Source organism: Hevea brasiliensis, chromosome 18 (assembly GCF_030052815.1).
Source record: "Hevea brasiliensis isolate MT/VB/25A 57/8 chromosome 18, ASM3005281v1, whole genome shotgun sequence".
In the NCBI taxonomy this organism is placed as follows: Eukaryota; Viridiplantae; Streptophyta; class Magnoliopsida; order Malpighiales; family Euphorbiaceae; genus Hevea; species Hevea brasiliensis.
This window is the reverse complement of record NC_079510.1, coordinates 31,424,715-31,496,803: the sequence shown is the minus strand read 5'-3', so window position 1 is coordinate 31,496,803 and position 72,089 is coordinate 31,424,715. Positions and strand designations below refer to the sequence as shown.

At 36.2% G+C, this 72,089-nt stretch overlaps 1 non-coding gene across 1 annotated transcript; it reads left to right on the top strand.

Annotated features, from left to right (window-relative positions):
• Positions 1-46,104: 46,104 nt before the first annotated feature.
• On the top strand, positions 46,105-46,211 carry LOC131176174 (small nucleolar RNA R71). Its single transcript, XR_009146299.1, has one exon. It is a non-coding gene; the product is annotated as a small nucleolar RNA R71 (small nucleolar RNA).
• The last annotated feature ends 25,878 nt before the right edge of the window (positions 46,212-72,089 follow it).

Genomic DNA, 72,089 nt, shown 5'->3' with positions numbered 1-72,089 from the left:
TTCACAGGGTGACATGTGGCACCATGAGATGGTGACATATGGCACTACACATAAGCTTGCCAATTGTCTTTTAATCATGTAAGATGATCAAAGACAATATTAAATCTAAGTTTGACACTTGGCACAATTTGATTGGGTCAATTAAATTAAGAGCCAATTAGAAGGTGACATATGGCAAGGGTTTTAAGTTGTGAACTAGCTATATAATGTGCTGTTATGAAAAGAAAAAAGAACATGGGTTGCTGTTCTTCTTTGGTGCCGCCACCCAAAGATCATCTCTCCTCTCATCTTCTTCATCTCTCATCAATTCAAAGAGAATTCCCAACAATCTCTTGAATTAAAAATACTAGAAATTGTTTCTAGTGTCCTGTTTGCATCTGTAATCTCTCAAAAGGCAAAACCTGATTTTTTAATTGACTGAAAAAGCTTTAGAAGCAGTTCAAGGGGCTGCCATTAGTGATCTTGGTGTGGACAAGCTAGAGGGGCTGTAACACCCCTATTTGCATAGCCTGATATATTTCACTATTCCGGTGACCGATGTCGGTCCGGACAATTAAGGGGATTAGAACCACATCTAAGATAACTAGATAAGCTCAAAACATAAATAATTAGTAATTGTCAATTAGTTAAGTATAAATAAGGAAAACAGAACACAAGAAGTTAAATGAGCCGAGAGTCACAGCGATGGGTGACCTTCTCGGGAAGGACAACGAAGTGGATTTAAACTCAAATTTCGAACCGTAAAATGTGACACTGCGGTCCTTAGGACTATTGTGAACACAGTGGAAAAGAGAAAATCATGAAAAAGAATTGTTAAGCTAGTCAAACAATTAGATCAGGGATCTGAAAGAAAAATTCAATTATTTGCAAACTAGGTCGAACCGGCGAGGGGCAATTTGGTCAATCGACCCCGAGAGCTGACTCCTGACCTAACTGTCAAATAAAATAGAAGAAAAGAAAATTTCAGAATCATGAATTAAATTAAAGAACTAATGAAAAAATAAATAAAAAAAAGGAAAAAGGAAAAGTAAAAAGTGATGACTTCATGCATGACATCATGCATGATGCAATAAATATTATAATTAAAAATTAAATTTGGATCAATTGTGGTCTTCCATACGATTAAAAAACATAAAAGAAAGAAAAAAAAAAACAAACAAAAAGGTCCATCTTCTTCAAAGTTACCGTCCTCCCTCTCTCAACTCTCCCTCTCCACAAAACTCCATTGAAGCTCATTGTTTGAGCTTGAAGAACCAAAAATTCCACCATAGAAAAGTTATCTACCATAGATAAAACTTGTTTGGGAAACTTAAAAAGAAGGTCCAAGGGAAAGAAAGAAGAAAAAAAATTGAAAGAAAGGAAGATTAAAATTCTGCATTCAAGGTTAGTGATTCAACTTCAAATTTTTAGTTTAATTAATGTATTTATAATATAAAGAACTTAGAAATATGATTAAAATGAAATAAAAACAAGTGTGAAGGACTAGAAGTAAATTCGATCAGCTAGGGTTTGCCATGGTAATGTATGAATTTGCTTGAATTAATAGTGTAGATAAACTTGTATGAGTGTGGAAGTGATGTTGATATGCTTTGATTTAGTTAAATGTAGCAATTAGTGTAGTTAGGGTTTTGGCACCTAGGGTTTGGAAGAAAAAAATATGAGAAATTGTTAAATGATGTGTTTGACCTTGTTGGAGTTGAGAAATGGTCATTTGTGACCAATTGAGGTCTGTTGGAAGTGTTAGAATTAGGTTTAGATTCGGATTGGATGTGGATAGTATGCAGGTAGCATGACCAAGGTCCCTTTTAGGGACCAAAACTGAAAATTTACAAGCCCAATTAGTGTGAGGCCAATTAGGAATGAAACTAGACACAAAATGTCACATTTTTCATTTTGGAATCATACCCAAAAAGTGACCAAAACCTAGTGAACAAATTGACCAAATCTGAACTTAGGCAATCTGACCTGTACAAAAATGACTAAATGAACAGTGTTTATTTATTTGGCCATAACTTGGTCTAGGCAGGTCTAAATGACCTGAAATTTTACCAGTGGAAAGCTGAGATATAGACCTAAAACTTTCATAAGAATACAAACCCAAGTTATGCCCTTAACCAAGTCATTTAGCCACAATTTGGTGACCTAAAACTGCCAGAACCCAGAAATTTACCCAGAAATCTGGTTAAGTCCAATCTGGCAGCTATGATTCAAATGGCTATAACTTGAGCTACAAAACTCCAAATGGAGTGATTCAAAAAGGAGAATAAATTTAAGACAATAAGGAACAATTTCTGTGAAGAAAACTTAGCCAAATTCTAACAGCAAAATGACCAATGGAATAGTGCAACATAAGACATCAAAACTGAAAATTTGCAAATTTGCCTAAAAGACTTAGAATTTGAGTAAACAACCAAAACCGACAAATTTAGTAACCAAAATATGGTATGTGGGTGAAATTGGAATTCCCATACCTATTAAGCATTAGAAAGTCAACAAATAGACTTGAATAGTGTAGTGAATAGTAACCCCGAAACACAAATTTTAAAGAACGCCAAGTTTAGTGTATTAAAGCTAGGTAAAAGTAAATTTGAATTTATTTTTGGAATTATGATAAGTTATGATACTGAGATGCTGTAAAACTGTATGTTTCAGGAGAAAAGAATACCGAAAAAGAATCCGAAGGATTGAGTCAAGGCCAAGAGGCGACTCGTATAAGGTTTGTGCACAACATGAAATTTTTGTAAATTTTCTTCTGCATATCATTTTGAATGAATTGAGATATGAAATTGTGACATAATTGAATTGAAAAGTTTATTATGCTTTTGATTTAAATTGTTGAAAGATTAATTATTTGTGTTTGAAATGACAATAAATGTTTATTAAATTGTTAAGATAGTTTTGAAACTACAGTTTTATGACCACATATTTGAATACTTCACTAGCATGACTAGTGGGGGAAATCAGTTTCGAATTTTGATTCCTTCTCTAGCTGAAGTGTTGAGGTGTGTGCCAGTAGAAGAAGAAAAAGAATGGGTTCCCATATATTTGAGCTAGCTAGCCTTGTGTTGTGACTTCTCCTTAGCCTCTGGCTACTGAGATGATATTTGTTTCGAATGGCATGATATAACTGTGTATTTTTATGAAATTTATTTTGAGATTTTCAAAATGAAATTGTTTGGATTAAAATTTTATAAGTCATGTTTTGAATGTATTGCTCATGTTCAATTTAATTTTTGAATAAATATGGTTTAAATTCCGCATAAAGATTATTTTAGTATGTTGTGCACCACTGAGTCCTAGTACTCAGCGATGGCTATTATTGCTGTTATAGATATAGAGACTAGAGGAGCAGCAGAGTGAGCTGCTGAGGATTGAGGAGCTACCTACTCTAAAGTTTTATCAGGTATATTTTATACGCTGATTGTAAAAATTATTTTGATGTATGTAATGTATGTAGATGTAAAAAATGGTTATGAGCAGTTGTGTAGAGTTATATAAAGCTTGTAATAAATTTTGGTTTGGATTTTTCCTAATGTAAATATTTAGAGTGATGTATATAAATTGTTTTATCTTTAATGAAATATGAATGGAAATATTTTGTTTTAATTTGAATGAAATTGATTAATAGTATTTTGATGATTGTTGAATTTTGGAAATTGAGGAATGATGTTGAAATTGGTTGGGATGGTTGTGGATTTGATGAAGTTGTTGAGATAAATCATTGAAAGTGCTTTTTAAAGGTATTTGAAGAACTGTTTTCTCAAAATACAGAGGGCACTCTATCGAAATTTTTATAAAATTTGCAAAAAAATAAAATGGGAAAAAAATTTTTACTAGTCTTAAAACTTTGAATAAATGTTTTAATACCTATTAGAAAATGCTCACCACTTCCAAAAAGTACAAAAATTGTTTTAAAATCCCTTGTAGGGTACTTAATGAGTTATCGGTAGGTAAAGTTCGGTAGTTCATTAAGTATTCTACGGAATCATGTTATGCCTTACAGAGGGGTAAGGTGTGATATGTTATAGTGGTATCAGAGCGAATTTTTAAAGTATGTTTTAACTTGTGAATTTGTGTCTTTTCTTTGCTAAGTACAATTGCTCAATGTCCTTATTTGTTACATACAGTGCATTACATCATAAATATGAATTAACGGAGGGCAATCTCCATGTGTTATTTATTCAGGAGATATCCTACTTCATATTGATATGGAAGAAGGGGATCACTCAGTTGAGCAATCTGTTAAAGCTGAGGCACAAGGGGAAGCCCCAACTCTACAGAATGTCAGTGGGTCAATGGCACTAGCCCCACAAATGCCACAGTTTCCTGCACAGTTTGCACAGTAGATGGAGGCAATGTTTCAACAAATGGCTAGGGGTATGCCGGCTCAAGCTCCACCCCAGACTACTGTGGTGCAACCCCAAGCTCCAGTCAGACAATATGATAAGCTATTGAAGTATGGGGCTATGGAATTCAAGGGTACAGTAGACCCTTTAGAGGTAGAGCAGTGGCTAGAGAGGATGGACAGAGTGTTCAAGAAGCTGCACTACCCAGATGAGTTAAAATTTGAATACTCCGTGTCACTACTGTAAGGGGATGCGTATGATTAGTGAAAGACCATCCCCCACAGCTTGGCTGAACCATCAGTACTGACTTGGGATAACTTCATCCGAGAATTCAGACAGAAATATGTCCCAGATGCATATGTGGATCAGAAACTACAAGAATTTCTGAGTCTGAAACAAGGCAATAGATCAGTGGCAGAATATGAGAGGGAGTTCTCCCATTTAAGCCACTATGCTGGGAGTCTCCTTTCTACCAGCAAGGAAAGGTGGAAGAGATTTGAGACGGGTTTGAAGCCCAGCCTACAGATGCAAATAGTGGGATTCAGACACAGTAATTTTTCAGAACTCATTTTTCAAGCACTTGAGTTGGAAAGAATTGAATCGGAAGCGACCCCAGCAAAAGAAAAATCAGAGAAAGCTAAAAAATCAGATAAAGATAAGGGGGAAAAGTCAGTAGAGCAAAGTCCTAGTGGTACTTCTGGGAAGAGGAAGAAATTTGGGGGACCTAACAGAGGTCGAGGTGGAAGGTTTGGAAGGGGCCGATTCTCTGGACAGAGACCCCCTAGGTCTAGTCAGCAGTCGAGCAGGGGTTCACAACCTCCCCGCCCCTGTGAGACTTATGGAAATATTCATGGGGGAGAATGCTATTGGGCAATAGGAGCCTGCTTTAACTGTGGAGGCAAAGGTCATATTGCAAAAGATTGCACTAGTGCTCCTTGATTCGGTCCAGCTCATACGACTACAGAAGGATCTATTCAGAGTCCTGCTCCCAGAGGTTCACAACCAGTTGGCAGAGGTAGAGGCACTGCTTTAGGCAGTCAGGGTACTGTGGATCAGTCAGCACAAGGAAGTGCTTCAGCCAGGGTTTATACAATGAGACAGCGAGAAGAGGCTGAGACTTCTGATATTGTAGCTGGTACATTTTCTATCTCTAATCAAGATGTATTTGTACTGTTTGATCCAGGTTCAACCCACTCATATGTTAGTGCTAGCATAGTCAGTTCACTTGCTATTCCGTATGTCAAAATGGGTTTTGAAGTGCTAGTAACTAGTCCTTTAGGACAAGAGGTTTGGGTCAATAGAATTTATAGAGAATGTCCTTTGGTGATCCAAGGACATGTTTTTCTGTCAGATTTGATTGAAATGCCCTTCAGAGATTATGATATTATCTTGGGCATGGATTGGTTAGCTAGGCATCACGCCATGATTGACTGTAGACTGAAGACAGTCACTTTTGGTCTCCCTCTGTACAGTAATGTGGTAATACACGGGAAGAGGCATTTACTGCCATCAAACATCATTTTGGCTGCACTGGCCAGAAGGATGATCAAAAAGGGGTGTGAAGCATACTCAACACATGTGATAGACACCGAAGTGGGGAGTCCGACACTAAGGGACATTCCTACTGTATGTGACTTTCCAGATGTGTTTCCTGAAGAACTGCTAGGATTAGCTCCAGAAAGAGAAGTGCAGTTTGAGATTGATGTTATGCCTGGTGTGGACCCAATCTCTATAACACCATATAGAATGGCACCTGCAGAATTGAAAGAGTTGAAATTGCAGTTGCAAGAGTTGCTTGATAAGGGCTTTATCTGCCCTCGCCAGTGTTGTTTGTAAAGAAGAAAGATGGCACTCTCCGGTTATGCATTGACTATCACCAGTTGAATAAGGTGATAATAAAGAATAGATATCCATTGCCCCGCATTGATGACTTGTTTGATCAGTTGAGGGGTGCAGCTGTGTTCTCCAAAATTGACTTGAGATCAGGTTATTATCAGCTGAAAGTATAAGAGCAGAGTATTCCTAAAACTGCCTTTAGAACCCGCTATGGCCATTATGAGTTCTTAATCATGCCATTCGGGTTAACCAATGCTCCAGCTGCTTTTATGGATCTGATGAACACTATCTTCAGATCATACCTCGACTTGTTTGTTGTGGTATTCATAGATGATATATTGGTCTATTCGAGGAGTGCAGACGAGCATGATAGACATCTACGGATTGTACTGTAGACTTTGAGGGAAAAACAACTATATGCCAAATTGTCGAAATGTGAATTTTGACTGAAAGAAATATCTTTCTTCGGGCATGTAGTATTAATAAAGGGCATCAAGGTAGATCCAAGTAAGATAGAAGCTGTCCTTAATTGGAGGCCACCCAGAAATATCACGGAGATTCCTAGTTTTCTGGGTTTAGCTGGATACTACTGTCGATTTCTGAAGGGATTTTCCATGTTGGCATCTCCATTGACCAAATTACTTCGAAAAGATGTGAAATTTCAGTGGATGGATAAATGCCAGCAGAGTTTTAATGAATTGAAGAGGTGTTTAACCAAGGCTCTAGTCCTGACTTTGTCTCCAAATGCCTAACTTATCAGCAAGTGAAGGCAGAGCATCAAGTACCCGCTGGTTTGTTACATCCACTACCAGTACCAGAATGGAAATGGGAGAGAATAACGATGGATTTTGTGATGGGACTTCCGAGGACACAGAAGAGTCATGATACAGTATGGGTCATTATTGACAGACTAACCAAGTCTGATCATTTTCTACCAGTTCGGATGGACTACAGTTTAGAAAGATTGGCCAAGTTGTATATAGATGAGATAGTAAGACTGCATGGAGTGCCAGTAGCCATCGTATCAGACAGAGATCCTAAGTCCACTTCTAGATTCTGGGATAGTCTTCAGAGAGCCTTAGGAACTATATTGAACTTCAGCACGGCATTCCACCCATAGACAGATGGCCAGTCTAAGAGGGTAATTCAGATCTTGGAGGACATGCTACGAGCTTGTGTGATTGAATTTTAGGGCAGTTGGGATCACACTTGCCTTTGATTGAGTTTGCTTACAACAACAGTTATCAATCAAGCATTGGGATGCCTCCATATGAAGCTTTATATGGCAGAAAGTGTAGAACTCCCCTATGTTGGGATGAGGTAGGTGAAAGAAAGATGATTGGACCATAAATTATTCAGCAAACTGAAGAGAAAATCAAGGTAATCAGAGATTGACTTAAAACTGCATCAGACCGTCAGAAGTCGTATATTGATCTGAAGAGAAGGGATATTGAGTATGCAGTGGGTGAGAAAGTATTCCTTAAGGTTTCCCTTTGGAAGAAAATTATGAGATTTGGCAGAAAGGGAAAACTGAGTCCTCGTTTTATCATGCCATATGAGGTTCTGGAAAGAGTGGGTCCTTTGGCATATCGTTTGGCACTACCTCCAGAGTTAGAGAAGATACAAAATGTCTTCCATGTGTCTATGTTGAGGATGTATCGATCAAACCCATCTCATGTACTACCAGTAGAAGAGATTGACGTGAATCCAGACCTCACATATGAGGAAGAACCCATAGAGATTCTAACTTACGAGGTGAAGCAGCTACGGAACAAGTAGATACCATTAGTGAAACTGCTGTGGAACTATCATTCGGGCCAAGAAGCTACTTGGGAACGAGAGGAGGACATGAGGAGACAGCACCTACAGCTGTTCAGAGACTGATTACCAGGTAAAATTTCAAGACGAAATTTATTTTTAGGGGGGGGGGGGGGAGAATTGTAACACCCCTATTTGCATAGCCTGGTATATTCATGATTCCAGTGACCGGTGTCGGTCCGGACAATTAAGGAGATTAGAACCACATCTAAGACAACTAGATAAGCCCTAAACATAAATAATTAGTAATTATCAATAAGTTAAGTATAAATAAGAAAAACAGAACACAAGAAGTTAAATGAGCTGAGAGTCACAGCGATGGGTGACCTTCTCGGGAAGGACTGCGAAGTCAATTTAAACTCAAATTTCGAATCATAAAATGTGACGCCGCGGTCCTTAGGACTATTGCGAACACAGTGAAAAATAGAAAATCACAAAAAAGAATTGTTAAGCCAGTCAAATAATTAGGCCAGAGATCCGGAAAAAATATTGAATTATTTACAAACCAGGTCGAACCGGCGAGGGGCAATTTGGTTAATTGACCCCGAGACCTGACTCCTGACCTAACTGTCAAATAAAATCAGAGAAAAGAAAATTTCAGAATTGGGAATTAAATTAAAGAACTAATAAAAAAAATAAATAAATAAAAAGGAAAAAGGAAAAGTGATGACATCATGCATGACATCATGCATGATGCAATAAAAATTATAATTAAAAATTAAATTTGGATTAATTGTGGTCTTCCATAAGATTAAAAAGCATAAAAGAAAGAAAAAAAAACAAAAACAAAAAAGGTCCATCTTCTTCAAAGTTGCCGTCCTCCCTTTCTCAACTCTCCCTCTCCACAAAACTCCATTAAAGCTCATTGTTTGAGCTTGAAGAACCAAAAATTCCACTATAGAAAAGTTATCTACCATAGATAAAACTTGTTTGGGCAACTAGACAAGAAGGTCCAAGGGAAAGAAAGAGGAAAAAAATTGAAGGAAAGGAAGATTAAAATTCTGCATTCAAGGTTAGTGATTCAACTTCAAATTTTAAGTTTAATTAATGTATTTATAGCATAAAGAACTTAGAAATATGATTAAAATGAAATAAAAACAAGTGTGGAGGACTAGAAGTAAATTCAGTCAGCTAGGGTTTGCCATGGTAATGTATGAATTTGCTTGAATTAATAGTGTAGATAAACTTGTATGAGTGTGGAAGTGATGTTGATATGCTTTGATTTAGTTAAATGTAGCAATTAGTGTAGTTAGGGTTTTGGCACCTAGGGTTTAGAAGACAAAAATGTAAGAAATTGTTAAATGATGTGTTTGACCTTGTTGGATTTGAGAAATGGTCATTTGTGACCAATTGAGGTTTGTTGGAAGTGTTAGAATTAGGTTTAGATTCGGATTGGATGTGCATAGTATGCAGGCAGCATGACCAAGGTCCCTTTTAGGGACCAAAACTGAAAATTTACAAGCCCAATTGGTGTGAGGCCAATTGGAAATAAAACTTGACACAAAATGGCACATTTTTCATTTAGAAATCATGCCCAAAAAGTGACCAAAACCTAGTAAGCAAATTAACCAAATCCGAACTTAGGCAATCTGACCTGTACAAAAATGACCAAATGAACAGTGTTTGTTTATTTGGCCATAACTTGGGCTAGGCAGGTCTAAATGACCTGAACTTTTACCAGTGGAAAGCTGAGATATAGACTAAAACTTTCATGAAGAACATAAACCCAAATTATGCCCTTAACCAAGTCATTTAGCCACCCAAAGTTGGTGACCTAAAATTGCCAAAACCTAGATATTTGGTTAAGTCCAATCCGATAGCCATGATTCAAATGGCTATAACTTGAGCTACAAAACTCCAAATGGAGTGATTTAAATAGAAGAATAAAGTTAAGACAATAAGAAACAATTTCTGTGAAGAAAACTTAGCCAAATTCTAATAGTAAAATGACCAATGGAATAGTGCAACATAAGACACTAAAACTGAAAATTTACAAATTTGCCTAAAAGACCTAGAATTTGAGTAAACAACTAAAACCAACAAATTTAGTAACTAAAATGTGGTATGTTGGTGAAATTGGAATTCTCATACCTATTAAGCATTAGAAAGTCAACAAATTGACTTGAATAGTATAGTGAATAGTAACTCCAAAACACAAATTTTAAAGAATGCCAAGTTTAGCGTATTAAAACTAGGTAAAAGTAAATTTGAATTTATTTTTGGAATTATGATAAGTTATGATACTGAAACACTGTGAAACTATGTGTTTCAGTGGAAAAGAATACTGGAAAAGAACCCGAAGGATCGAGTCAAGGCCAAGAGGCAACTCGTATAAGGTTTGTGCACAACATGAAATTTTTGTAAACTTTCTTCTACATATTGTTTTGAATGAATTGAGATATGAAATTGTGACATAATTGAATTGAAAAGTTTATTATGCTTTTGATTTAAATTGTTGAAAGATTAATTGTTTGTTTTTGAAATGATAATAAATGTTTAGTAAATTGTTAAGACAGTTTGGAAACCACAGTGTCATAACCACATATTTGAATATCTCACTATCATGACTTGTGAGGAAAATCAGTTTCGAATTTTGATTCCTTCTCTGGCTGAAGTGTTGAGGTGTGTGCCAGTAGAAGAAGAAAAAGAATGGGTTCCCTTATATTTGAGCTAGCTAGCCTTGTGTTATGACTTCTCCTTATCCTTTGGCTACTGAGATGATATTTGTTTCGAATGGCATGATATAACTGTGTGTTTTTATGAAATTTTTTTTGAGACTTTCGAAATGAAATTATTTGGATTAAAATTTTATAAGTCATGTTTTGAATGTATTGCTCATGTTCAATTTAATTTTTGAATAAATATGATTTAAATTCCGCATAAAGATTATTTTAGTATGTTGTGCACCACTGAGTCCTAGTACTCAGCGATGGTTGTTATTGCTGTCACAGATATAGAGACCAGAGGAGCAGCAGAGTGAGCTGCTGAGGATTGAGGAGCTACCTACTCTGAAGTTTTATCGAGTATATTTTATACCCTGATTGTAAAAATTATTTTGATGTATGTAATATATGTAGATGTAGAAAATGGTCATGAGCAGTTGTGTAGAGTTGTATAAAGCTTGTAATAAATTTTGGTTTGAATTTTTCCTAATATAAATATTTAGAGTGAGTGATGTACATAAATTGTTTTATCTTTAATGAAATATGAATGGAAGTATTTTATTTTAATTTGAATGAAATTGATTAATAGTATTTTGATGGTTGTTGAATTTTGAAAATTGAGGAATGATGTTGAAATTGATTGGGATGGTTATGGATTTGATGAAGTTGTTGAGATAAATCATTGGAAGTGCTTTTTACAGGTATTTGAAGAACTGTTTTCTCAAAATACAGAGGGCACTCTACCAAAATTTTTATAAAATTTGCGAAAAAATAAAATGGGAAAAAAATTTTTATTAGTATTAAAATTTTGAATAAATGTTTTAATACCTATTAGAAAATGCTCACCACTTCCAAGAAGTAAGAAAATTATTTTAAAATCCCTTGTAGGGTACTTAATGAGTTATCGGTAGGTGAAGTTTGGTAGTTCATTAAGTATTCTACGGGATCTTGTTATACCTTACAGAGGGGTAAGGTGTGACAGGGGCAACATTTGGTGTCCTAGGCGCATCCCAAAGGTGCCAAACACACAACAGTGCATCAAAAAGATTAGTGCACTTGTTCTTGATCTAATCTGGAGTTCTAATGAATTAATCTATTAATTCTAAAATCTTAAATGGCAAATGTTGATCCAAAAACATATTAAAAGAGTTTTAATATGTTGTTTATCATTGAAATCAAATAAATAAAAATGAATCTTGCATGATGCATGTGACCTTAGGTAAAAATTTTTGAATTCAATGATCTAAACTTATGTTTTTCATGCTTCCATTGCTTCAAAAGTGAAGTAGGGGTTGGGCTCGCCAGACAATGAACATATACCAAGGATGAGAGTCATAGGGTTTAGAGCTCTTTTGAGCGAGATACTCCAGAAAACTAGTTTCAGAAGTTTCTTAAAACTTTGAGAGCTTTGAATGATAAGCAATAAGGCTATGTCAAAGTTCAGAGTTTTCTCATGATAATCACCACCTTTTTTTTCTACAATATTACATGCAGGTATTTATAAGGAATGGGTGCTCAAAGTGGAGGGTCAGGATTACATCAAGAGGAGATGGAAGGCCTAGATTTAAAAGTACATAATCTAATGTCTGGAAATTAAAGAAAATCAAAATTGAGGGTTGGGATTTCATCCAGAATTTCTATCCTTTCGCCCTTTGATCCAACGTTCAAGGGGCTTGCCTTATGAAATGGATCCAAAGGTCGAGAATAAAAGGTGTCGATTCTGCCATCTGCTTTTGATCCGAGGGCTCCAAATCCATCCTTACAATTATAATCAATGGTGTAGATCGAGATGTACTAGGCTACTTTAACCGTTTGGAATCTGGCAGCTAGGAGTGTGTCCTTCCAAATGAGATGTGTGATGAGGATCAAATCATGCCTGCGATGCTTTAACTAACTCAGATCTGATGGTGGAGGGAGCTAATTAAAGGTCATGATCAGAAGTTATTCAGTTCCCTGAGTTCTCTAATTTTATGGGTCATCCCTCGCTTTTCCGATCTTCCCATTATGACTGACCCTTTTAGGGTCATTATTTCGATATCTATCTCTTGCATCGAGTCCCTTCTTACTTCTCGATCTCTCTTATTCCTGATCTTTCTTCTCCATCTGACCTGTATCGGCCAAAGCAATAAATTCTTCAGTTATTGATGCATCCGCTTCGAGTTCTGTATGCAATAAATGTCGGGGCCCTATATACATGCTGAGGGATTTTCCTTTGCATATTCACAACTTTCTCCGGAGAATCTTCAATGTTTCATTCTTTAGTTCTTGGCTTTTCTGACAAGAATCTTTCCCATGAAAACCACTTTAATCTTTTTCTGAATGCTTTCTTTATTCATTTCCTGAAAATGAGCAACTCTAGTGATTAGAGGTTCATGAGTGTGTCATCCGATGATGATGAGGGAACTGGACTAATTAACCGATCAAGGTCAAAACTAACTACAACGCTGATCTTAGGTTGGCCCATCGGCATGGCTCATAGACTGATCTCTGACAAGAGGACCGCTAATTTCAATCTTAATATCAGTGACCGCCCCTTGAAGTTCACTTGGCTTCTTATCATCTCGAGGGTCCCGATTGCAGCTCGGTTCTAGTCGATGACATCGATAATGATGCCGCTTAATATCATGAGAGTCATAGTCACCCCATAGAAGCTGCACATCTGCCCAGTATTTATTATTGGCTTTCTAATCAAACACATCTTTTGATTTAGCCACAAGACTAGGCTTTGACATAGGCCAGCATTCTAGGCTTCGGAGTAGTCTTAAGTTAGGTATAATGTAGTGCTGATTTTGAGAGATCACCCAAATGATGTAATCCGATCTTTTGAGATCACCCAAATGATGTAATCTGATCTTTTGAGATCGCTCAAATGATGTAATCCAATCTTTTGGAATTGCCCAAATGATGTAATATGATCTTTTGGAATTGGCCAAATGATGTAATCTGATCTTTTGGAAATGGAATGAAATTTTACTTGAATGTTTTTGTTTTATTATTGCATTGATTAGTTTTTCGATCTCTGATAAATGTGGGCGATCTGATCCCTAGACGAATCGCCATTTGCCGATCCGTGGATTTGGAAACTTGTTCAATGTGATGACCTTCGTTGACTAATCTCATTTATCCAACCTTTTTACTATGTTTCTGGAATCTTCTTGTGACATGTCATGGAGGAGGCGCGGTTCCGCTAACTGATGCATCACTTGGGACTTCGTGGGCATTTAATGCTTAAACAGGTATAAATACGAGAAAGGTTAGCCATTTGTTCCCTTATGTCATTTTCAGACCTTCCCCTAGTGACTTCAACACTTCATCTCGCTTTCTAAAGTTTTCAGGCACTGATTCACACTCTGGTAAGGGTTTTGATATTTTCTTGGTTGGTTCTCACTTTCATTTTTTGAAAATGAGCAGTACCGATGGTCAGAGAGCTGATAGTCCTTCCTTCATTCATATCTCATGGACATCAGACGAAGTTGAAGTGGTCAGGCCGAGCCGGCGACCCGAACCTTCTACAACCTCTGTCCCAGCCCACGGTCGGGCGGCTAAGTCAAAACAAGCATCTTCTTCAGGGAAAGAAAACTTACTCATGGATGAGTTGCCGTCGGTCCTCAAGGAGACCGATCTGTAGTCCATTAGTCAAGAATACAACCTTCGGACTAATTCCTTCGAGCTCATCAGATGTCATGGCAATCTCTGAGCTGATCATTTCTTTGAAGAAAATGACATGATCATGGTATATAAAGAACGATTGAAGGCCGGGCTTCAGTTCCCCCTGGATGAATTCTTTAGAGAATTTCTGAAGTTTCATCATGTTTGTATAGTCCAAGTACACCCGAACTCTTGGCGGACTCTAGTGGCTTTCAGAGGCTTATGTCGAGCTAAGAAGCTCGAGCCTACAGTAAAGGTTTTTGTTGAGTTGCACAAGCTCGCTCGGCGGAAGGACAATGAGTATTGGTTTTTCGAAGCCAAGTCGCACTATGGGCTTTTTACCGATCTCCCTTCTTCGTTGAAGAATTAGAAAAATCAATTCTTCATATTGAGGAGTAAGATCCCGAATGGCTTTGAGGGTATCCTATGCAGTTGGCAGTACCTAGTCCCTTCAGTTCTAAAAAAGATCACCCTAAATAGAGACGTGGATGCCATGGTAAAGGAATTGAAGGATCAGGCAGCCACTCATAAGTATTCATGTTTAGATGCAGTTATGGTTGAACTGAAGTGGTGGCTAATGCAAATGATCGCCCATGAGGATTATGAGCTGCAGCTCTTTGAAATTGGACCCAGGATTAGTATAACCTAAATCTTCAATCTCCTGAATTTGGTGATCTCACTAACTTGTTTTCTGTGCAGGCATGGCGGGAGGCGAGAGCTCGAAAAAGAGCCGTAAGCAAAAAAGGGAGGTCGCCTGAAAAGTTTGAGAAATGAAAATTACTGCTGCATCCTAGATGCCGAGGCGTGACTCAGTAGAAGGGCTGGGCTCTTCGTCCCGACCTCCAGAACAGCCAACCCCAGAGATAGAGATTGCTCCTTCCCCTCCTCAACAAGATGAACCACCGCCTCCATCGGTTTCTTCAAGTGCGGAATGAGGGTCTTCCCAACCTATGTGAGGACCCTCTCTCATGGTGCCTAAGTCCTCATCCACTCACTGGAGAAGAATAGCTCAGTTTGAGCGAATCCTAGACTGGCCAAGGTTTTGGGTGCCACCATTTACTTTCAGGACGATAGGAATAGACTGACTGTGGATAGCATTGATGACCTCCTGACTCAAACGATGAGCTTGAGCATAGAGAGCCTTGTGAATCAACATATAATCAAAGAAAAGGCTCATCTCTTGAGATAAGAAATTCTGAAGGTGGTCTGGGATGCAGCTTTCGCTAAAACCCAACTTTTGTCTACTCAGGACTACATCGCCGAGATAGAAGGTCAAACGAAATCTTATGAGGATAGGATAGCTGAACTGGAGCCAGAACTCGAAGATGCTCGGGCCTGCCGAACTGCCGATGTCACTCGCCTTACCAAGGAGATCAATGTGAAAGAAGAAGAGGTCATGGTGAGAGAAGCTGGTGCTTATGTGAATGCTCATAGCGATCTTCTAGCCGAGCTTATGAGGCGCTATCCTGAGGAAGACTTCTCCTGGATGGTGGATCTTGTCCCTAGAGGTGAAGAGGAGAGCGAGGAGGAGCCTGAGAGACAAAGAGAGGATGATGGAACTGATAATATACCCGGAGAGCAGGTTAGGGGAGACCATCCTGTCGAATGACTTGTACATTTTTATTTTGAAATGAATCGAAGTCTTTTTATGTTCAATTTCTTGATAAGATCGGAAAGCATCGAAATCAAATTGCCTGAGTTCTTAATCGATTGAATGCAGTTGAACATTAAACCCGAGAGTGATTGTTAATCATAGGATATCAAGTTACTCCAAGAGATCAAAAAATATTACACGTGAACATGAGATCAAACGGAGCCTTGACCAAATATCGAATGAAACTTTAGAATATTAGAATTGTAAATATTTGAAAATGACTTGAACTTTTTAAGGTCGGAACCATTATTTAGAGACCGGATAAAACCTTAACTTCATTTGAGGAATATTTGGGCAATTCAAGCAAGAAACCTGATCACAACATTAGTCAAATGGAATTTTGCGGTATTTATACATAAAGAGATAGGAGAACAACAGTAGGCAAGATTGGATGGTCCAAAGATCCAATATTGACTCGAACTCATCAGATAAAGACCAAGGGATCGGAAAGTAATCTAACTTGAGCGTGAGATCGATTTGTTCCAGAGACAAGCCATTGGTGAGTTCGGAAAAGCTACCTATGATCGGGACATTGGTCGAGAATGGATAACACAATGAAGTTTCAATTTTAAAAGAACCTTGCATTCGAAGGTTGACCAAAATATAGTGTTTATAGCTGTCCCTCTTTACATAATTTCTATTAAAGAGAATGAAATTCTCTTGTATAGGAATCATGTAAAGATTCAGAACCATATTTTAGGCAGCTAGAATATTAGAACCAAAGGTCGAGAGCAAGAAATTACATGTTGAAAATTAACTTGGATCTTGAAACCAGAGGTTGATGACTGGAAATTTAATGCTGAAAATTAAAATCAACTTGGATCATGAACCCAGAGGTTGATAATAGTAACATAAATGCTGAAAATTAAAATCAACTTAGATCTTGAACCCAGAGGTTGATGACGGGAAATTAAATACTGAAAATTAAAATCAACTTGGATCTCGAACCTAGTGGTTGATGACAGGAAATTAAATGTTGAAATTTAAAATCAACTTGAATCTTGAACCCAGAGGTTGATAATAGGAAAATAAATGCTAAAAATTAAAACCAATTTGGATCTTGAACCTAGAGGTTGATAATAGGAAAATAAATGCTAAAAATTAAAACCAACTTGGATCTTGAACCCAGAGGTTGATGATTGGAAATTAAATGCTGAAAATTAAAATCAACCTGGAACTTGAACCCAGAGGTTTTTTTTTTTTAGCACCTTTGCAAGTTCTCGCTTCTTACATGCACCAGTTGCCCGATGATTATTTGCCTCCCCTATAAATCTCAAAGTAAAGTATATAAAGTTAACTGTTTTTCGATTCTTCTTATATAAAAAGCTCTTAATAAATTAATAGCTCATAGACCAAAGTGAATAAAATATGCACAAATTTATTCGTGGTGTAAGAAGATAATTATACTGTGGTTTTTCAATCAAAAGTATGAGCGTACAACTTTATGGAAAAGGATACAAGGATAAATCTCACAAATGCCCTTAGTTAACTTTGAAGTCTCGCAATTGCCATCGTTTCAAGTGACCTTCCGCAAAGCGTGCTATGCATTTTACCATCCCTAGATCTTGGAATCCTCTTTGTTTCTTTGTCATCTTTGGCTAGAAGCGCCCTTTCGGGTTTTCACTCCTGGCTTCCCCACCCCCCCCCCCCCCTCTCTTTTTCTTCCTTTTTCAGGGCGTCCTTTCTAATTTTCACCCTTCGCTCATTTTACAGAAAGTGCCTTTTTCAGGTTTTCGCTTTCTTTTTCTCATTTTGCTAAGAGTGCCCTTTCAGGTTTTCACTCTTACCTTCTTTTTTTTATGCATAATATCTTTTCACGGCATCCGAATTCACCGGCCTCAGTAATTCTTCCCCATCCATATGAGTTAAAATGAGTGCACCACCGGAAAATGCCTTCTTAACCACATAAGGCCCTTCATAAGTTGGTGACCATTTACCCCAGGGATCACTCTGATTTGGGAGGATCTTTCTTAGAACTAGATCTCCCGATTGGAATTTGCGTAGGAGTATGTTCTTATCGAATGCTCTGCCATCGTCCTTTGGTACAGCTGACCGTGGCATACCGCCGTTAGTCTTTTCTCATCCATCAAATCCAGCTGGTCTAACCTTGATTGAACCCATTCTGTCTCATCTAGTTCTGCCTCTTTTAGAATCCTTAAAGAAGGAATTTCTACCTCAATTGGCAGAATAGTTTCCATCCCATAGACTAGCAAATATGGAGTTGCCCCAGTTGATGTATGCACCGTAGTTCGGTAGGCATGAAGTGCAAAGGGAAGCATATCATGCCAATATTTATAAGTGACTGTAATCTTTCCAATTATTCGCTTGAGATTTTTATTGGCCGCTTCTACAGCTCCATTTATCTAAGGTCGATATGGTGATGAATTGAGATGTTGTATCTTGTATTGATCACACAACTTCTGAACCTTCAGACCGTTCAGATTCTTGGCATTATCGGTGACAAACTGTAACACCCCTAAGTTCGGTAGTGCGTTCTGCTGCTCCAGTGACCAGTGTTATCCGGACAGCTAGGATGCCTAGAACCACACTTCAATGAGAATGAGGAGACATAAAATAATGAAATACAAGAAGAGAAAATACAAGAAAAACAAAGGAAAAATAATAGCAAAGAAATGTGACTAAGTTAAGCGAGCCGAGAACCCTAGCGATGGGTGACCGCACCGGGAAGTCACGGCGTGGACCGTTGACTAGCCCTGGACTGCGGGGAACCCTGGAAAACATTTTTGGGACATAAATAGACCCTTGTTGAAGAATAAATATCATTAGAAATATCAAAGAAAAATTAAATAATTAGTACAAAGAAAAGTGAGAAATCGAAAAACAGACAAAACCCGGTAATACCGACAAATCAGAATGCCACGAACAGGGGCATTATGGTCATTTGACATCCCGAAGTGTCTTTTGACCTAAATGTCCATTAAAAATAAATAGTATTACACTTAGAAAATAAAATGAAAAATTAAATTGGTGGTACCTAAAATAAATAGTGGAAATTATGGGTTAAATGTGGAATAAATGAATAATTACTTTATTATATGATTAAGTGACTAAGTGGACCACTAAGGGGATTAATTAAATACATAGTGGGACATGTGTACACTTAAAATGCAGCTGAATAAGTCATCTTCCTCATTTGCATTCAAATTGCCGAATTGAAGAGTGAAGGAAACTCCATAGCCATTTTTCATGCAAGCTTTCTTAACTCTCCATTTTCAACTCCAACCTCTTAGTGTTCTTCATTAAACTTTGTCTACACATCACAAGGAAGATATTGATACTAATTTTGAGAAGTTTGATGAAGGTTTAGCAAGTTACAATTAAAGGTAAGTTTGCATTTTTGAGAATTTCTTTGTTAAAGTTTATGTTCATGTTATGGGTGTTAGTTTGGTGAAAGAAAATTTTGAGTTTGAAGGGTTATTGTTGTTTTCATTTTGGACAGCCATGAGTCACTGTTTTGAAGAGATATTTGTGCATATAATTGATGAGAAATGGTGTTGATCATGATGAATTAGTAACCTAGTGAATTATTTCATGTTTATGTGGTGATTTATGCACTTGGATGGGAAATTGTAAAATGGACGGCACTTTGATGTTGAAGAATGGTTTGTGGCAGCTTGGGGACACTTGAGTAATGGTATATATTGAAGGAAATGTATGCAGAATATTAACCTAGAAGGATTGATGATATGTATGTAGATTGATCTTGTAAAGTGTGTGTAAAATTTGTAATGGTTAGGTGTGTTTGTAATAGTACTTAGAAATTGTAATTGTGAATGATATTGGTGTGTTGAGGCTGATTGGAATCTGCCCAAAATAATGTTAATGTAAAGTAGAAAGTGCTTTTGGTAATGTACCAAAACTGATTTGGTAGGGTATGGAAGTAAACTTTGCAAGGTAAATATGTGTTTTGAATGGGGTGTGAAAAGCATATTGAGGGCAGTACACATTTTAGCCTATAACCTTAAATGTGTAACCTCAATTGGTATGAGACCAATTTGAGGTGAAACTAGGCACAAAATGTGCCAACTTTCATTGAGAAACCATGCCAAAATTCTGCTTGCAAGGTGACCTAAAAAAATGACCAATTCGGATTAGGTGCAATTAGGACCTGAAAAATGACCAATTGGGCAGCAGTGAGTGTTTAGGCCATAACTCACTCAAACCAGGTCCAATTGACCTGAAATTTTAACCAAGAATAGTTAAGACCCATACCTACAAGTCTTATGAAGACACCAAAGCCCAGAAATGACCATAAGCAAGTCAAACAACTTGCACAAGTTCGGGTCCAAAAACTGGCCGAACCAGAATTGACCAATTTGACCTAAAATTGACCTAAAATGGTACCATTTGACCAGCAAGAGTGTAATGACCATAACTCGGTCTACTTAACTCGGATTGACCTGAAATTTTGCACCGCGGTCCATAAGACCTAAATCTACAAGTTTGTAGTTTCGATCGAGACCCGAAAACCGAGGGAACTAGATCGTCCGGTTAGGTCAAACCAGTGTCCCGGAATCCAGCAATTTGCATTAAAATGCACTAAGCAAGGAAATGACTTTGGTAAAACATACCAAACCTAAAACCCTATCAAATGTGACATATTAACGACACTAAAACCTAATTTACCTAAAACGCAACGAGGGTCGGTATATTAGGTGATTAAGTGAATAATTGAGTTCAGTGCATTATTTACCAAACACCATCGATAGAGACAGTTTAAATTAGTACTGAAACACTTCAAATTGTGTTTCTCAGTTACCAAAGACTCAGGAAAAGGGAAGGAAACACTGAGTCCAGATCAGGGGGACAGTCATCAGAGGTTTGTGCACAACGGCTATTGCTTTTGAATTTTTCAATTGAAATAAATATTGAATATTTGTATATTATTGTTTTAAATTGTGTTTGTGCACAACAACTGTTTCTTTTGAATTATTTTCAATGGAAATAAATATTGACTATTTGCATATCATTGTTTTAAATTGTGGAAATGTGTTTGGTGGACACTTATTGATTGAAAAACATTGTGAATGGTTTGAAACTATGAAAAATTGTTTGAATGGTATTTGATGGATACTTATTGATTGAAAAGCATCAGAAATGGTTTTGTGGAAATTGAAGTGAATTACGAATTGTGTTGCCATTTTGTGAATGAAATTATAACTTTGGAAATTTATTGGATTCTTACGGATCATTTGAATAAAATGTTTGGAATTGTTTTGACTCACAATTGGCATGACACTGATAATATGTTCCTCCTCCATTAATGGGGTGAGTGTGATTATTCCTCCCTCTTTGACTTATTAGTCTGGGGTGAGTATGATTATGTTCCTCCCTCTTTGACTTCCCAGTCTGAGGTGAGTATGGATGAGTTCTCATTATATAGCTAGCTTCCTCCCTCATTGATTTCGATTATTGGGGTGAGCATGTCTTGTCGTGGTGTTCAACACTTCTTATTTGGTAATATTGTGTCATGGCCTAAATTGTGTTATAGATTGGCAACACTTGTATTCTTGATTATTTGATCGAATTGTGTTATTATGTATTGTGAGCTTGTGAAATTGATTTAAACTCTTATTGACATATACTGTCTATTGAATTCAACCATGATCTGACTTATTGAAAATTATTGTGATATTAACAAATGGAGTCTAAATTCTTGTTGACATTTATTGTCTTGAATTTAACTATGGTTTTAAGTATCCACTATTGATATGATTTATGAATTGTGATTTAAAATTTGTATTTGGTAAATGTTGTGCACCATGAGACATTGTCTCTGATAGCTTTTATTCGCCGCAGTAGAGAGACAGATGGCGAAAGCTAGGCTGCTAGTATCTCCATTGAGATATTTTTGGGTATAGTGAGTAGACCACATGTGGCATTTTGTACTGTAATGTATATTCACTGTATGTATATTTTGTTCTTGGTTTTGAGCAGTTGTAAATTTAAGTTGTACAGTAAAGTTGTAAAATAATTATGAGTTATTTGGCTTGTAAAAATTGTGTTATATCTTTGTATCTTAGTCTTTGAAAATCACCGTGGATTTGACTTGAGAAATGTGTTGTGTTGATAAAAATGTTGGAGTTGAGATTTGAAAATATATTGAAGTGCTTTAGTTTTCAAGAACTGCTTTGTCAAAATACAAATGGCACCTTGCCAAAATTTTTACAGATATTCCAAATAAATCAAATGAGTTAGTTGTTTCACTTGATTCACCAAATTCTTTCACACTGTAAATAGTGCTCACCACTGTAAAAGAAGTAAGAAAAGTTTTAAAATCCCTTGTAGTGTATTTAATGGATTATCGAGACGGAGTTGGTAATTCATTAGGTATACTACGGATCATGTTATGCCTTACAGAGGGGTAGGGTGTGACATGTTTTAGTGGTATCGAGCAAAGTTTTTAAATTCTGTTTTCAGTCATTTGAATATACTTTCTTCAACAACCGCTCAATATCATTGTTTGATACATACAATACATTACATTATAAATATGCACTAACGGAGAAATCTCCTTGTGTTATTGGTTTAGGAGATCTAAAATCCTCGCATTGACTATGGAAGAGGGTGATCGTTGATCGATCAATCGATAGAGGCGAGGTGCAAGGGATGCCCCATGCCTACATAATGTCGGTGGTTCAAGAGCACCAGCCCTGCGATCGATTCTGCTCGATTAAGCTCTGCAATGTTCCAACAAATGGATGGTAATGTGCCTACTCAAGCCCCAATACATCGCGATGGTACAACCACGGTCTTACGCTAGACAATATGACAAATTGATGAAGTATGGGGCTACAGAGTTTGAGGGGATAGATCCTCTAGAAGTTGAACAATGGTTAGAGAGGATGGATAGGGTATTCAAGAAAGCGCATTGCAGAGGAGCTCAGATTTGAGTACTCGGTATCTTTGCTCTGAGGGGATGCTTATGGTGGTGGAAAACCATCCCCACATCGATAGAACTGCAGTGCTAACATGGAATGACTTCCTCGGGAATTTAGGCAAAAATATGTCACTGATGCTTATGTAGACCAGAAGCTGCAAGAATTACTAAGTCTGAAACAGGGGGTCATATCAGTGGCTGAGAATGAAAGGGAATTCTCCCGCCTAAGCCATTATGCAGTAAGTCTACTTTCTACCACAGGAGAGATGTAAGAGGTTTGAAACCGGCTTGAAGCCTAGTATCAGTTACAAGTTGTCTGATTCAAACATAACAACTTCTCCGAACTTATTTCTCAAGCACTAGAATTAGAAAGAATTGAATCAAGCTCTTGAGAAAAAGAAATCGGAGAAGGCGAGAAAAGAGAGAAAGTCGTGAGCGAGTTCTAGTGGTACTACTGGAAATAGGAAAAACTTTGGTGGATTGGTCTGAGATTGTAAGATGTCCGGTAGAGATAGATCTTTTGGAAAGAAACCACCTCGATCCGATCAGCCAACTCAATGTAAACCGTAAATGCGCTGTCGGATCGACTTTGTGAAACTTGTGGTAAACCACATAGTGGGGTATGTTATAGAGTAGGAGCATGCTTTAATTGTGGAGAGACTGGTCATTTTGCTAAGGATTGTGTAAATCCAGTCGTTCGGATCATTTACTACACCAAAGGGATCAACCCAAGTTTCTACCCCAAAGAGTTCACCATCGGTTAGTAGAGGCAAAGGTAGAGGTAGGGTAGTACACCTAGAAGTCGACATCGTGAATCGGCCAAAGCAGGTGATGCTTCAACGAGAGTATACGCTATACGATAGAAAAGAGACTGAGACTTTTGACATCATTGCTGGTACTTTCTCAATTAGCAACTAAGATATATATATGTATTGTTTGACCTGGAATTTTCATATTTTTACGTTAGTGTTAGAACTATATGTTCTGTTGTTATTCGTTTACAGAGGAATAAATTTTGACGCATTAGTGATTAGCCCTTAAGATAAGGATTGTAATAATAAGTGAAATTAGTTTTGAAAGAGTTTATCGGCGAAAAGTATTTTCTAACACACCATAAATTATAAAGCTAATTAGTGAGCCTACTTAATGTAAGGCAAGAGGACGTAAAAGTAAGATGCAGTAATGGAATTGCTCTTGATAAGGGCAAGGAGGTTACTGTTAGAAATTGCTAATGGATATTGTAATCAGAATAAGATTCGAATATCAGTGAATTCAAAAAGAATAAAAGATAACAAAGTTTGATCTATTGGGATGTATCGTAGTAACTATGCAATGTTCTTGATGTTTATACTATAAGCTGCAGATTACAGTACTAACTTGAGATTATTGTGTAGAGCTACGTACTAACCGATAGTACACCTAGATGAGAATAGTTGCCAACGGCATCTGTTTTGGCATAGTTATGCCAGGACAGAATTTAATTGTTAGAAATAAGTTTGAAAATCCTACTTAGGGATCTAAAACTCAAAAGTTAAAATATCGAAAGGTTATAGTTCAGTACAAAAGGAAGTAAGTTATAGAATATTGACAGATAAAAAGAGTTATGAAAGTAGAGAATTGAACAATTGATTCATGTGTAACAAAGAAATATTGCAAATGTGAGGAAGACTATGGACTAGAATGGTCAGAGGACCAATGCCTGATGAATGATTCTAATATGACCTCAAGGGTCATTCAAGAAGGAACGTGAGCTGAAATATTAGACAACATAATAGTAAGAGGAGATTGGTGTTATCCAAACAAAGTAAACATTGTATTAGATTGTTAAAAGTCTTACGATCATATAGAAAGGAGAAAATAAATGTATGACTATTGTAAGATGATTACTGGGTAAAATTTCGTGGACGAAATTTATTTAAGGGGGGGAGAATTGTAACACCCCTAAGTTCGGTAGTGCGTTCTGCTGCTCCAGTGACCAGTGTTATCCGGACAGCTAGGATGCCTAGAACCACACTTCAATGAGAATGAGGAGACATAAAATAATGAAATACAAGAAGAGAAAATACAAGAAAAACAAAGGAAAAATAATAGCAAAGAAATGTGACTAAGTTAAGCGAGCCGAGAACCCTAGCGATGGGTGACCGCACCGGGAAGTCACGGCGTGGACCGTTGACTAGGAACCACGGAAAACATTTTGGGACATAAATAGACCCTTGTTGAAGAATAAATATCATTAGAAATATCAAAGAAAAATTAAATAATTAGTACAAAGAAAAGTGAGAAATCGAAAAAGCAGACAAAACCGTATACTGAAAAATCAGAATGCCACCCGAACAGGGGCATTATGGTCATTTGACATCCCGAAGTGTCTTTTGACCTAAATGTCCATTAAAAATAAATAGTATTACACTTAGAAAATAAAATGAAAAATTAAATTGGTGGTACCTAAAATAAATAGTGGAAATTATGGGTTAAATGTGGAATAAATGAATAATTACTTTATTATATGATTAAGTGACTAAGTGGACCACTAAGGGTATTAATTAAATACATAGTGGGACATGTGTACACTTAAAATGCAGCTGAATAAGTCATCTTCCTCATTTGCATTCAAATTGCCGAATTGAAGAGTGAAGGAAACTCCATAGCCATTTTTCATGCAAGCTTTCTTAACTCTCCATTTTCAACTCCAACCTCTTAGTGTTCTTCATTAAACTTTGTCTACACATCACAAGGAAGATATTGATACTAATTTTGAGAAGTTTGATGAAGGTTTAGCAAGTTACAATTAAAGGTAAGTTTGCATTTTTGAGAATTTCTTTGTTAAAGTTTATGTTCATGTTATGGGTATTAGTTTGGTGAAAGAAAATTTTGAGTTTGAAGGGTTATTGTTGTTTTCATTTTGGACAGCCATGAGTCACGTTTTTTATGAGATATTTGTGCATATAATTGATGAGAAATGGTGTTGATCATGATGAATTAGTAACCTAGTGAATTATTTCATGTTTATGTGGTGATTTATGCACTTGGATGGGAAATTGTAAAATGGACGGCACTTTGATGTTGAAGAATGGTTTGTGGCAGCTTGGGGACACTTGAGTAATGGTATATATTGAAGGAAATGTATGCAGAATATTAACCTAGAAGGATTGATGATATGTATGTAGATTGATCTTGTAAAGTGTGTGTAAAATTTGTAATGGTTAGGTGTGTTTGTAATAGTACTTAGAAATTGTAATTGTGAATGATATTGGTGTGTTGAGGCTGATTGGAATCTGCCCAAAATAATGTTAATGTAAAGTAGAAAGTGCTTTTGGTAATGTACCAAAACTGATTTGGTAGGGTATGGAAGTAAACTTTGCAAGGTAAATATGTGTTTTGAATGGGGTGTGAAAAGCATATTGAGGGCAGTACACATTTTAGCCTATAACCTTAAATGTGTAACCTCAATTGGTATGAGACCAATTTGAGGTGAAACTAGGCACAAAATGTGCCAACTTTCATTGAGAAACCATGCCAAAATTCTGCTTGCAAGGTGACCTAAAAATGACCAATTCGGATTAGGTGCAATTAGGACCTGAAAAATGACCAATTGGGCAGCAGTGAGTGTTTAGGCCATAACTCACTCAAACCAGGTCCAATTGACCTGAAATTTTAACCAAGAATAGTTAAGACCCATACCTACAAGTCTTATGAAGACACCAAAGCCCAGAAATGACCATAAGCAAGTCAAACAACTTGCACAAGTTCGGGTCCAAAAACTGGCCGAACCAGAATTGACCAATTTGACCTAAAATTGACCTAAAATGGTACCATTTGACCAGCAAGAGTGTAATGACCATAACTCGGTCTACTTAACTCGGATTGACCTGAAATTTTGCACCGCGGTCCATAAGACCTAAATCTACAAGTTTGTAGTTTCGATCGAGACCCGAAAACCGAGGGAACTAGATCGTCCGGTTAGATCAAACCAGTGTTCCGGAATCCAGCAATTTGCATTAAAATGCACTAAGCAAGGAAATGACTTTGGTAAAACATTCCAAACCTAAAACCCTATCAAATGTGACATATTAACGACACTAAAACCTAATTTACCTAAAAGCATAGCGAGGGTCGGTATATTAGGTGATTAAGTGAATAATTGAGTTCAGTGCATTATTTACCAAACACCATCGATAGAGACAGTTTAAATTAGTACTGAAACACTTCAAATTGTGTTTCTCAGTTACCAAAGACTCAGGAAAAGGGAAGGAAACACTGAGTCCAGATCAGGGGGACAGTCATCAGAGGTTTGTGCACAACGGCTATTGCTTTTGAATTTTTCAATTGAAATAAATATTGAATATTTGTATATTATTGTTTTAAATTGTGTTTGTGCACAACAACTGTTTCTTTTGAATTATTTTCAATGGAAATAAATATTGACTATTTGCATATCATTGTTTTAAATTGTGGAAATGTGTTTGGTGGACACTTATTGATTGAAAAACATTGTGAATGGTTTGAAACTATGAAAAATTGTTTGAATGGTATTTGATGGATACTTATTGATTGAAAAGCACTGTAAATGGTTTTTGTGGAAATTGAAGTGAATTACGAATTGTGTTGCCATTTTGTGAATGAAATTATAACTTTGGAAATTTATTGGATTCTTACGGATCATTTGAATAAAATGTTTGGAATTGTTTTGACTCACAATTGGCATGACACTGATAATATGTTCCTCCTCCATTAATGGGGTGAGTGTGATTATTCCTCCCTCTTTGACTTATTAGTCTGGGGTGAGTATGATTATGTTCCTCCCTCTTTGACTTCCCAGTCTGAGGTGAGTATGGATGAGTTCTCATTATATAGCTAGCTTCCTCCCTCATTGATTTCGATTATTGGGGTGAGTATGTCTTGTCGTGGTGTACAACACGGCATATATGGAAAAATTTGTGTCATGGCCTAAATTGTGTTATAGATTGGCAACACTTGTATTCTTGATTATTTGATCGAATTGTGTTATTATGTATTGTGAGCTTGTGAAATTGATTTAAACTCTTATTGACATATCATCTATTGAATTCAACCATGATCTGACTTATTGAAAATTATTGTGATATTAACAAATGGAGTCTAAATTCTTGTTGACATTTATTGTCTTGAATTTAACTATGGTTTTAAGTATCCACTATTGATATGATTTATGAATTGTGATTTAAAATTTGTATTTGGTAAATGTTGTGCACCATCGAGACATTGTCTCGTGATAGCTTTTATTAGTAGAGAGACAGACAGGCTAGAAATTGCTAGTATCGCCATGAGAGATTTTTGGGTATAGTGAGTATACCACATGTGGCATTTTGTCTTGTAATGTATATTCACTGTATGTATATTTTGTTCTTGGTTTTGAGCAGTTGTAAATTTAAGTTGTACAGTAAAGTTGTAAAATAATTATGAGTTATTTGGCTTGTAAAAATTGTGTTATATCTTTGTATCTTAGTCTTTGAAAATCACTGTGGATTTGACTTGAGAAATGTGTTGTGTTGATAAAAATGTTGGAGTTGAGATTTGAAAATATATTGAAGTGCTTTTTACAGGTTTTCTGAAGAACTGTTTTATCAAAAATACAAATGGCACCTTGCCAAAATTTTTACAGATATTCCAAATAAATCAAATGAGTTAGTTGTTTCACTTCAGTTCACCAAATTCTTTCACACCTGTAAATAGTGCTCACCACTGTAAAAGAAGTAAGAAAAGTTTTTAAAATCCCTTGTAGTGTATTTAATGGATTATCAGTAGACGGAGTTGGTAATTCATTAGGTATACTACGGGATCATGTTATGCCTTACAGAGGGGTAGGGTGTGACACAAACTCCCCCGGAAGACCATACAGGCAAATAATATTATTCTTAAAGAACTTCATGAAGGTATTCTGAGTGATGTGAGCATATAAAGTTGCTTCCACCCATTTAGTGAAGTAGTCGATGGCTACCAAAATGAATTTGTGCCCATTGGATGTTTTTGGATTAATCGGGCCGATCACATCGATACCCCACATTGCAAACAGCCATGGTGAGGCGAGATTGTAGAGCTGATGAGGTGGGACATTTATCTGGTTAGCATAAACTTGGCATTTGTGACATTTTCGAAAGTACTCAATGCAATCCTTCTCCAAGGTGGTCCAGAATTAACCCCGCCTTAAGATTTGCTTTGCCATCATATACCCATTGCTATGAGTAGCGTAGTTCCCCTCATGAGTTTCGAATAGAATTCTTCTTGCTTCTTTGGTATTTACGCACCTCAATAATTCACCATTGGGGCTTCTTTTATGTAAGATTTCTCCACTGAGGAAGTATCCCATTGCTAATCTTCTGATCATTCTCCTTTTGTTCTTGCTTGCCCTAAAAGGATATTCCCTATTTTTGATGTAAACTTGGACATCAAGATACCAGGGTTTGCCATCTATTTCTTCTTCGATCATAAAGCTGTATGCCAGCTCACTTCTTACTTTGATTTGCAATAACTGCATTATTTGCCCTTCCTCTATCTGATTCATCACTATTAGGGTAGCTAAGGCATCAGCAAATTGGTTCTTGTCCCAACTCAGGTGAGTGAAAGAGATCTCCTCAAATTCCTTGATTAGTTTGAGGAGATATTTTTGATATGGGATCAGTTTCGGGTCTTTACTCTACCATTCTCCTTTGACTTGGTAAATGATCAAAGCTGAATCCCCATACACTCTAATTTCTTTATCTTCATTTCAATGGCCGCTTGTAAACCGCTCACACAGGCTTTATACTCTGCTACATTGTTTGTGCAGCCAAACCTTTTTTTAATAGCTATTGGGAAATGTCTCCCATCCGGGGCAACAAGTACTGCTCCAATCCCATTACCAGTTAAATTGATGACTCCATCAAAATACATTTCCTACACATCATTTGGGCATTTAGCATCATTACTCATTGTGTTAATATATTCGTCTGGGAATTCAAAATCCAGGGCTTCATAATCATTGATTGGTTTCTCAGCCAGGAGGTCAGCTATCACATTCCCTTTCACTGCCTTTCTTGTCATATAGACTATGTTGTACTAAGAAAGTATGACTTGTCATTTTGCTAATCTTCCAAGTGCGAAAGGGCTTTCAAATACATACTTGATGGGATCCATCCTGGAGATAATCCATGTCTTATGATTCAACATGTAATGTTTGAACTGATTCGTTATCCAAGCCAATGCACAACAGATCTTCTCTAAGGATGAGTATATCGACTCGCAGTAGTTGAATTTCTTGCTCAAATAGTAAATGGCTCTTTGTTTCCTCCCAATATCATCATGCTGTCCCAGAACACAACCCATCGAGCTCTGCTGAACTGCCATATATAGAATTAATGGCCTACCCGTCACTGGAGGAACCAGCACCAGCGAATTTGACAAGTACTGCTTAATCCTTTCGAAAGCCTCTTAACAAGCTTAGCCCCATTTGGCAGTATTATTCTTTCTAAGTAACTTGAAAATGGGTTCAGCATTGGCGGTGAGGTTAGAAATGAACCTTGAGATGTAGTTCAATTTCCTAGGAAACTATGCACGTTCCTTTCCATTTTTGGGGAGTGCATTTCTTGGATGGCTCGAATTTTATCCAGATCTACTTCAATTCCCTTCTCACTTACTATAAATCCCAACAGCTTTCCAGATTTTGCTCCAAACACACATTTAGCCGGGTTCAACTTCAACTGATATTTCCTGAGCCTTTCGAACACTTTCCTTAATACCTGCACATGGCTTTTAGTCCCCTTGGATTTAATAATCATGTCATCCACATAAACTTCTACTTCTTTATGCATCATGTTATGAAATAACGTGACCATGGCACGTTGGTAAGTAGCCCCTGCATTCTTTAGCCCAAAGGACATCACCCGGTAGCAGAAGACTCCCCATTGGGGGATGAAAGTAGTCTTTTCTTTGTCATCATTGTCCATCAAAATCTGGTTATCCCCTGAGGCTCCGTCAATATATGAACACCTCCCCAATCCTGCGGCATTGTCTACCAGCACATCTATATGCAGGATAGGGAAATCATCTTTCAGACTTACTTTATTGAGATCCCTATAGTCAATGCATACTCTCACTTTGCCGTCTTTCTTCATAACGGGGACAACATTAGCCACCCATTCTAGGTATTTTGCTACTTCTAAGAATCCAATATCATATTGCTTTTTGACCTCATCTCTGACTTTGAGCAAGATGTCGGGGTTCATTCTTCTCAACTTTTGCTTAACTGGGACTGTTCCAGGGATCAAGGGAATCTTATGTGTGACTATCTAAGGATCCAGTCCTGGCATGTCATCATAGCCCCAAGTGAATACGTCGATGAATTCCTTTAGTAGTTGAATCATGTCTTCCAGTTCTTCAGTATTCACGATTCTAAGTTCCCTTTTATTTTCTTTTGTCCCCAGATTTATAGTATTCATTTCATTTCCACAGGGCACTAAAGTGGGTTCATCTGCCTCTTCCGGCTCTTTCACAGGCTCTTCTTCAGGGTCACTTGAATCAATGGCGATTATGGGACTCTCAAAGTTAACATATGTGAATTCAGAGTTGATTGGATTATTATGTAGGGGTTGGTCAATGGTCCTAGAGAAGTGAAAGTGAATTATATTAAAGATTGAATTTTTGCAATGCACTTTTAAAAGAAAATATTGACACAAAGTTTGAGAAAATGCACTATTAATTTATTAATTGCTTAATCATAAAAAGAGGTCCATTTACAAAATTACACTTGACACCATGGACAACGTAATCAAGTGTTTGTAATAAAATATACTTTACTCGAAATAAAGCAAAAGGATATCTTCAGCTTCCCAATTGTCAAGCTCTTGTTCCTCTGTGGTTGGCGAAATCAGTATTTCGAACATAGCATCCAGGTGCAGAACATTGATAGATGATTTTGAGGGAGATTCTTCATCCTCTTCTTTCAAGTTCTTGATGATCGGTCTGGTGAAAACATCTAAGATCTTTGGGACATTTTTCTTCATTTTAAGAAGTTTATCGAATCTCTGATCCCTAAGTAGGCTTCTCATCTGAAATCTTCCATCAGCCAAAGCATCCTCATCATATCCCAGTTCTGAGCGTCCATTCCTTCAAGCGGCTGATAATGGTTCGATAATTCCTTGCAGGGTGACACCCAATCCCATTCCCTTTTCATAGCCATTTTTCAACATTACATTTGCAACCATGGCTGTAGCTCCCCCGTCTCCCAGAACAGTCCCTTGTAGTTCTAAAGCTTGAAATGAGCTTTTTAGAGATCGTTCGGTTGTTTCCACATAAGGAACTAATTGTGGCTTGGTGACCAGCATAGCTTCTTCTCCTCTAACTGTAATGATCTTACCATTCATGACATATTTGATCCTCTGGTGCAGAGTTGAAGGCACTGCATTTGCCAAATGGATCTAGGGCTTTCCCAACAATATTGTGTATGCTGGTTCAATATCCATTACTTGGAATGTTACGTTGAAAGTACATGCCCCTATTTGAAGCAGCAAATCAATGTCCCCTAACACATCTCTCTTTGTGCCATCAAACACCCTCACAATCTTAGAGCTTTGGCATATTCCAGACGGGTCAATCGGGAGTCTTGCCAGGGTTGCATTTGGTAAGACATTAAGTGCTGAGCCATTGTCAATAAAAACTTTAGCAACTAAACAACTTTTACACTTGACGGTCACATGTAGAGCCTTGGTGTGCTTCAAGCCAGCTGGGTCTATTTCGTCCTCTGAGAAAGTGACGAAATTGGATGCCTGAATTTGTCCAACTATCTTTTCAAATTGCCCCAGTGTGATGTTCGGGGTTACAAAGGCCTAGTCCAAAACCTTCTGTAAGGCATGTCGATGCACTTCCGAGATCAGTATTAATGACAACAAGGAGATCCGAGCAGGTGTCTTCTTTAATTGTTCAATTACATTGTACTCACTCTACTTCATAATTTGCAACAGTAGTTCATCTTCTTCCTTCCTCCCACTGGATTCTCCCTTCTCCACTACTTTTCCCATTTTCTCCTTAGTCTCAGTTTGCTCTCCTACTTCTGCTTTCCCTTTACTTTTTTTTTCCTCAGTGACGTAACACCTCTCGCTCCTAGTAATAAATTCTACTTTTGGATTTTGAGAGTTATTTGTTAGGGCCGGTTCTGATGTAAATTGGGGAGCAGAGTCATTAGAGGGACCTGCACAGGTCATGTTGAAGTGAGCATGAGGAGTGAAACATGGTTTAGGGGCAGTGATGGGTTGAGTATAGGTATGATTAAGGGTAGGGACAGAAGTACTGCTGGATGCACTCTACGTATAAACTTGGAAATTATAATTCTAAGGCACAGCATGGGTATTGGTAACAGGTAGCTATGGTGGGGTACATATGATTGTCTGAGGTGGTGTTAGCGGTGTTGATGGGGCGAGAACAAAAAAAGACATTTTTGGAGCAAATCTCATGGTGCCTTTGCCATAAAGGGTAGTGTTCACTTCCTCTTCTTCTTTTGATCTCGATTGGCACCTTAAGATGTTAAGCGATATCATCCCCTGGATTTCTTCCTTAAATTCATCACAGGCCTGCAGCTCATTCGGTTGCATGATAAGGGCATCCCAAGCCCGACAAATCATTCCAGTTTCGCCCCTATAAGGATGTAAATACCCTTCCGACATCGCCATCATGAGAATCTCATTAAAGTAAGGGACTAATAGATCCAACTCTATAACCAAGCCTTCATCCTAGGATTCTATCACATTTACACTATTCCCTTTGTTGCTATCATGGTGGGGTAATGGGTTTGAAGTGACATTAAGAGTCGAGCCATTTCCTTCAATCTTCAACCATCCATTCCTAATTAGGGATTGCACCCTTCCTCGAAGAGCTCCGCAATTATCGGTTGAATGCCCTATAACCCCGCCTTGGTATTCACATCTGGTTTGGGATCATACCACCTGGGATATGGTGGTTAGACGGGGTCTAGTGGGATGGGCACTATCTGATTGATACCCAACAGATAACGGTAAATTTCACTGAGGGGAAGCGGTAATGGTGGATCAGAATTCCTTGATGGTCTTGGGCCAGGTTGAGGAGCAGGTGGTCTGAAAGGAGTATTTTGATAAGAAGGTCTGGGATTGTTGGCAGTTTGGGAAGGATATTAGGGGTGAGGATAGTTTAGGGATAGGGGAGGAACATTCGCTACCATTGAGTTTTGGGCTGGAGGATATGGATTTTAGGCTGGGGTGTACGGGTGAAAATTATTTTGTGGTGGCAGGTGAGTTTATCTCAAAACGGAATGGACATCCCCTTCCTTCCTCTTCCCAAAACTATTAGGATTTTTTATGGAACCCTCCCCAACTACTTCTTGTAACCTTCCTAATCGGAGGTTTGCTTCAATCCTTTCTTTAGTCTGGATGATATCAGAAAAACTGTTAGAAGTATTCCCAATCATTAAATTGAAATATGGGGCCTTGAGTGTCTCAATGAACAAAGAGCAGAGTTCATTATCCGTCACTGGAGGATATACTTCAGCTGCCTTTTCTCTCCACCTCTGGGCATACTCCTTAAAGCTTTCCCTTTCCCTCTGCATCAGGTTCTGGAGGTCTCTCTTTGTGGGGGCAACATCACAATTGAATTTGTATTGCTTAAGGAAAGCATTAGCCAAATCTTTCCACGAGCGTAATCTACTCCTATTCAATTGTATGCACCAACGTAAGGCTGCCCCTGTGAGACTTTCATGGAAGAAGTGTACCAAGAGTCTGTCATCTTTCGTGAGAGCAGACATCTTAGCTATATAAGTGGCTAAGTGGATGCGCAGGTTTGAGTTTCCTCTATATTTGTCGAATTCCGGGACTTTAATTTTCGGTGGGACAACCACAATAGAAACTAATCTCAGTGACGACACATCGACTGAGCCGTACATATTTAATCCTTCAATAGCTCTTAGTCTTTCTTCCAGAGTAGATAACTTCTCATTTTCTCTTTCTCTACTCTCCCCTCCTACTGCATGAGCCATTCGCCCAGTTGGAAAATTGGTTACGGGGGAAACTGAAGGGATTTGTGCTAAAGGATGAAACTCCACATTTGGGACAGCTTGGTGGTAAGAAACGGGAATTTCGCTGCTAAAGAATGTTGGATTAAAGGTGATTATTGGATCAAGGATGGGAGTTTGAAAGGTAAAAGAAGCTGAGGCCTGATCATGAAGTTTTTGGGCATGAGTATCAATTATTGTTATGGGTGGGGGAATTACTGGTAAACTTGGTTCCGATGCTGACCGGGTGGTTTCCTTATCCTGGGACATTTCTCTTATCATCTTCATTAATTCCAAGATCTGTTCCCTTAATTTTGAGACTTGCCCCTGTAGGTTCTGCACTTGTTTTTACTCTTTCATTATCTTCTTTGCTCGGGATCTTGTTAAGTAAACCTTTCTTGGTACAACCGATTGCTGGATCAGATTTGCTTTGGGAGCAATATTGGTTTCCTGTAGAAAGTTGCATTATTAGTTTTATTAGAAAGAGAAAAAAAAAAATTTACTATGGCCAAAGTTTTGGCTTGTCAAAGGATACTATGGCATACAATTGCCGGAAATGGTGTCTGCCGAGGGTAGATTACATTATCCTTCACAATGGCATCATTTGATAGTCCAACTGTGAATCACGAGGCATATGCATGATTATGATACATGTTCACATAGCACATACGTCTTTTCGCATAGCTCTAACGAGGATAAATCCCACGAGAGTTACACTATTTATTTATAAGTTTCAAGGTCCTGAAACATAGTTTTATTATTTATGAAGCATACATGCTATTGCCTAGGCTTAGCAAGGCTCATTAAAATACAATGACATCTTTTGAGATACTCATACAATCTCATTTCTTGTCTCGCAGGGTTGAATGTCTTCAAAGCATATTTGGATTCAGGCAGCAGTTCTTGTTTCCCTTGTGTTATCATTTTTTCTAACCGGTCGACATTCTCTCATAATTCTTGGTAGAGGGCGGCTTGTCTGTCCTTTTCCCTTCTTTCTTTAGTGCACTCCTTTGAGATATCACTGATTAATTGTGCCTAATTTTTAAGTTCATGCTTCTTCCTCTTGTTTTCTTGTTGGTACTCTTCAACCAATATCTCATGATACTCTAGCTTTTCTTGTAATTTGCCATTTAGCATTTCCTTCTCCTTTATCGTGCTTTGGAGCGAAGCCTTCTCCTTCTCCCACTCGGTTTTTCACTTTTCATATTCCATTTTGACAGTAATTATCTCCTCTCTAAGTCTCTTTGCTTCCCTTTCCAGTGCTTATTCTTGACTTTCTAATCTTTTTATGTGTTCTTTCAATTGTTGGTTCTCAGTAGTCAAATTCTGAAGAGGGCTATTCGATCCGATATCACCTCTTGCTAAACAGACTTCTTGGTGAGACATACTTTCCCCGGAGCCTGCTAGTTTGAAGATTTGATATTCCTTGTCTCTCCCATTTCTCCATAAGGAATATTCCTCTATTGTACTCGGCCCTTTAGGTGACCGTTCCATCAAGGTCACCTCTTCCCAGGATTTGTGCAAAGCTTTCAATTTGTCCTCTCTGCATGGTTCATGATAGAAATGAGTTTGATGGAATCCGTCAGTATTAGGAACAAGTTGAGTTGAGCCGAATTGTCTCATTATCATAGCTAGGATGTAGCTTGTGCATCCGGTTAGCCCTATCAATGGTATGAAATGATGATCTCTCATGCTGATCAAGATGGGTTAGCCCGTAGTCCACAATTTCCTCCAATAGTAATTGTGACTACTAAAATTCAGAATCTGCTCTTGCCATTGTCATTCATCCCTCCGTCAAATTACTAATTTGACCATCTTTTCAATAATGGGTTGGTTAGAGTACCAGGTCAGACCCTTAGTTTTCAGTGGATAGATGTGACTGAGGATCCAAAGGTACAGCAGCGAAATGTAGCACTTGATGATTCCCTTACCCTGATGATGACAATACGTCAAGGTTAAGAAGGTCTCGGCAAGAATAGCCGGTATTGGATTGACATTCTATTTTTCCACCGCCTAAAATAATTCTGTGACACTATGGATAACAATTCCCAGAGGTCCGGGGAACAAAACTAGTCCATAAATGCCCATAGCTAAAACTGATAAAGCCTTATCCCATTTCTCACTCTGAATGTACTGATCCAGTTGCTTCTTAATGTAGACCCAAGGCCCACGTGAGTTTCCTTTAGTGGTTTCTTTTATTCTAGCTTCCTCTGCTGGGACTCCTATAGTGTGCATGAACCGTTTCCATATCTGTCTGTGATCGAGGTGGAGATAAATACGATTCTGAGCTACGCAAGGGACTTCCAGCGGTGCCTAATATTCCTCTATCGTAGGCGTCTTGTCAACATAATTGAAAGAAAATACTCTATAACTAGGATTCCAAGTGGACAATATGGCCTTTATTGCCGGAGCCTGTGCTTTGACCAATATCAAGGAGGCAATCTTCCCATATTTTTCCTCGAACTGTGCCTGGGCATGATTGGGCAATGATTTCCAAATATTCAATAAGTCATCAAAACCGGCTGTTCTGATATCAATTTTACTAGGATCCAATGGAGGCAATGAATAGTCTTCTGCTTCTATCTCATCGTTCTGTAGGGATTCGGAGCCATGCACTGATTCGAATCTTTGTCGAGCACCCTGCTTCTATTTTGAAACCCTATCCCCAGCAAACGCCAATTTTTAATACCTATAAAAGAAAAGGTTAATAGCATAAATTCAAGTAATTTTGAATTATACTACTTACGTGATCGTATCTACACACCTATCAAAGTAGGAAGATGTTTAGATTTATCCTTACAATACGATTCAAAATTACCCTCATATTATTTAAGAAAAATATAAAGATATAATCAGAGCAAGGTAAAAGCGAGTATGTCCCTTTTGTCCTAAAATATGGTGACCATAACACTAGGTAGGTACTATCTAGTCGGATGGTTCTACCTTTAAGGATGGCTTATCATAGGCTCTGACTAATGTGACGGTTTAGCTCGAGATCTAATTTTCTAAAGCCACAGGTCCCCAAATTGTCCCTACTGTAAACAATAAAGCCCCATTTCACCATTATGATAATGACGGAAAAAATCCATGGTTATCACGATAAGTGAAATAAGTTCCAATCTGAGCAGAAGTCTTTATGGATACTAACGGGGTAAAAACCCATAGGTACCACTACATGACCCCCTCCTACTTTCTACAGGGTAAAAGACCCCGGGTATAGGGCTAAAGTGTGTGAAGATGTTGTGTAGGTGATTTGTGTGTGAAGGGACATATTTACCTCTTCCTTATTCAAGGGGATTTAGGCGAAAATTACTGTAATAAATAAAACAATCAAAACAAATAAAATGGTTAGAGAGAATAATAATCAAATATTAAAAACTTTGATTTTATAAGTTACCCCCCATAATTACCGACTCATAAGAACACAGAATTAAGTTCGCTCTTTGGACTTCTAACCAGGGTTACTTTGGTATTCTTCCCCAGTGGAGTCGCCAAGCTGTCGCAAGGACTTTGCGATCACCAGACGGTTCTCACCGAAGTGGAAAAAGTGAGGAGTCGCCACTTTAATTTTGAGGAAAATTAAAAAAAAAAATCATCTGTAAAAATAAATTAAGAACCACTTCAAAAATAGAAATTCTAGGTCCGGAGTCCACATACGAGTAGGGAAGGTGTTAGGCACCCTACCTCGTCCCTCAACGAGGGTAAGCGAATTTAATGAGGTGTTCTTTATGAATTGAAATTAATAGTTTAGGGGGAGGAGAATGACGATGTTAATCCTTTGTAATGGACAAAAGGAATATTTAATATTTCACTATCACGGGTGGCCCAAGAATACGAGTACACGAGATGACCCTTTAGTAAATGGGCAGTGTATAATAGGTATTTTGAGAATTAATATGAATACTGAAGTTATGTTTTTAGAGGGAATTTTACTTCATAGGTATGAGCGCCTTGAAGAGGACCCCCCATCGGGCCTCAACATAATACTCAGGGTACTTTGGAAGAACTCTCCCACTGATCCCTTGTTTATAACATATAGAGAGTTTCATGACAGAAGTATTAGGATTAAAGGAGGAAGGACTCTCTCCTGCTCTGAAGTATTTTATCAGAATTTTTGTTGAGAATTTAAGAAAGGACTCTCTCCCGACCTCTTGATATATTTTAAGTTCAAGCTGAGAAGTCGGGTAAGAACTCTCCCCCGATCTCTTAGTGTATTACGAATTTAAGTTGAGAACTCGGGTAAGAACTCTTTCTCGATCTCTTAATATGTTTTACTAAAAGTTTGAGCTGAGAATTCGGGTAAGAACTCTCCCCCGATCTCTTAGTGTATTAAGAATTTTAAGTTGAGAACTTGGGTAAGAACTCTCTCCCGATCTCTTAATATGTTTTACTAAAAGAGGCAGGGTAAGAACTCTCTCCTGATCTCTTAACGTATTTATCAATATATTTTGTTAAAGTTTAAGCTGAGAATTCGGGTAAGAACTCTCTCCCGATCTCTTAGTGTATTAAGAATTTGATAATTTGGGTAAGAACTCTCTCCCGATCTCTTAATATGTTTTACTAAAAGTTTAAGCTGAGAACTCGAGTAAGAACTCTCCCCCGATCTCTTAGTGTTTGTAAGAATGGCATTTTATTAAAATTCTAACCAAGGGATTCAAGTAAGGGTTCTATCCCGATCCCCTTCGTATCGGAAAGAATTACAGAAGGCATGGAGGCCCCTTTGAAAGGCTTTTCCTGGACTATGGAATCCCATAACTAAATAGTGAACGTTGAGCTAAGCTCTTTATCGATCTTTCGCATGGTTGCTTTACTTGAACCCTTTGGTTCTTGACTCTGTCTTTTTTCGGGTTGCCTATCCGAAGTCCAAACTTTGTCTCAATTCTCGATCCATTGTCTTATCGTCTAGGCTCACTCCAAGGCCCGATCTCATGACTTATTTTCTCCTTTCGGCCCTTCCAGCATATAGTAACTTTTCTATAATTACTTGAGTCATGCTCGTTCTCTTATTATTTTCATTTGTTAGGACTAAAAGCTATTGGGGCAGTACATCAACCTATACTCTTCAGAGTATTTACGAGTTGCCGATGACTTGAACATTCATTTTCGAGGGAAATAAAATGAAGTGACGATAAAGATGAAATTTGCGAATTGACGAAAAGAGGCAAAAATATTGATTACGAGCTAAGACAACCTATCCTAAGATTCATCTTGATCAGATACCTTAAAAAACTTAAGGAAACGAGCCGAGGGTATTCGACAAATGGTAGATTAGACGCTTACATATAGAAAGTTGAAATGACGGGTGAGCTGACACCAGTATCAACAAATCTTTGGGAGCTGAAAACTGAAGACTGAGGTGATGGGGATGAAGTGAAGTGGGGATTGGGCTCACCGGATAATGAGCAGACACTAAGGATGAGAGTCACAGGGTTTAGAGCTCTTTTGAGCGAGATACTCCAGAAAATTGGTTTCAGAAGTTTCTCAAAACTTTGAGAGCTTTAAATGATAAGCAATAAGGCTATGTCAAAGTTCAAAGTTTTCTCATGATAATCACCACCTTTTTTTTCTATAGCATTGCATGCAGGTATTTATAGGGAATAGGTGCTCAAAGTGGAGGGTCAAGATTACATCAAAATGAGACGGAAGGCCTAGATTCAAAAGGACATAATCTGATGTCTGGAAATTAAAGAGAATTAAAATTGAGGGTTGGGATTTCATCCAGAATTTTTATCCTTTCGCCTCTTGATATAACATTCAAGGGGCTTGCCTTACGAAATGGATCCAAAGGTCGAGAATAAAAGGTGCCGATTCTGCCTCCTACTTTTGATCCGAGGGCTCCAAATCCATCCTTACAATTATAATCAATGGTGTAGATCGAGATGTGTTGGGCTACTTTAACCATTTGAAATCTGGCAGCTAGGAGTGTGTCCTTACAAATTAGATGTGTGATGAGGATCAGATCATGCCTGCGATGCTTTAACTAACTCAGATCTAATGGTGGAGGGAGCTAATAAAAGGTCATGATCAGAAGTTATTCTATTCCCTGAGTTTTCTGATCTTATGGGTTGTCCATCACTTTTCCAATCTTCCCATTATGACCAACCCCTTTTAGGGTCATTATTCTAATCTCTCTCTCTTACATCGGGTCCCTTCTTATTTCCCGATCTCTCTCATTCCTAATCTTTCCTCTCCATCTGACCTGTATCGTTCAAAGTAATAAATTCTTCAGTTACCGATGCGTTCGCTTCGAGTTCTGTATGCAATAAATGTTGGGGCTCTATATATATGCCGAGGGATTTTCCTTTGCATATTCACAACTTTCTCTGGTGAATCTTCAATGTTTCATTCTTCAGTTCTTGGCTTTTCCGACAAGAATCTTTCCCATGACAACCACTTTAATCTTTTTCTGAATGCTTTCTTTGTTCATTTCCTGAAAATGAGCAACTCCGATGATTAGAGGTTCATGAGGGTGTCATCCGATGATGGTGAGGGAATTGGACTAATTAATAGATCAAGGTCGAAACTAACTACTACACCGATCTCAGGTTGGCCCATCGGCATGGCTTGTAGACCGATTGATGGGTGTCAACTCTACTAGAAATTAAATTAACTGAAATTACCAATTATGAAATATTTTTTGTAGTAAGTGGTAAATCCAGGTCAAACCCTAGAGACTGAATTATTAAATTTCATGCACTTGTGTAATGGAAAACGGAAGAAACAAAGATTGGGGGGGTTTTGTAACGCAAAATCAGAAGAACTCAGAAATTCAAGAACTAAATATGAAAATCTCAATTTAAACAAACTTTAGTCCAAGGTAATTCACATTTCAATGCATTGATTTGATCATAGACAAAAGAAATACAATCATATCTTATTGAATACTTAACGTAGATTTACTAAACAGCGAGGTAAATCCCTGACTTCTCTACACTCATCAATTCGAGGCCAGCACTCTTATTGACTCTAATTATTAACTGAGTTGATATTAAGCAATCCTCATCAAATTAATAACTGCTTTAAGAAAAGGAAGTAGTTAAGCTGAACAACAATTTATGAAGCATAAATCATTTAATCCACCCTATTGTTTCCTTAGGTTATTATCGAAAACTGGGATCATAATCAATAAAACCTAATTGCTACTCATGTTCAATCTTACACAACAATTACGGATTATGAAGATGAACTAGCAATTGATCTCATCAAACAATTAACTAATAAGCCTTTTTAGCAAATCATTCAATAGATCAAAGATAAAGAAATCAGAAAACAATAGATATTCAAAAGACATAAATTAAATTAAGAACCTGGTCTCACAAATCAAGCACAAGAACTTGAATCCCTTGAATTGAATTAAAAACATAGCCACTCATGTTCATGGCTTATAGAAAATTAAAGAAGAAAAAGAAGAATTCTCAAAGACAAATGTAAAGGCTGCTGAATGGTGCCTTTTGTATGGCTGCTGTCTCTTTTATTTATAATAAATGATCTAGGGTTAGGTTTTTAGAGTCTCTGTCAAAAATTATAACTGGAGCAAATCAGGAAACTAATTGTCAATGGATACACGGCCAGTGTATCACTACACGGCCCAGGATCGTGTAACTTACTGGAGCTGAGTGGGTAGGTTTCGTACTGGCACAGAAAGTTACACGGGTCTCCAAGATTTACACGGGTCAAGTTACACGGCCCATGTACTTTGTCTCTTCCTAAGTTCTCTAGATTTCTTCTGGTAGAATGTTACACAGGTCTGTGGTTGTGTTTACACGACCCGTGTACTTTGTTTCTTTAACACTTCTCAATCCTTCGACCATTCCAAGCTTCCTTCCTCACTTCTATATTCTGGGACTTCACCAAAACCCTGAAAATACAGCAAGAGCCAAATTAATGCTAATGCTAATAATTTCTCCATTTAACACAATTATTTCAACAACTCTCTAAACATATGCCTAGATGATAAATATACTTAACCAACTGAATTAAACATAAAAACATACTAGAAACACTAAATGTGATGGAAGTAAAATTAATAAATTATACACTCATCAAATTTCCCCACACTTATTCCATGCTTGTCCTCAAGCATGACTTAAATTCTCAATCAACTCTACTTAGAAGTTCCTTAACTTCACCCTATCACAACATTCTCTAACAAAAGATTAAAAGTTTGAATGCAGAGGCAAGTAAGGTAATAACCATCACAACAAATTCCATCAACACCATACCAATATATCAATAATTTTTCCAACATAAAACAAAAGGCTTGAAATTAATTAAGCTCACACAATTAAAGTTCCATAAAATTTTAAGTCAATACATACCAAAACACAAGGGCAATTTATCAAGGCATAAAATTATAGCTCTTTGCAAATCTTAGGGGAGGTAAAAATGCCCCTTTATATATATATATATATATATATATATATATATATATATATTATATATATATATATATATATATATATATATATATATATATATATATATTTTTTTTTTTTTTTTTTGAAATTGGTACTTCTCTCTTGTCAAAGTTTTTTTTTTTTTTCAACTGTCACCTTTAAAAAAGTACCTTGCTCATATCCTAGCTAGCTTTTGGCCTGAGAATTGACATGGGGTTCATGAAGACCCCTGGTTAGTTTGCTTAAATAAAATAGCGGAGCAATTTTCAAGTTCAACATTTTATTTCTCCTAATTTATGCATCTACATATTATAAAGTGCCCTGATAGACTAAACAAAGTTCTGAAAATATGCATAACACTAGTTTAAAGCATACATAACTAATCATTTCACCATTAAATCAAGCCTAATTGATTTATGCAAGAAAAAATTGGTATATGGTATGGGGAAGAGGGAAAATCCATCATTAAAGTTACTATTACCTTGCCTAAAATTTCAAAAATTCAATCTAAAATAGAAAAGTCATTTTAAGGACAAAGCGCTTCTCTCCGAGAGATAATATAGAATCATGAATCAAGCTTATAAGAACAAATTTTATTTTTTTATTTTTATTTTTATTTTTTTTAATTTTTTTCTTTTAAGAATTAAAAAAAAAATTGCAGCAACAAATTTCTCCTCCCCCACACTTAAAACTTACATTTTCCCCAATGTAAAGCCCAAATGCAAAAGAAAAGAAAAAAAATGCTAGAAAATAAAATAAAACAAGGGAAAGAAAACAAATCTGATTGTGGCTAACAAGCCACCCATGGGTTACCTCCCAAGAAGTGCTTTTGTTTATCGTTGTTAGCTCGACATGGCAAAGCTTCTTAATCCACTGAATTCTCCTGAAACCTTTCATAAAATGGCTTGAGTTAATAACCGTTGATCTTGAACACTTTGTTAGTTCCTAAACATTGAATTTCAATTGCACCATAAGGAAACACATTAGTAACAACAAAGGGTTCAATCCAACGAGAATGCAATTTACCAATCATCAGCTTCAATATGGAATTATACAATAAAACTTTTTGCCCAATAATAAACTACTTCCTTAGTTTATCATGGAATGCCTTTGTCTTTTCTTTATAGATCCTAGAATTCTCATAAGCCTTAAGGCGAATTTCCTCTAATTCATGCAAATGTAATTTTCTTTCTAACTCATCCTCCATGCTTAACTCAAAAACATCCTGCACAAATGTATCAACAACATCAATAGAAAAAACAGAATGATTATCAGCAGGATACTTTATGGAATCAAAGATATTAAATTTTGACAGTCTCTCCATCAAACTCTATGGTTAAGGTACCATCATCCACATCAATTTTTGTCTTGGCAGTTTTTAGGAAAGCTCTTCCAAACAAAATCAAAGCTGACTTTAATGTGAGAGCACTATCATCCTCCATATTCAGAATGTAAAAATCTGCAGGAAAAATCAATCCTCCAACCTGCACCAACACATCCTCAACTACTCCCAATGGGTAAGCATTAGAACAATCAGCTAATTGAATAATCACACTAGTTTCTTTCAAATGACCCAAATTTAAAGTTTGAAAAACTGAATTTGACATAACATTAATAGATGCTCCTAAATCTTCCATTGCACGTTCAAATTTAGAATCACCTATTCTGCAGGGAATAGAAAATGAACCTGGATCCTTACACTTAGGGGGCAATTTTTGCTGAATTAATGCTGACACATTTTCCTCCATACTGATCTTCTCATTATTCCTTAACTTGCTCTTTGTAGTGCATAATTCCTTAAGGAATTTAGCATATTTGGGAACTTGTTTGATCGCATCAAGTAAGGGTATATTCACCTCTACCTTCCTGAAAGTCTCCAAAATTTCTTTCTCTTGTTCTTCTTTCTTTGTCTTGGCAAACCTGCAGGGGAATGGGGGAAGAACAGAATTATTAACCTTATTCAGTTTAGGTTCAGTATTTACCTCAAATTCAAAATCTTTTTCTCCTTGCTTCTTTTTTTTTGTTGACTCATGTGGAGTCTGATTATCAACTTCTTTCCCACTCCGTAATAGTATTGCACTCGTATTTTCTTTGGGGTTCATGACTATTTGTGATGGAAGCTTTCCAGAACCTTGAGCTTCCAGCTTACTCACAGATGAGGCTAACTGACCAATCTGCCTCTCTATGTTTTGAATGCTATTTCTGGTCTCCTGTTGAAACTGTTATGCATTGTTAGCCAAAGCCTTAACAATTTCATCAAGTGACATACCTTGATTTAAGGGAGGTGAAGGTGTAAGTGGAGGTGGTTGATTCACTTGCCTCTGCTGCTGGTATCGATTTTGCACCGGTTGATTCCCATAACTCAAATTGGGATGATCTCGCCATCCTGGATTATAAGTATTCGAATAGGGATCATACCTGTATTGTGGCTGTCCATAATTTCCTACTGCATTAACATGTTGCATTGATTCATCCTCCTGTAATGCAGGACACATGTCAGTAGCATGACCTAAACTTGAACAAATTCCACATACCTTAATAGTTTGCATTTTCCCTACAGCCAACTGCCTCACCAAAGAAGTTAAATCAGAAATTTGCTTCTCAAGGTTAGATGTACTTACCTCATTAACCTTCATAGGTGTGTGATCCATTCTCATTCCAAACTACTGAGAATTTGCTACCATATTAGCGATCAGCCTCTTTGCCTCTTCTAGTATCTTGTCAACCAAAGCTCCTCCACTAGCAGCATCTATCATACTATAGTCCATTGGTAGAAGTCCCTCATAGAAATACTGAATCAACAACTGCTCACTTATTTGATGATGGGGACAGCTTGCACACAGTTTCTTAAATCGTTCCTAGTACTCATACAAACTCTCTCCATTGTACTGCCTGATGCCACAAATTTCTTTTCTTATGTTGGCAGCACGGGAAGCAGGAAAATACTTCTCCAAAAATATTTGCTTCATCCCATTCCATGAGTTGACGAATCCAGAAGAAAGGTAATATAACCAATCCTTAGCTGTGCCCTCTAGTGAGAAAGGGAAAGCCTGAAGCTTGATCTGATCCTCTGAAACTCCTTGAGGTTTCATGCTGGAACACACAACATGAAATTCCTTTAGATGCTTATGTGGATCCTCACCTGCAAGACCATGAAACTTAGGCAATAAATGGATTAGTCTAGATTTTAACTCAAAAGCAACATTTAAAGCAGGGTATTGAATACACAAAGGCTGTTGGTTTAGATCAAGAGTAGCCAACTCTTTCAAAGTCCTAGCAGTAGCCATGGTCTCGTTTTTGGAACTTGACTCTGAATCCAAATCCGAATCCGAACTTTGCTCCTTTAGAGATTGGACTCCTTCAGATGTACTCGAAATAAGCCTACCTTGCTTAGCCAATTTTCTCAACTGTTTAGCTATTTTTTCTACTTCTGGATCAAAGATCAACTCACCAGATTGAGAAGTTCTTGTCATAAACAAAAAGAAATCAAAGTAAAAATAGAAAAATGCCTCAAAACCCTAGAAAACAATTGAATTTGGCCTCAAGAGGGTGGGGCCAAGGAATCTTATGGATTGATTAGTCTTAATCAGAGCGTCATTTCCTTCAAAATAGGTATGGGCCACCCTCCAAATTCAACCAAAATTCTTAATGAAAAGTAACACCATAAAATTTTTCTTTTTTCTTTTTTTCGAAACCTGAAAACAGCAACACTTCACAAAAAAAATTAAAAACAAACTAACCTAACACTAAAAACACAAAATCCAATAAATTTCAATCCCCGACAACGGCGCTAAAATTCTTGATGAGTGCCAAATCCACTAGAAATTAAATTAACTGAAATTACCAATTATGAAATATTTTCTGTAGCAAGTGGTAAATCCATGTTGAACCCTAGAGACTGAATTATTAAATTTCATGCACTTGTGTAATGGAAAATAGAAGAAACAAAGATTGGGGGGGTTTTGTAACGCAAAATCAGAAGAACTCAGAAATTCAAGAACTAAATATGAAAATCTCAATTTAAACAAACTTCAGTCCAAGGTAATTCACATTCCAATGCATTGATTTGATCATAAACAAAAGAAATACAATCATATCTTATTGAATACTTAACGTAGATTTACCAAACAGTGAGGTAAACCCCTGACTTTCCTATACTCATTAATTCAAGCCTAGCACTCTTATTTACTCTAATTATTAACTGAGTTGGTATTAAGCAATCCTCATCAAATTGATAACTGATTTAAGAAAAGGAATTAGTTAAGCTGAACAATAATTTATGAAGCATAAATCATTTAATCCCCTCCATTGTTTCCTTAGGTTATTATCGAAAACGGGGATCATAATCAATAAAACCTAATTGCTACTCATGTTCAATCTTACGTAACAATTACGGATTATGAAGATGAACTAGCAATTGATCTCATCAAATAATTAACTAATAGGCCTTTTTATCAAATCATTCAATAGATCAAAGACAAAGAAATCAGAAAACAATAGATATTCAAAAGACATAAATTAAATTAAGAACCTGGTCTCACAAATCAAGCAAAAGAACTTGAATCTCTTGAACTGAATTAAAAACTTAGCCACTCATGTTCATGGCTTATAGAAAATTAAAGAAGAAAAAGAAGAATTCTCAAAGACAAATGTAGAGGCTGCTAAATGGTGCCTTTTGTGTGGCTACTGTCTCTTCTATTTATAATAAATGGTCTAGGGTTAGGTTTTTAGAGTCTCTATAAAAAATTACAACTAGAGCAAAATCAGGAAACTGATTGTCGATGGATACACAGCCCGTGTATCACTACATGGCCCAGGGCCGTGTAACTTCCTGGAGCTGAGTGGGTAGGTTTCGTATTGGCACAGAAAGTTACACGGGTCTCCAAGATTTACACGGGTAAAGTTACACGGTCCGTGTACTTTATCTCTTCCTCGGTTCTTTGGATTTCTTCTGGCAGAATGTTACACGGGTCTGTGGTTGTGTTTACATGACCCGTGTACTTTGTTTCTTTAACGCTTCTCAATCCTTTGACCTTTCCAAGCTTCCTTCCTCACTTCTATGTTCTGGGACTTCACCAAAACCCTGAAAAATACAGCAAGAGCCAAATTAATGCTAATGCTAACAATTTCTCTATTTAACACAATTATTTCAATAACTCTCTAAACATATGCCTATATGATAAATATACTTAACCAACTGAATTAAACATAAAAACATACTAGAAACACTAAATGTGATGGAAGTAAAATTAATAAATTATGCATTTATCACCGATCTCTAATAAGAGGACCGCTAATTTCAATCTTAATATCGATGACCGCCCCTTGAAGTTCACTTGGCTTTTTATCATCTCGAGGGTCCCAATTGCAGCTCGACTCTGGTTGATGACATCGATAATGACGCTGCTCAATATCATGAGAGTCATGGTCACCCCATCTGAGCTGTACATCTGCCCAGTATTTACTGTTGGCTTTCTGATCAAATACATCTTTTGATTCAGCCACAAGACTAGGCTTTGACATAGGCCAACATTCTGGGCTTCAGAGTAGTCTTAAGTTAGATAAAATGTAGTGCTGATTTTGAGAGATCGCCCAAATGATGTAATCCGATCTTTTGAGATCGCTCAAATGATGTAATCTGATCTTTTGAGATTGCCCAAATGATATAATCTGATCTTTTGGAATTGCCCAAATGATGTAATCTGATCTTTTGAGATCGCCCGAATGATGTAATCTGATATTTTAGAATTGACCAAATGATGTAATCTAATCTTTTGAGATCGCCCAAATGATGTAATCTAATCTTTTGGAAATGAAATAAAATTTTACTTGAATGTTTTTGTTTTATTATTGCCTTGGTTATTTTTTCAATCTCTGATAAATGTGCCTGATCTGATCCCTAGACGAATCGCCATTTGCCGATCCGTGGGTTTGGAAACTTGTTCAATCTAATAACCTTCATTGACCGATCTCATTTATTCGACCTTTTTACTATGTTTTTGGAATCTTCTTGTGACGTGTCATGGAGGTGGCCCGGTTTCGCTAACTGATGCATATCTTGGGACTTCATGAGCATTTAATGCTTAGACGGGTATAAATAAGGAAAGGTTAGCCATTTGTTCCCTTATGTCATTTTAAGACCTTCCCCTAGTGACTTCAACACTTTCTCTTGCTTTCTAAAGTTTTCAGGCATCGATTCACACTCCAGTAAGGGTTTTGATCTTTTCTTGGTTGGTTCTCACTTTTGTTTTCTGAAAATGAGCGGTACTGATGGTCAGAGAGCTTCTAGTCCTTCCTCTATTCATATCTCATGGACATCGGAAGAAGTTGAGGTGGTCAGGGTGAGCAGGCAACCTAAACCTTCTGCAACCTCTATCCCAGCCCACGATTGAGCGGCTAAGTCAAAACAAGCATCTTCTTCAGGGAAAGAAAACATACCCATGGATGAGTTGTCATCGGTCCTCAAGGAGACCAATCTGTAGTCCATTAGTCAAGAATACAACCTTTAGACTGACTCCTTCGAGCTCATCAGATGTCATGGCGATCTCCCAGCTGATCATTTCTTTGAAGAAAATGACATGGTCATGGTATATGAAGAACGATTGAAGGTCGGGCTTCGATTCTCCCTGGATAAATTCTTTAGAGCCGTTCTGAAATTTCATCATGTCTATATAGCCCAAGTGCACCCAAACTCTTAGTGGACTCTAGTGACTTTCAGAGGCTTATGTTGAGCTAAGAAGCTCGACCTTACAGCAAAGGTTTTCACTGAGTTATACATGCTCACTCGGCGGAAGGACAACGAGTATTGGTTTTTCCAAGCCAAGGCGCACTGTGTGCTTTTTACCGATCTCCCTTCTTCGTTGAAGAATTAGAAGAATCGGTTATTCATATTGAGGAGTAAGATCCCGAATGGCTTTGAGTGTATCCTGCGCAGTTGGTAGTACTTGGTCCCTTCAGTTCCAAAGAAGATCGCCCTAAATATAGACGAGGATGCCATGGTAAAGGAATTGAAGGATCAAGCGGCCACTCATAAGTATTCATGTTTAGATATAGTTATGACCAAATTGAACTGGTGGCTAATGCAAATGATCGCCCATGAGGATTATGAGCTGCAGCTCTCTAACATTGGACCCAGGATCAGTACAACCTAAATCTTCAGTCTCCTGACTTTGGTGATCTCATTAACTTGTTTTCTGTGCAGGTATGGCGGGAGGAGAGAGTGCAAAAGAGAGCCGTAAGTGAAAAAGAGAAGTCGCCCGGAAAGTTCGAGAAATGAAAATTGCTGCTGCATCCCAGACGCCGAGGCGTGACTTAACAGAAGGGCCGGGCTCTTCGTCCCGACCTCCAGAATAGCCAACCCTAGAGATAGAGATTGCTCCTTCCCCTCCTCGATAAAATGAACCACTGCCTCTCCCAATTTCTTCAAGTGCGGAAGGAAGGTCTTCCCAACGTACTATGAGGACCCTCTCTCGTGGTGCCCAGGTCCTCATCCACTCGCTGGAGAAGAATCGTTCAGTTCGGGGGAATCCTAGACTGGCCAAGGTTTTGGGTGCCACCATCTGCTTTCTGGACGACTGGAATAGACTAACTCCAGATAGCATTGATGACCTCCTGACTCAAATGATGAGCTTGAGCGTAGAGAGCCTTGTGAATCAATATATAATCAGAGAAAAGGCTCATCTCTTGAGATAAGAAATTCTAAAGGTAGTCCAGGACGCAACTTCTGCCAAAACCTAACTTTCGTCTGCTTAGGACTACATCAACAAGATAGAAGGTCGGATAAAATCTTATGAGGATAGGATAGCTGAACTGGAGCGAGAACACGAAGATGCTCAAGCCTACTGAACTGCCGATGTCACTCACCTTACCGTGGAGATCAAAGTGAAAGAAGAAGAGGTCGTGGCGAAAGAAGATGGTGCTTATGTGAATGCTCATGGCGATCTTTTGGCCGAGCTTGTGAGGCACTATCATGAGGAAGACTTCTCCTAAATGGTGGATCTTGTCACTAGAGGTGAAGACGAGAGCGAGGAGGAGCCTGAGAGAGAGAGAGAGAGGATGATGGAACTGATAATGTACCAGGAGAGCAGGTTAGGGTAGACCCTCCTGCAGAATGACTTGTACATTTTTATTTTGAAATGAATCGAAGTCTTTTTATGTTCAATTTCTTGATAAGATCGGAAAGCATCCAAACCAAATTGCCTGAGTACTTAATCTATTGAATGCAGTTGAACATTAAACCAGAGAGATCAAGTTACTCCAAAAGATCAAAAAATATTACACGTGAACATGAGATCAGACGGAGCCATGACCAAATATCGAATGAAACTTTAGAATATTAGAATTGTAAAGATTTGAAATTAACTTGAACTTTTTAAGGTTGGAACCATTATTTAGAGACTGGAAAAAACCTTAACTTCATTTGAGGAATATCTGGGCAATTCAAGCGAGAAACCTGATCATAACATTAGTCAAATAGAATTTTGCAGTATTTGTACATAGAGAGATCGGAGAATAACAACATGCAAGATTGGATGGTCCAGAGATCCAATAATGACTCAAACTCATTAGATAAAGACCAAGGGATCAGAAAGCAATCTAACTTGAGCGTGAGATCAATTTGTTTTAGAGACGAGCCATTGGTGAGTTCAGAAAAGCTACCTGTGATCGGGACATCAGTCGAGAACGGAACACAATGAAGTTTCAATTTTAAAAGAACATTGCATTCGAAGGTCGACCAAAATATAGTGTCTACAAAACCCAAAGTATAACCTATTGAAATCATGAAATAAATCAAGTAAAAGATTTTCTTCAATCCATTTCACAAGCATAACATTAATACCTTCACATTTCAAGTAAAAATTTAATTTCAAAAGTTTCATTCATTAGAGACAATAACTTAGTATTATGAAAGTTACATTTACATAAGTCTTAAAATAAAGTTACAAATATTTACAATCCCAAAATGCTTTAGCAATGTAATGCTTTTTAATACAAACTGCTCAATGTCCGTACATCCATACATATAGTTATAAAATACATCAAAAGGAAATTACAGGGGTATACCTACTATATATATACCCACAGTCAAAATAAAATGTTGCTCTCAAGTCTCTCACTCGGCAACCTTCTCCTTTTCCTTACCTGTAATAGGATAAATGAGCTATCGTTGAGTATATCAGTCAGTGGTGCATAACTAATAACTTTAAAACTTAAAATAAAGTACAACTTATCAAAATATAATAAATCATATTTTTCATAAGCATGAAAACATCACACAAAAGTTCTAAGCCCATAAGAATCATTTATGGAAATCACCTTTCAATGAAGAGGTCATAATTCACAATCACAAATCACAAATCATAAGTGTTGCCAACATGAACACACAGTTTAGATAATGACACAAAATTTCATGATTAATACCGTGTTTTACACCACGACAAAGCAATCTCAACCTCACTAACCGTTATCAATGAGGGAAGTACTAGCTAGTTAATGAGTACTCATATAGTCTCACCCCACTAATCGTTATTAATGGGGGACATAATCATAATTAATTATCAAACCCCAAGTACCCATTACTACTGGGGAGTTCTAAAAGGCACTGTCATGCTAACTGTAGTTTAAAAAAATTTCCAAAAGTTTCTCAAACAACAATCACATTTGCAAATTAATAAACACATTCAAATAATCATAAAACCCATATAGAGGTGGAAACACAAAATTCTCAAATGCAAGAGAAAAATCATATCTCATTCAAATCAATTTACAAAGTTAAAAACAAAGAAAAAGGTTAGTTGTGCTTGTGCACAAACCTACAATGATCTCCGTCCTCTTTACTTACTTCTCCTTGTCCGTCCCAACTTCTTTTTCTACTAAAAACACACAAGTAGAATGTCTCAATACTCACCTCAACTATTGCCAAATATTCATTACATAAATATCTAATGCATCCTTAAGTTAGCTTTGTAACTTCAATAAGTTTTGGATTTCTGGACAGCTTGGTGCTCTAATTTTTGAACCCAATTTTTACCTAGTTCCAATCATAATTTGGTGAGGTGTTCTTCATGAAAATTATTCCTTTAGGTCTGATCTTTATTTCTCTTTTTGAATCACCTTATTTGGAGTTCTGTAGCCTAAGTTATAGTCAAATTAATTTTACTATTCACATTGACAGATTCTGTAAATTTCAGGATTTTAAGAATTTTACCCAATTTTGCATCTAACATTCCAGCCTCTTACATTCATAATTTGATCCAGTCCTTAAAACAATATTGTAGGTCTCTATCTTAGCTTTCCAACCCATTTTGAATCACTCCAACTGGAGTTTTTTAGAGAAAGTTATGACCTGATAATCCTGCTGGGATCATAAAGCCATTTGGCTGAATTTCTAGAAATCCAGCTTAGGCATTCCTACTTTCTCTAGCAATTTCCCTAAGTTGCCCTAAGATTTAGGTTCTGGTCAAAACATAAAAGTTGTAATTCTATGTGCTATAAAAATTTTGGCTTTGGAATCACTGTATTTGCAATTTTTTAGGCCAAGTTATGGCAATTTATCAAAATTGGTCGGATGGCCAATTTCGAGAATTTTTAGGTTGGTTCAGATTCTGGCAGATTTGTTAACTTAATTTTGCCTAGCAATTTGGTTAAGTTAAGTTCATAATTTGGCTCCATGTTCTTTATATGAATTGTCCTAATATGTTTCAGGTTTCCATTGGTTCAATAATCACCTAATTTGGAGTTTTCTAGTGTGACTTATGACAATTCAAAGATTACTGTTCATGTGATCACTCTGTCAAGTCCAGATTTCCTATATCTGGATTCAAACCAAGTTTAAGGCAATTTGTGGGCAGTTTCTAGGTCAGGTCTTTTCATGAAAATTCTAGTCATATGTCTTATGTTTCATTTCCAATTAGTTTCACACTAATTGGCATTGTGCAGCTCAACTTATGAGCTGCCAAGCACACTGAACTCAGTGTCCAGAATTTCAACCCTAAAGTTCAATTTTCATTTCCTTTAATTACTTCCTCTAACCAACCTCAATTTACATTTAATTCATCCCAAATGACCATAATTTAACATTAAACATATCAATGGCACTTCCTAGCACAAAACCCCTAATTTTCCAAAACCCTAGTTTGTAATTTCCCCAATCCATACCATTCCATTAATTCCTTTCATCAATCCAATGTCAATTCACACTCAAGGAACTATAAATGACTATAATTTATCATTATAAACACTAATTACACTTCATACAATAAAAGCCCCAATTTCCCCATGAACCCTAATTTTCAACTTTCCATTTTATACAAATCTCATGCAATCTCACTACCCCAATCATGCATACTACTTCAATGAAACTTGAATTCCCCATTAATTTAGCCAAAATACATCAAACCCTAAGTTTTTCCTAAGTTGGCCAAAAATTCCCTCTCCATAAAAGCATGATTCTCATACCTTCTTATGTAATTTCATCACAATCTAACTTAATTCAAAGCTTGTATAACTAATTAAGCATGAAAGAAACTTACCTCTTGATCATTTTTCCTAATTTCAAATTTTCTTCCACTTTTCTTACTTTTCTTGCTTCAATCCCTCAATCAAAGATTTCTTTTATATTTTCTACTAGTGGGCTATGGGATTTATGGCAGAAATTCAAGGGAATCAAAAGCTTGGAAGGGAATCAATGGTGGAAGAAGGAAGGAGAAGAAGAGAGAAAGAGAGAGGGAGAGAGAGAGGGGTGGCTGCACAATGGGGAAGAGAAGAGGTCATTTTCTTTTTATATTTATCCCTAATCTTAATTCATTTAATTAAGTTGTCCAAAGCCCATTGGTCATAAATTTTTAATTAAGTCATAATGGGATTAAAATTTTAAGTTTTCACTTCTTTTATTTCCTTTACACATTTTTATTTGAAATTTTTCCTCAAAGATTACTTCATAATTCAATTCATTAATTTCATTTAATTTAATTGAAATTTTGGTCAAAAATCAATTCTTGAAGTGAATTGACCAAATGCCCCTCATCGAGTTATAATCCATCTTTTCATAAATCCTCGACGAGTCCTTAGGTCTTTAGTTCACTTGAATTTTTATTGTGTCTATCTCAATTAATTTTCTCTTAATTTTTGGTCCCCAAGGTGGCCTTGAATAGTACTATTTGCATAGCAAAAATAGTACTATTCAAAACTCATAGGTTCGAGGTGTTACACAAAAGGGAAGAGTTTTGAGAGAAACCTTCTTGAGGAACCCTAGCCATCTTGAAGAAGGATCACATCAGTGCTAAGGACAAACTTCTGAGCCAAAGTTCCACAAGTTCATAGCTATAGAACCCTCCCTCGATTATTTTGTTTTTAGTCTTCAGATTGGTTTTATGAGCTTTTATTTTTATTGTATTATGTTTGTTAAACTCACTATGAGTGAGTAACTCTTTAAATTTTAGAATTTAGAAAGCAACATTCTTGACTTTTGTATGGACATATATTGAGTTTTATTTAATGGAATTGAGTTTTGTTCTTTGATTCAATCTCTTGTATTCTTAATGCATGCTATGTGTCGGTACTCATCTAGTTATGATTTAAGATACTAATTGATAAACTGAGAGGTGAAGATTAGTATTGGAAAATCAAGATTTTAAAACTAGGAATTCTGACCTAGAGATAGGCTTATAACCTTTGTGGAGTTCCAAAATTAATCATAGATCTTAAAGGGTTTTGATTAGGACTAATCACTAATAAAAATAGGGTTCGGCTCTAATTGAAATACACCTTGGATAACTTGAGAGAGGATCTAGGATACCTCAGGATTAATTTCCATCAAGGAAATAAACACTCAATCCATTGATAAAGCAAATTAAAACTATAACAAAGTTAAGGTGTAAAATCTAAAATTTTAGAATTATTCACATAATTAGAATTCCCTTTAAGTTTCCATATTTACTTTCTTTAATTCTCAGAAGTTATTCATCTAAGTTTAGAATTTACTCTCTTATAATTTTCGGTAGTTTAAGCAGTAATGATTTGCTGTGTAGTTTAGTACTTATGCCTATAACTCCTCGTGGTAACGATACTCTGCTCATTACTTTATTACTTGTTAGCGATCCATGCACTTGTAGTAGTTGTAAAACTAGGCAAACACTTAAATTAATAATATAGATAACCTCCATGAACATTTAGTGAGTTGCAAGAATTTAGCCAAATTTCCTAATTTAAGTAAGATATGATGAAAAGTTATCAAACTATGTAATGGGCCTCCTTGTCACACCTCACCCCTCTGTAAGGCATGATATGATCCCGTAGAATACTTAATGAACTACTGAACTTCACCTACTGATAATTCATTAAGTATCCTACAAGGTATTTTAAAACCATTTTCTTACATTTTGGAAGTGGTAAGCATTTTGGTAGGAATTAAAATCATTTATTCGAAGTTTTAAAACTACTTAAAATTTTTTTCCCATTTTATTTTTCCGTAAATTTTATAAAAATTTCGGCAGAGTGCCGTCTGTATTTTGAGAAAACAGTTCTTCAAATACCTAAGAAAATACTTCCAATAAATTTTTCCATAACTCCCAACCCAAATCAACTCAAATTTCTCAAATCAAACCATTTCAAAATAATTCCATCAACATTGCATTCAATAAAGCTAATTTACATTCATAAGTTTAATTTACAGATATAAAATCCAAAAATAATATTATTATAATTTATAAATAAAACTACTCAACTTTACATTAATACATATAAACAATATTTATTTACATCAAACTAAATTACATTGGGTATAAAATAATACCCGTATAAAATCAGCAAAGGCTTTTCCAATTCAGCAGCTCACTCTGCTGCTTTTTCCTTGCTCCTATCTGCGACAGTAAAATAAGCTATCGCTGAGTATAAAAATACTCAGTGGTGCACAATAAAAATTTGAAATACAGTACATAAAACATTCATTGATAAATCACAATTTAAATATTACACAAATCATCAAAACTCATTATAGCACAATTTTAGTCAAACAATTTAATAAACATAGTATTGCCAATACATACACAAATTAACCCATGATACAAAATTTCTGATCAATGCCATGTTGTACACCACGACAAAGCGATCTACAACCTCACTAATCGAAATCAATGAGGGAGGTGGCTAGCTAGCTAATGAGTACCCATCTGATCTACAACCTCAACTGGTAAACCAGAGAGGGAGGAAAATAATCGATCTCACCTCATAAATGGAGGAGGAATAATAAGGCACTGTCACTCTAAGTGTGAATCAAAAATCAATTTCAAGCATTTTATTCAAATAATTCATGAGAAATCCAATAAATTTCCAAAGTCATAATTTCATTCACAAGGTGGCAACACAATTCATGATTAACATCAAATTTTCATAAATCATACTAAATCAATTTTTCAATGAAAAAAATGCTCAAATAAGGTTTATTGTTCACAAACCTGACGTGAGTCGCCTCTAGGCCTTGACTCAGTCTCTCAAACCTTCCGAGCCTTTTTCAACTGAAACACAAAATTTATAGTGTCTCAGTATCTTTACTTCATAACAATTTCAATAACCAATTCCAATATGTTTAAACTTATATTCTTGCAAATTTTCATGTTGAGGTTACTATTTATGGTACTATTCAAGTCAAAATATTGACTTTTTTATACTTAAAACGTATGGGAACTCCAACCATACTCACATACCATATTTTGGTCACCAATTTTGTTGGTTTTGGTTGTTTTCTCAAAACTTAGGTCTTTTAGGCAAAATTACAAATTTTCAGTTTTTTTTGTCTTATGATGCATTGTTCCATTGGTCATTTTGCTGTTAGAATTTGGCTAAGTTTTCTTCATAGAAATTGTTCTTTATTGTCTTAAATTTATTCTCCTTTTTGAATCACTCTAATTGGAGTTTTTTAGCTCAAGTTATAGCCATTTAAATCATGGCTGTCAGATTGGACTTACCTAGATTTTCTGGGCAAATTCTAGTTCTAGCAGTTTTAAGTTACCAAATTTGGGTGGCTAAATGACTTAGTTAAGGGCATAATTTGGGTTTGTATTCTTCATGAAAGTTTTAGGTCTATATCTCAGCTTTCTACTGGTAAAATATCAGGTCATTTAGACCTGCCTAGCCCAAGTTATGATCAAACACTCTTCATTTGGTCATTTTTGTACAGGTCAGATTGCCTAATCCGGATTCGGTCAATTTGTTCACTAGGTTTTAGTTACTTTTTGGGCATGATTCCTAAATAAAAAATGTGTCATTTTGTGTCTAGTTTCATTCCCAATTGGCCTCACACAAATTGGGCTTGTAAATTTTCAGTTTTGATCTCTAAAAGGGACCTTGGTCATACTGCCTGCATACTGCTCACATCCAATCCGAATCTAAACCTAATTCTAACACTTCCAACATACATCAATTCTTCACAAATGACCATTTTCCATCTCAAACAAGGGCAAACATACCATTTGACCATTTCTCAAATTTTTGGCTTCCAAAACCTTAGGTCCAAACCCTAATTCACACAATTTGTTACATTTAACTAATTCAACACATATAACATGCTTCCTCAACTCAATCAAGCTTAGATACAATTTTAATTCCATCAAAACACATGTATATTCATATCAAACCCTAGCTGGCCAAAATTACTTCTAGTCCTCTAATAATTATTTTCATTTCATTTCAAGCATAATTCTAAGTTAGTTAAGCTATAAATACAATAATTAAACTATAAATTCCAAGTTTAGCTACTAACTTTGAATGAAGCTTCCCAACCTCTTACTTTTCTAAATTTTATCCTCTTCTTTCTTCTTCAATCTTCTTCTCAAAGCTTAAAACACAAGGTTTTATGAAGTGGTTATGGGAGAAACTAGGGTTTAGTAAAGGTTTTAAAGCTTGAAACAAGCTTTAATGGAGGATAGTGAGGGAACTTAGAGAGAGAGTGTGTCACGGCAATGGGAGGAAGAAGACTCTTTTTTGGTTTTTCTTTTCTTTTTCTTTTATTAATTTTTATCCTTTATGGAAGACCAAAATTATCCAAATTTTATTTTTTTTATTTACTTAGTGTTTATTGCATCATGCATGATGTCATCACTTTTCACTTTTCCTTTTTCTCTTTTTTTTTCTATTTATTTTACCATTAGTTCTTTAATTTAATTCCCAATTCCGAAATTTTCTTTTCTCTGATTTTATTTGACAATTAGGTCAGGAGTCAGCTCTCGAGGTCAATTGACCAAATTGCCCCTTGCCGGTTCGACCCGATTTGCAAATAATTCAATATTTCTTCCGGATCTCTGACCTAATTATTTGACCAGCTTAACAATTCTTTTTCATGATTTTCTCTTTTCCACTATGTTCGCAATAGTCCTAAGAACCGCGGCGTCACATTTTACGATTTGAAATTTGAGTTTAAATCGACTTCGCAGTCCTTCCCGAGAAAGTCACCCATCGCTGTGACTCTTGGCTCATTTAACTTCTTATGTTCTGTTTTTCTTATTTATACTTAACTAATTGGCAATTACTAATTATTTGTGTTCAAGGCTTATCTAGTTGTCTTATGTGTGGTTCTAATCCCTTAATTATCCGGATCGACATCGATCACCGGAATAGTGAAATATACCAGGCTATGCAAATAGGGGTGTTACACTCCTTATATCTTCATTGTTTTATGATAAGCTTAGCCTAGTCATAGAACTTAATAATAATGTATTGTAAGTTGATAAAATTTGTAGACTTAACCTAGTAATAAGTACATTTTTTTTTAATTTAAATAAAGACTTATTTTTCAAATTCCAAATATATATTTTACATAGTAAATTATTACACATAATTTAAAATTTTATAAAAAAATTTAGTTTATGAAATAGTTATTTAATCGAGTAATTATTTTGAAATTGGGGATAGCTATCAAGCTATTATGAGGTATTTAGTTAGGCCTATAAAATCAATCAAACTTACTTATAAGTATAAAGTTAAACCTAATTATAAGTAAAATAGTGTTTGGTTTGGTTTATAAGTTAAAAAAAATATTTAAAATAAGTTCAAATTATCCCTTACTTATGACTTATCTACTTTTTTTTTATTTGATTAAGTAAAAGACTATATTATCTTAATAAATTTTAAACATATCAACATTGTCCTAATTTTAACAGCCAAATACAACACTCAATTAAATATCCTTTTCTATCGTTTTAATAAATTAAATTATTACTTTTAATCACCTTTTAACCAAACACGTAAACTATTTAAAGCTAATTTTATGTACTTTTCCAAATAATTAACTACTTATTTTTAAATTAACTTATAAATTAAAATATATATTTTTTTCAAATCTCAAGTTAAAAATAATCAAAACCAAACATTATATCTTTGCAAAGTATGTTTCTCATCAACATTGGAATACTTATGGGCCAATGGAGGTTTGGCTTGAAGATCAAGATTAAATTCATTAAAACAAAGGCTTAATAGCCTAGTACAAAAAAGGCTCATAGGACCCAGCTAACAATACCAACCCCAGCCCACAAAGAAGATCAAAGCCAATAAATGAGAAACCCTAGTAGATATTGGCATCACACTCAAAACTAGGAACCTAGAAGCAAGGAAGAAGTTATGTCACCTCTCATCAGATAGTCTTTCACTAGGGGAGGCTAAGCTTATTAAAGAGTAGTGATAGGGTCATGCATGGCTAAGATCCCTAACCAATAAGGCTCCAAGCACAACAACACCCATAGGAACTAAGTTAACCAACGAGGAGTCAAATAGAACCCAGAGAAGCATAGAGGCCATAGATGTTGAGGACAAGGATGCCAAGCAGAGCTCTTGGCATTACATCTAGACATTGAGGGATCAGAAAGCCATAAGAGGGCATTAATAGTTCCCAAGATACCCGACTTCACCACAATATTAAAGGGAGTAGTCACAACTACGCCAAGCAGGTTGCACCAGAAACTTCTGACCTACACTTAAAAACCTAAAAAAAAAATTATATACTAACCTGCCCAAAGGTGGAAAGGGAGGACTCACACTCCAAGCTGAAGGAAGAAACTCACCAATAAGACCGACAGAAAAATCTCAAAAACAAAAAGAGATAATAACCTTATGTTTGGATTGAGAGAAATGGGGAGAAGAGAAAAGAAATGAAATTTGGTTTCCATCAATTCTCTTGTTTGGACATCAATTTGAAGAGAGAAAGGGGGAAAAGAGGAGAAAGGAGGAAAAAAAGGTATTTTTGCACCCCTTGCACCTGCCCTAAAAGATTTCCCTACAAATTGGAGAGGAATGGAAGGAAATTATTGTTGTTTATGTGGAAGTGACTTTAATACCGTTCAATTACTTTAATAGAAAAATCATTTTTCATTTCTGTCATTTCTACTTCTCTATGCTCCAGAGAGTGTCTTCCACCTTCCATCATTATTGTTCTTCTCCTTACGGCAGAAAGGTATATCAAAATGCTTCCTCTTTCAATTTTTTCTATTCTTCTTTATGGATTCAAGATTAATAGTGGGAAATGGGTTTGATTATGCATATGGGTATATAGATCTTGCTAAAAACTATTATTTATGAGTTGTCTCTACTTATTATTGATCATTATGTGTTGTAATGTTGTTGATTTTTTTGATAATCATCTGTTTAAGGAAAGGGAAGTGATAAGAACTTGACAAAATACAACATCTAATTATTTGGCCTTTATTGGGTGAGAATGCTAAACCAACATGTTGTCTCATGTTTGTAGTGTACCATGTCAATAATTTAAGGCAAAGTATTAACCCAAAAGATGAAACAAATGGGTATTGCCAAATGTCAATTTTGCTAGTTCATGTCAGACTAATGCAACATATTGATTATCTATATAGATTAGCATAAATTTAATTATATTATGCAATTTTTTTTGAGACTGAGGATTATACACCACTAAATTGTTATTGATAAGTCTTCATTTGATTGGTGTCCATCAAAAAAATGTTTGTAAAACAAAATTCTTTTGATTGAATATATGGTCTCTGATGAATTTGGCTAAGGGGAATTTCAGAGCCTGCTCAATCTGTATGAAGGAAATGATGGACTTTCTAATTTGCTTTCCCTTTTGTTCAGTAAAAATTTAAAATGCGAATGGAATGGCAATAAATAAAAATAAATAAAAAGTGAAAGCTAATGATAGAACTTTGTTATGTATTATATAAGGAGGAGAAATAGGTAGTCAAGAGTGGGGATTTAGAGGGAAAATTAGCTAGAGTAGTTGAGTCCATTAAAGATGGTTATGATAGAATCTGTTTGGATCTGTTATAGGTAGTAGTTACTCTTAACTGCTCTTGTATAAATAGAGAGTCAATCTCTATATTTAGGCATTCTAAAGAATCAATAATAGAAACTCATTCTCTCTTTTATTTCCTTATTCTTCTCTCATCTAAATATGTTCTCTTCTCATTTTTTTCTCTATTCTTTTCTTATATATCCTCTATTTCTCTACTAAATCTCTATTTCAGAGCTGGTACTCAATAAACTCAAATGGAGAAATTAACAAAGGAGGAGAGTTGATAATTTGAGGGATTCAAATTTCCATATGATGTTCCAAATTAGTCATGAAGCATAAAATAAAAGCATTATCTAAACAAGGAATCAAGTTGAATAAATAAAATAAAATTTTAGTACCTGTTACTAATAATAGCAAAACTGTCCTTTAAAAAAATAGCAAACCTTTTGAAATATGTAATTTTTTATGCTTAAGAAGATTTTTTTGGTGCTTATTTAGAATTACATGATTTTTTTATGCTTATTTAGATTACATGGATTAATTATTAATCATTATAATTATCTTGATAAAAGAAGTAGATATGGATAATTTAGATTTTCAATCCTTTAAAGAAGAAGATTCTTTAGATGAGTTCGAAGAATGGGATAGAACAAGATGAGTGGTTGTCATTCAAATAATATGTCATGTTGTGAATGCACTTAACCTTCATCTAAGTTTTATATCTTGATCCATCTGAGGAAAAAATACAATAGACCAAGAGAGAGGCTAGATCCAACAAGAAATATTGAATCATTTACAAGATCATAATATTGATTATCACAATGTCATTTGAATGGACTGAATGCTTTCTTATTTCTTTATACTAAACTTTGAAATACTAGTCTTCTCAAAGATAGTGTACATTCTTCAACTAAAAAAAAATTGCCACATTTCTCATCATTATTGCACAAAACTTTAAACTTCGTACATTATCTTTCATTTTCTATTGCTCCATTGAGACTATCTATAGACATTTCCACTCGATGTTATGGGCTATGATATCACTTAAAGATGAATATCTAAAACAACCTGATGGTTCTGATGTCCCTCCATAAATTTTGAACAGTAATAGATACTTCCCATATTTTAAGGTAAATAAAATATGATACACACACACACACACATATAAAATAGTTAAATTTACATATTAATAGTTACCATTTTACAGGATTGCATAGGAGCACTTGATGGAACTCATATTCGAGTTAAGGTGTCAAAAGTTGATGCTCTAAAATTTCAATGTAGAAAGGATTATCCATCACAAAATGTTCTTACTGCATGTTCTTTTGACCTAAACTTTACTTACATTTTACCTGGATGGGAAGGATTGGCATATAATTCAAGAATTATAAAAAAATGCTTTAATTATGAAGATAATTTAAAAATTGTAGCAGGTAATATTAGGCTTTAGCTTTTCAAATTATTATTTCTTAGGAATAGAATTCATAGAATTAACTAACTTATTTGGTTTTAGGTAAATATTACCTTATTGATGTGGAGTTTATGCTTAAGAGTGGTCTCATTGCTCCGTATAGAAGCATACAGTATGACTTGAAAGAATATTCTACTTGAGGTACTGAAAATGCCAGAGAGTTATTTAACCTGCGACATGCTTCACTTCGTAATGCAATTCAAAGGGCATTTGGAGTTATAAAGAAAAAATTCCCAATTATTTGAAGTAGGACTGAAAAGGCATATTCATTTGATGTCTAATGTGAGATTGTTTTGGCATGTTATGTCTTATATAATTTTTTTATGGGAATGGATCCGGATGAAAGTCTGATTACTGAAGTGGATGCAAATCTCTCAAATAGGGAGGAAGTGGAAGAACAACCTCAATTTTGAGATAAAGATAATGAAGATGCTAGATTAGGTGCTACATTAAGAGATAACATTGCAACTACAAAGTGGCATGATTATGTTTCAAATAGATGATGATTAAAATTTGTTATTTTTTAGTTGAATTTGGTACTATATACTTTGCTTATATTAACTAAATTGGATGAACTATTGATAATATTGAACTTTTGTACATTTTATCCTTTGTAATTTTTCTTAATAATGTGTTGTGGTTTGGATAATATAAAGCCTAAATCTTTTTTATGATATAGATGGTGTGACACCCCCTTACCCATCTATAGTGTAGCCGAACAAGTTATGCCACTCAGTGTGTCGGAACACCAATTCATGTTTCAATTTCAATTAATCCCTTTTTATTTTTTTATTTATAATTTTTTATAAATCTAAATTTTTCCGTAAATTTTATAGAAAATCCGGCAAAGTGCCGGCTATAAATTGGAAAACAGTTCTTCTGAACCTGTTTAAAAACACTTCCAATATAATTATAATCTCAATCTCAGTCAACCACCAACATTTTTCAACAATTTCTCAAATCAATTCAGTATCTCAAAATTCACATTCATCTCATATCACACCCAATTCAATGAGAAATACTTATATTTATTTATTTACACAGCTCATGGGTAATTACAGCAAAAATATGATTACATGAGTTTATAATATACATAACAAAAGTTTACAAATACAAAAGACTTAAGTAGCCTAATGTCCTACCAATGCACTGCAATTGTGAGGTGACTTTGAACTCTGAGTGCAGATCTGAAAACTCACCCTATATGAGGTCTGCTGGACTTCCCAGCTATGTCTCCAGTACCTGCGTGTGGCAAAAGTGACGAGCTAAGCAATTCGACTTAGTGGTGACAATATAAAATAAAATAAAATAAAAATAAAAACATGTATGCAAAATGTATATTTACATTTTTTTGTAGACTTAATTTCAAATATTTATTGCAATATTATTCGATTAAAGTTTGGTAAGATTTATTAACATTGCCCAAGTAACCTATACTAGTTGACTGGATTGGATAAATGGGTAAACTGGTACTGGGTACTAAGTACCTCAGACCATCACACCATCGGTCACATTGTGTCTCCCGGTGTGCAACGGAACAGCTAATAAGCTGTAATAATTATAGGGGATTAAAGCCGAGTATAACAACTCAATATCATAGCCACAGGCTATTATGTCACAAAATGGTATGGAAAGCCATGAAATACAGAATGGCATGAAGCCATATGCAGTATTGCTAACAAAACCCTATTGGCATGCCAACCTATCCAAACCAATCACATTAGGCCTACAAGGGCATTTAACACTTTTCATTTATGTAATTCTTTGAAATTGAATTTTTATGATTACTATTCATTTCATTGGTCAACCAAAATGTTGACTTTTGCATTGGCAATAGGTAAATTAGTTTAAATATCATCAACATACCACATTTTGCATTTTAAACTTGTTGGTATTGGTTGCCAATACCATCTCTAAGCTTAAAGTTAATTGAGCAGAAATTTTAGTTTTCATACCTTATTTTACTGTTCCATTGGTCACTTTTGCAGTGGGAATTTGGAAAAATTATCAACATGAAAGTTGTTCCTTATTTTGTCTAGTTGAATTTCCTTTTTTGAATCACTCCATTTGGAGTTTTTTAACTCAAGTTATGGTCCAAAAACCACAACTGGCCGGATTGGAATTTTTCTGGACTGACCATATCTACAGTGTAGTGAATAGTGACTGCAACTCACTTGTTGGATAGGTTTTGGTCATAATTTGTGGTAGGTTTCTTCATAAAAGTTGTTGGTCTATATCTTATCTTGTTGCTGGTAAAATTTCAGGTCAATTGGACCTTTCTACATTGAGTTATGGCCAAATGAACAAACACTGTTCATTTGGTCATTCTGCAGAATCAGACTGCAGGTCACTCGGATTGGGGCAAGCTTTTGGTCCACTTGGTTTGGTTTTATGGGCATGGTTTCTTCACCAAAGTTGTGCCATTATGTGTCTAGTTTCATGTCCAATTGGCCTTGCACCAATTGAACCTCTACAATTTATGTTATGGCTGCCCAAACCTGCTGGACTCATGTCCAATTCTCCAGGTCACCATAGGCAGCCACACCAATCTCAATTCCTACTACATAAGCCACTTCATTTCTAAGTTACACACAGCCAAATGGTCAATAATTGACTATTTAAAACTTAATTTCACTGTTAAATGATTAAAGTCTCCAATTTATGCCCAAACCCTAACCCTAATATCTCAAGTCATGCATTTACATTCCTTTCATTGTCCTAAGCATTGTATTGATGTTAAAGGCAGCCAACTTAAAATTTATCTCTAAGAAATCTTTAAAAATCTACTAGGTTCAAGGCTGCCCAAAATTTTGGGATGGGCATACACAAGATATGTAGCAAATTTCTTTGCAATTTTGCACTTATTTATACTTATTCAACATAAATTTGATGAGAAATATGAGTTTAAGTCACTAACCTCTAATGGAATGAATTTCAAACTTATCAAAGCTCCTCCTTTCTTCTTCCTTTTGCTGTATTTAGCTTTCCCAAAGTGTAGAAATAATTTTTTGTGAAGACCAAGATGAGTTTCAAGGAGGTTTAATGGGTTATCTCAAGCTTTCCTAAGCTCCCATAGAGTTTCTCTTCTCTTTCTCTTTCTCTTTCTCTAATATTCTCGTTGGTTTTGGAAAGAAAATGGCTGCTGGAATTTTTTTTTTCTTTGTTTTTATCTTATTTTGTGTCCCTTTTATCTCTTTAGTTATTTTGTTAAGTGGTGATTGGGTGGAAACTCCTAATTACATAAGCATGACATCATAATTCCCAATTTAACTCCTTTTTCTTTCTTTTCTTTTCTACCAAATTTTAATTTAATTTTTAGCAATATTTATTCATATTTTGTGTCATAATAATTATTTACTTAACAGGACAAGTCGGCCAAAAATCACCTCTGAAGGTGAAATGACCAAAATGCCCTCCGTTTGGCTTAATAGACTAAAATTGTCTGTACATATTGAAAAATTTTTCTAAGTATTTTCTTGGCATTCTAATGCCATAGAAACCTCAATGACCCTTCTCTGGAGTCCCAATAATTATTTTATAATTTTTCCCCCGGGTCTAGGGCTCCTAGTTGCGAGAACGGCAACTTCTCACTAGGTTACCCATCACTAGGGCACCGGCTCATTTAACTTGGTTGTATTTTATTTCTAAAATTTTTAATAAATTTTTCTTGTTAATATTTGAGTTAATTATAGTTCCTTACTTTAGTTTAAATATTTTTTCGGATGTTCTAGCTGTCTGGACCGACACTGGTCACCGGAACAGTAGACTGTATGGACTAGCTAAAATGAGGATGTTACAACTCTTCCCCTCTAAGAAAAATTTCGTCCTCGAAATTTACTTGATGCAAACAGTTGAGAGAACTGTTGCCTCATCATCTCTTTACTTTCCCAAGTTGCCTCTTCAGTGTTGTGGTGCCTCTAAAGCACTTTCACCAGTGGAATTTGTTTATTTCTCAGTTCCTTCACTTCCTGAGCTAGGATCTGTATAGGTTCTTCTGTATATGTCAAGTCCGGTTGGATTTCAATCTCTTCCATGGAAATGACATGTGAAGGGTCTGAGCAATATCTTCTCAGCATGGAAACATGGAATACATTATGAATTTTATCCAGTTCTAGTGGTAAAGCTAGCCGATAGGCCACTGGTCCCACACGTTCAATGACTTCATATGGGCCAATGAACCTAGGGCTTAACTTACCCTTTCTTCCAAACCTCAGTACTGTAGACCCTTATTTTGTGATGAGTATGTGCATTGAGGCCGTGGGAAACCCGATGATGAAAAATTATATGACTGTAAGATGTAATTGGAGGCATTGAGCTGAATTATTAATTTCATGGCATGATCTTGAAAAAATAAAAATAATAATAAAGTTTTGGGAAAATTAATTTAATTAAATTTAAATAAAATTTTATTTTGTTTAAATTTAATATGGGTAGTTTTTTAAATGGATCTAATTAAGTTTAATTGGGCTCCATGGGCCTAAGAAAGCCTAGTTAGGAATTTTAAATGAGACCCATTTAATTATTTTCTAAAAATTAAAATAACAAAATATCTCTCTCCTCCTTGGCCCCACTCTCTTCCTCACTCCCTATTGGTGCCTTCCATTTTTTCCTGTTTTCCTATTGGTTGAAACACCTCACCCATATCCCAGTCTTATTCGAATTCTGCAATCGCAGTTGTTTAAGTCATCTAAACTTTATCACCCTAAGACTCCAAATCCTACCACACCTCTTCGTCATTTCCTATTGGTGCCTTCCATTTTTTCCTGTCTTCCTATTGGTTGAAACACCTCACCCATATCCCAGTCTTATTCGAATTCTGCAATTGTAGTTGTTTAAGTCATCTAAACTTTATCATCCTAAGACTCCAAATCTTACCACACCTCTTCCTCATTCCCTATTGGTGCCTTCCATTTTTTTCTGTCTTCCTATTGGTTGAAACACCTCACCCATATCCCAGTCTTATTCGAATTCTGCAATTGTAGTTGTTCAAGTCATCTAAACTTTATCATCCTAAGACTCCAAACCCTATCACACCTCTCTCCCAAAACCCTATAAATACCCTACTAGAGAAGAGAAGAAGGGGATGATGGGAGGAAAGAGGTAGAGAAAATTCAGAGCTATAAGAAATTTAGAGATATTTAAGACTCTTTGAGTTCTTTCTTTTTTTTTTTTTTTTCTCTTCAAGAAGATTTTCATACAAGATTTCTGGAAGGTCAGTTTTTATTGTTTTCTTTTCAAGATCTATGCCACACAATCTTTTAATTCTATGCTCTTTGTCTTCAATTTATTTTATATGTTCATATAGATCATGTAATTATGTTTAATTTGAGGATACACAACTCTGCACATGTTTAGTTTGTCTCTCGTACTTTTATTATTTTCTTTATTTTCTTTATTTCTTTTATTTACAAACAAAATTGGTAAGTAGCCCTAAGGTAAGTACCAAAGAGGGCATTCTTGTGAGCTTATATGGAGCTAAGCGGGAGTAAGCCGGGGATATCATTGCCATACTAGAAGAGAAGACCCTTTTTAAGGGTAGCTTGCCCCAATGGCATTGCATTTACCAACAAGTAAGTAGCTATAAACTTCTCGAATAACCATTGGCATGAAATTGTAGTAATAATAGAACTTTCATTTGGTAAATTAAAATTAACTTTGTTTTTAATTTAACTGACTTTTGCATGTAATTAATTTAAATAAATACTTTGTAAATTAAAATTAATCTTGTTTGTAAATTAAACTAATATTGGCATGTAAAATAAATTTAATTTAATACTTGGTAATTGTAAAATAAATTTGCATGTTAGAAATCTTTATTAGGTTGTGATTGTTTGGGACTTATGTGATATTAGAATAAATTACATATGTACATAATTAACTTAGTTCAATTATCCTTAGGGTAACTTGGTAAAAATTAATTAATTAGGTTAAATAGAAACATAGGGTTATTTGAAATTGAATTTGTTTGCAAATTAAATTTCCAATAATAAATTAATTTTAGTCATCTGGTAAATATCATTTAAATAATTAGCAACCCCATAGATAGGAATTACTTGTGCATGAAAATTGTGTGTAAACAACAACCCTTTTTGTGAATTACTTGCGTGTGTAGGATTAGAATTGCATTTTTTAGGATAAAGTTTAATAAAGGAATAATAAACAAGACTTATAGAAACATTAGTAGAGGACTGGCACTCGAATTAACGAGGTTAGACCAGGCGTAAGGGGTGCCTAACACCTTCCCCTTACGTACCCACTATCCCGAACCTAGACATTGGGCTATGGTAATGACGGTTGTGGAAACTCTGCAAGGAGTAAGTTGCCATCCATGACCCTCGGAAGAAACACTGAATATGTCCCGGTTATTACCCGGGTGGCGACTCCTGTCTATTTATGCCTTCGTGGCATAAATCCTTAGTACCGTGGTAGTGTTATGGGAAAACGGTACTTACCAGTGGTTTGATTCTATTAGGATTGTATGAAGTGCATGTCTAGGAAACGCTGTCTAAGGAGGTGGTACTTAAGTGAGACCATTGTGACTCCACCATCTTTCCTGGGCATTACCTGGTGCATTTTATATAATTCTAATGGATGATATTTCGCCTCACGCCCCACCCCTACAAGTACTTTCTTCCACGGTGAGACTTTGAGAAACACTTTATCGCCAACTGCATACTCTATTTCTTTTCTCTTCAGGTCGGCATAAGACTTCTGTCTATCTGAGGCAATCTTCAGGTTAGCTTTGATTATCTTCACTTTTTCCTCAGTCTGTTTCACCACGTCTGGTCCTACCAACTTATCTTCGCCCAATTCAGTCCAACATACTGGGGTTTTACATTTCCTCCCATACAGTGCTTCATACGGAGCCATCTGAATGCTAGCTTGGTAGCTATTATTATATGCAGTGCACGATGGAGATATCTATCCCAACTCCCCTCAAACTCAATGACACAACTCCTTAGCATATCCTCCAGGATCTATCACATAATTCACATTGTTACTATCATTTCAATTTATTAATTGCGAAAATTCAATTAGTTCTTAGGTTTACCTGGATTACTCGTTCTGACTGTCCATCCATCTGGGGATGAAAAGCAGTGCTAAAACAGAGTTGTGTGCCCAAGGCTTCTTGCAACTTTTTCTAGAATCTCGATGTAAACCTTGGGTCTCGATCAGATATGATGGAAAGTGGGATTCCATGCAGTCTAACTATCTCACTGATATACAATTCTGCTAGCTTCTCTAATGAGTAGTCAGTCCTAACTGGCAGAAAATGTGCTGACTTTGTCAATTTATCCACTATCACCCACACTGCATCATGCTTCCTTTGGGTGAGAGGTAGACCACTAACAAAATCCATTGTGACCCGGTCCCATTTCCATTCAAGTATGCTTATAGTCTATAGCAATCCTGATGGAACTTGATGTTCTGCTTTAACTTGCTGACATGTCAAACACTTAGTCACATAGTCAGCTATATCCCTCTTCATACCAGGCCACCAATAATGAGGCTTCAAATCATTATACATTTTTGTGCTCCCCGGGTGCATAGCATAAACACTAGTGTGTGCTTCTTTTAGAATACTATTCTTCAGTTCCCCATCATCTGGTACGCACACTCTTCCTCTATAGTACAGACACCCATCTGCTTTCACCTCATATTCAGTTTCCTTCCCCTCAGGAATTTTACCCACAATGGCCATTAGTTTTTCATCTACCCTTTGCCCATCTTGTATCTGCTGTAACAGGGTTGGCCTCACTTGCAACTCAACCAAAATAGCTCCATCTTGAGGTAAGGACAGATGGGCATTTAGTGATCTTAAAGCTGTGATGGACTTCCTGCTCAAAGCATCAGTAACTACATTTGCCTTCCCAGGATGATAATCTATTACACAATTATAGTCCTTTAAGAACTCAATCCATCGCCTCTGTCTAAGATTGAGCTCCTTCTGGTTGGCAAATATTTTAGACTCTTGTGGTCTATATAGATGTAGCATTTTTCACCATATAAATAATGCCTCCATATCTTCAGTGCGAAGATAATTACTACTAACTCCAGGTCATGAGTAGGGTAGTT